Source organism: Chaetodon trifascialis, chromosome 14 (assembly GCF_039877785.1).
Source record: "Chaetodon trifascialis isolate fChaTrf1 chromosome 14, fChaTrf1.hap1, whole genome shotgun sequence".
NCBI classification, from domain to species: Eukaryota; Metazoa; Chordata; class Actinopteri; order Chaetodontiformes; family Chaetodontidae; genus Chaetodon; species Chaetodon trifascialis.
Window position 1 is genome coordinate 7,225,320 of NC_092069.1, and position 71,107 is coordinate 7,296,426.

General features: G+C 41.4%; 5 protein-coding genes across 5 annotated transcripts; 3 read left to right on the plus strand and 2 right to left on the minus strand.

Annotated features, from left to right (window-relative positions):
• Window positions 1-23,532: 23,532 nt before the first annotated feature.
• Window positions 23,533-28,362, minus strand: pcare1 (photoreceptor cilium actin regulator 1). The gene is made up of 2 exons (XM_070980059.1): window positions 24,961-28,362; window positions 23,533-24,169 (listed from the first exon to the last, which is right to left on the minus strand). The coding sequence occupies exons 1-2, from the start codon at window positions 28,335-28,337 to the stop codon at window positions 24,046-24,048; spliced, it is 3,501 nt and encodes a 1,166-aa protein (XP_070836160.1). The 5' UTR covers window positions 28,338-28,362; the 3' UTR covers window positions 23,533-24,045.
• A 2,299-nt stretch (window positions 28,363-30,661) lies between these two features.
• On the plus strand, window positions 30,662-33,185 carry spdya (speedy/RINGO cell cycle regulator family member A). Its single transcript, XM_070979954.1, has 6 exons — window positions 30,662-30,951; window positions 31,044-31,102; window positions 31,387-31,472; window positions 31,961-32,132; window positions 32,309-32,645; window positions 33,064-33,185. The coding sequence occupies exons 1-6, from the start codon at window positions 30,702-30,704 to the stop codon at window positions 33,123-33,125; spliced, it is 966 nt and encodes a 321-aa protein (XP_070836055.1). The 5' UTR covers window positions 30,662-30,701; the 3' UTR covers window positions 33,126-33,185.
• A 739-nt stretch (window positions 33,186-33,924) lies between these two features.
• On the minus strand, window positions 33,925-36,972 carry trmt61b (tRNA methyltransferase 61B). The gene is made up of 8 exons (XM_070979952.1): window positions 36,826-36,972; window positions 35,892-36,746; window positions 35,697-35,799; window positions 35,149-35,339; window positions 34,906-34,997; window positions 34,308-34,510; window positions 34,122-34,205; window positions 33,925-34,040 (listed from the first exon to the last, which is right to left on the minus strand). The coding sequence occupies exons 2-8, from the start codon at window positions 36,663-36,665 to the stop codon at window positions 34,006-34,008; spliced, it is 1,482 nt and encodes a 493-aa protein (XP_070836053.1). The 5' UTR covers window positions 36,666-36,746; window positions 36,826-36,972; the 3' UTR covers window positions 33,925-34,005.
• Window positions 36,973-39,210: 2,238 nt separating this feature from the next.
• On the plus strand, window positions 39,211-41,678 carry LOC139342711 (zinc finger protein ZFP2-like). Its single transcript, XM_070979953.1, has one exon. It carries the CDS (start codon window positions 39,327-39,329, stop codon window positions 40,788-40,790), a length of 1,464 nt encoding a protein of 487 aa, XP_070836054.1. The 5' UTR covers window positions 39,211-39,326; the 3' UTR covers window positions 40,791-41,678.
• Window positions 41,679-43,954: 2,276 nt separating this feature from the next.
• wdr43 (WD repeat domain 43) lies at window positions 43,955-58,907 on the plus strand. The gene is made up of 18 exons (XM_070979951.1): window positions 43,955-44,179; window positions 45,050-45,184; window positions 45,445-45,566; window positions 48,258-48,378; window positions 49,319-49,437; window positions 49,580-49,682; window positions 50,246-50,310; window positions 50,649-50,808; window positions 52,031-52,117; window positions 52,280-52,405; window positions 52,622-52,768; window positions 53,110-53,196; window positions 53,410-53,441; window positions 53,640-53,703; window positions 54,487-54,600; window positions 55,718-55,787; window positions 57,599-57,654; window positions 57,785-58,907. The coding sequence occupies exons 1-18, from the start codon at window positions 43,973-43,975 to the stop codon at window positions 57,929-57,931; spliced, it is 1,962 nt and encodes a 653-aa protein (XP_070836052.1). The 5' UTR covers window positions 43,955-43,972; the 3' UTR covers window positions 57,932-58,907.
• Window positions 58,908-71,107: the final 12,200 nt, after the last annotated feature.

A 71,107-nucleotide genomic window follows, 5' to 3' on the forward strand; every position in this document is an offset into this window, starting at 1 on the left:
CATGCAGTGCATATAAAATCACCACTGTTACTGGACCTTCTGGAGGTAGTTTGCACTGCATGAGCTTGTCAGTGAAGAAAAGCCACAGCTTCTCTTGCGCCTCAGGCTACTGGTAAATTTTCTCCAGGGTTTTATTGTATGTACAGGTGTGTGTAATTGATGTCAATTTATAAGAACTGCTGAATGGAGCTTCAGGTGAGAACACTCTTTAGCAGGGTCATCACCCTTTTTCAAATTAAAACATGTCTGAAGTTGTTTCCTTACATATACTATATATGATTTGAGAGAATATGTCAAAGAGATGGGAAGATCTCAGCAATAGCTATGGAATTTTGTAGCCATTTGCAGCCCACAAAAGATGAATCCTGCTGATTTTGGTGATCCACTAAACCTGGCTGACATTTCTGGGCTTCACTAAAATGTCTCACACAACTCTTAGATGGGTTGTCATGGAATTTGATTCAGACTTTCATGTCCCCTGCAGGATGAACTGTCATAACTTTGACGCTCCTTTGACTTTTCATCGCATGCCACCAGCTGGTCAGAGTTTCAGTTTTGTCCAGCGCTTCTGTTTATCGTGATGATTGTCATTTTCTGAGCATCACAAACCCTCAAAATGACTCTTTGTCAACAATTCCTCCAAATTAATTAACAAAATACAAGAAAACCACTACAAGGTTTTGGTTAAAGTATGTACTTTGTGGAGATTCTGGGGAGGATCGAGGGTGATGAGCAGCAGTCCCATGTGATGAAGCCCCTTGTTGCTGTGGCCCATCCATCTGCCCAGACTTCCTTCTGTGGGCTTTGTTGCTCAATAATAACGTCATCCGACTCCCTCCTTTGCTCTCGATGGACAAGTCCTAATTCATGGCATGGCTATAGACTTTTGTCTGCCAAAATGTTTGCATGTAAAATACGACACATTCAAACATCAGAAAACACTGTTCTGTATCCAGGGAATATCTGAAAGTCTGTCTACACCTGCTGATTCCTCCATTGCTGCCTCCCCTGATCTTCTTGAGGATCCTACCTCGGGGTTTGGCAGCAGTTGTCTCTCTCACATACTGAGGTCACTTGGGGAGTCATTTTGGCAGCTCCAGCCACCCGAGCTCGCCAGTCCTTTTCGCAGCCATCGGTAAACAGTGCCAAAGAGAGAAATGAAGCATGATATCTGTAACTAATATAGTCCATCTCTGCTGGGGCATTATCTTACATCTCAGGCTGGGCTCTCTGTGTGAAATGCTGCTGATCCACCTGAAAGAGCGACACGAGAGGCATGAAGCTGAAGTCACTGCAGCTGTAAACCTGTTTGATATTTTAATGAACAGATTAGGGCATCGCAAATCATTGAGTCTCTCACTGACAAAACCAAGAAATGTTGATGTTTCAGTCTCAGCTAGAGATGCCAGTGAATATCCAGTTTGGTTTTATGTTGAAAAAAGACGCTTTGGACAGTGTGTATTTGATGTTATGACCTACTGTCATTCCCCTATGCTGCACGCTCAAAACGTTGATGTTTAAAATCCAGATTAAATGAAATGTTAATCACAATTGTTCTCATTTACTCTTTGATTTAAAGCAGAATTCTCCAATGGCTCTTTCATGAATTAATTCATCTTTTCATAGCAGATTTTGAAGCATCCTTTTGTATGGGAGTCACCGTTTTCTGCACCAACGCAAGTTATATCTCCACAGACAAAAAACAAACAGAACAGTCATATCTTGCAGGCATGCAGTTGACAAAACCGCACATCAGTGGGTGTCAATTTATTTACAAAACACATCTGAGTCGAAGCTTGGAGTCAAATAGAGCCTCCAAACTTACAGTTTGTTTACAGTATGCGTGTGTTGTACAGAGTGGTGCCGTGGGGAAGACTACACCATCCTTTGTTATTCCTGTTTGTGTGGCTGCTGTTCCAGAGCTGAGGACATGCCAGTGAAAGTGCACTAAATTTGGTCGTGACCAAGCGGCATGCTTTAAATTTCCTCCAACTCAGGAATGTGAAATAAGAATGGAATAGAGGGAACAGGAGAAAACAGGATCTGAAGTTTGAGTCCTGAGGAAAGTGCAATCAAATGTCTCTGTCTCAGAAATGGTAAGGCCATTAGTAATTATCACAACTATGATATTCAGTGCTGTACTGATTGCATTCATGACCCAGTGGTATCCTTACATGAGTGCACCATGAGTGTCAGCTGGGTCTGAAGACTACAAGTTAGGAAAAGAAAAGATTTGGAGTTAGAAGGAAGTGATCTTACCAGAGCTCCTAGCCTCTGTTTGAGGCTAGCGGCTGAAGGCTACATTAGCTCATCATATCTTGTCATTTTACTGATAGGTTCAACACATTTTTTCCACTTTTATTGGTGAGAATTTTAACAAGATAATTCAATAGTTGCCTCAGGACCTTTATGCTTGTCACTGTCCAGAGAAGCTTAACATCTGCCCAACAGTGCAACATTGCTTATAAGAGAATTAGTCGTCGTTTTTGTGAAGCAAACAGAGCACAACAGTGAGTCTCATTTATTTTATTCTGAGTGATGAAATCTCACAAACGCACATCTCCCCAAGAACTGGTGACATTCATCAGTTTGAAATTGAGCAGTTTACATGCTGTAAATTGAGCAATTACGGCATGTTTGTGCAGTTAAGACATTTTGGTGAATCTGACTTGGACCACTCACGAAAATGTTGGCAAGACAGGGACTAAATTTGCTTTTGATAAAATCTGAACCATTTTCAAACAACAGAAACAGCAGTATACGACTACAGTAGTATGCTACTTCTAAGGCAGGCATATAGGGTTCATCATCAGAATATGTCCTCTCTTGCCCTCTATGGTGACACATTTCCAAGTGATCACTGATTAAAATGTTTCCAAAGCTTAAAACTTGGACAGAATATCAAGACAAACACTAAAGGAAGGTACATCTGGTCACCACACCTTTTGATTCAATACTATACTTGTGGAGATGTTGGAGAAAAGGGATGGAAGAAAAACTGATGAAAAACAAAGATGTTAGAGCATCAAATTGGCTTCAAAGTCCAAGCATTTCCTGAAGTGTCCCAACGAAGATCAACAGTACTCCTGACAGACAGGCAGTTTGCTGTCCATGTTAACTTCTTTTTTTGATATCCTCAACAGAAAAACACCACAGTGTCCTTGATAATTCAACAATACAATAGGCTAATGTTAAGTTTTCAGTTGTCAAGTGACGTGGATGCACAACAATAGAAATGAATACTATCTCACAATTTTGAGCCCTTATTGTGAAACTAATCTGTTTTGTGCTGTGGACCACTGTAACTATGACACATTTGATGTGAGACTGGGCTGAAATGGTGTGGTAATTGTCTTCCTATCATTTGATTGTCATTGTCATAACAGTAAAATGTGAAATCATAACTAGGCAAGGCAGGTTTTTATAGCACCTTGCAAGCACTCAGGTAATTCAATGTGCTTTACAAGAGTCACTCTGAATGTATTAGAAAGACATTTAAAAAAAACATTAAATTAAGGGAAACATCTTTTAAAATAAAGGACTGTGCAAAAAATATCATTTGGATAGAGAACAACAATGGGCTTGATACTGAACCTTGTGGTAATAATCGTTTATATCGACCATTGCTTGATAGCATGATGGACAGTACACAAAGCAATAGCAGTACAGTAACACCACTTTTTGGAACTCCGGTGTCTTGCTTCCAACCCCTCACAAGTCACTTTAGCACTAAAACCACCGCATGTCCTCTAGATCTGTTCACGTTTCTTAACTTAACACTAACCAGTTCAACCCTGTGTGGCCGACAGCCACACACAAAGTGCCCACAGGACCTTTTCTGTAGAAGACGCTCTTAAGATCGTCAGTTAAGTGAATGTATTCTGGGCCTTTGGAGAAGAAGAGAAGATTTGAAATGGGCCTGTGATTGTTGAGGATTTCAAGAACATGGATGAGCAGGGTTTTAATCTTTGCTCCTTTAACAGGCTGAGGGCACAATACCAAAGGAGAGAAAAGTATTAATGAGTTGTGAACAGAGGGGCGCCTATTGTTGAAAAGGAGCCTCATAATGAGTTTGGCATTGACAGCGTATAGCCGACATGTTGGTTTAGTGGAAAGTACTAATTTGTCAAAAGCATCAAGAGACATTGTCTCGGGAAACTGTCTCAAGTGACTGAGGTGGATGACAAGGCACAGGAGGAGCATGCTAAACAGGAAGCAGAGCTCTGATTATGTAAAATGTTAATCGTCTTTGATTAGGTTAATTTGTGATGAAGGAAATTGCAAAGTCTATTGACATTAAACAGAGTTAGACGAGCACATGGGAGAATTTAAAATTCATTTTACCATCGTGAAGGAAATTATGGTTGTCGAGTGTAATTTTCTTACGTTCAAAGTTTCAACTGGGGTTTTCAAATGAAGCCTTCGATGTCTGTCTCCATACATAAAAAATAAACTTAAAAACCCTCAAGCAAAATTCCTGTTTGAAAAAAAGGTGATTTATTGAATTAAATAAGTCCTAAAAAAAAAAAAAAAAAAAAAAAAAAAAAATCAACTTTCTTTAATGAATATAACTTGTCAGCTTCATCAGCATAAATACATGCAGGCATTCAATCTGGATGGATCACACAAGTCAGAAACAATCCTCTGCAGCCACCACTGGAATCTAACTCTAATTCTTTATCTGCAACTGTGCAGAAATACCGGGTTTAACACGATGAATAGACAAGCGAGGCAAAAAAAAAAAAAAAAAGAAAAGCAGCCTTCATTTCGAATTTGAATGTCAACCTTATGAATGAAGCTTCAAACTTTTCGGTGCTGCCTTTGTCTTTCCCTGTTCCCTGGAACTATATTTTGAAACTAGTTTCCTGCAAACACTCTCACAGTGTCAGCCGATTCGTAGACTCACATTTTCCTTCTCTGTTCTTTTCCCCTGCTGCTGTACTAACTCTCCTGTCGTTTCAGATCCTGCCGCTGCCACCTGCCATGCAGTAACCTCTGTGTTCCAGCCATTTCCAATCGCCTGACTTCCCCCACCCACCTGCACAACTGTTCCCACTTCCCTATCAGCCCAGTAGGGTATCTGGCATTCATTCCACTTCTATTCATTCCCCGTCTGATCGTCTGTTGTGCTTCTGCCTTAGCGTTCCAGCCATTTTCTCTGTCTCTCATCTCCCCTGCCTGCTCGGTTTTGCCTTTTACCTGTTTTCGACCTCAAGTAAACTTCTCAGTCTCAGAGCCGTGCTTTTGGGTTCAAGCCTGTTTTTACTGAGTCTTTAGAAACACAAATGTATTCAGCTCATTCATGTATTTTCTTGGGTTCTCATAATATATTTAACCTCTCAAGTGCAGTGATGCACTTCTGTCTGGGAAATAGTGTAAATTGAATAATTAATAGTGTTCTTTTATTTAGTCTTCACTGTGAGTCATATGTTCTTGTTAGTCTTTTCTCATATATACTGAGCCTCCTTTTTTGTTTTTGGTCACGTTTGAGTTCACATAAAGTCTCACCATTTTAGTCTGATCTTTGTCAAACACAACTGTAACTATTTGAGTCTAGTTTTAGTCCTCAGATTATATTGAACACTTCAGTCTCTCTCCTCAGAATGTCATTTTAATCAAACTTATTTCACAGAAGATTTAACCTCATCATTATCTAATGGAAAACACATGCTGAATGACAGAGAAAGCAGCTCTTCTTTGTCTGGTCTACTGGTTAGATCTAATCAGTTTAAGGAAAACATCCAGATGCCAAATCAAGTCAAAATCATTTTGACCGTCATTTGCAGGACAAATAAACAGCATTTTTATGCAACTAAATACACCAGTTAGTAAGTTAGCCACTCCGATGTTAGACTGAAGATCCTGCTGCTGCGGTAAGTAAACTTACTGAAACGTCATCGTTTCCCATGCAGTTTCAATATAGTATTTCATCTCCTCTTTTTTTTTGTTAATGAAAATAATGAGAGATTTTGGTCCAGTCTTTCTTTTTAAACTGTATCTTAGTCTTGTCTTTTATCATCATCAGTACTGCTGTACTGATGACTTGTCATAGGTCATTGACGAACATATTTAGTCATAGTTTTTAACGAAGTTAACACAACATGGAAATGACTCATGTTCATCTGTGCCCATCTGCCAATAGGTCTTAGTGCTATATTTGTTACGTTGCAGATCCTGCAGGGATTCGCAGGGATTCATGCACCCAGAAGTGACCACTTTCCAAGAAAGTATCATACTCCAGAAAAACGGCAATGTTGCCACAATAACTAAAGAAAAATAAATGACACATCTTCCAGTGTGGTGAAATTGCAGTACGGAAGCACCGGTGCTACAAGGTACAATGAGTCAATTCTAATTAAAAGTTTTTGCCAAGCCAGTGGACATATTTAAAGTTGGTGGACACAACCCTCAAACAAGACAGAGAGGGTGAAAAGAGTGTAGCTGCAGTTCATTTTCTTGGTGTACTTTTGTCACAGTGTCTACCTTCCTGTCCCTCTCTTCAGCCACATCTCCACTTTCCCAGGCCCCTTCAGTGTTTACCTGTCCACTTGATTCCCCCAGACTTTTCTACTTCCATGAGTAATGCTGCCATCCCCACCCCCACTCATGACCCTCACCTGAGCTTCCCTCATTCATGTAGGAGCCCACATCCTTTTTTGCTATCAGTTCATCATAGTTGCTGTTTGTTTTTTGCATTGTGCTTTTGTCTTTTGTCTACCTGGCTACCTACCTGTGCATATGGTACCTGCCTGCCAGTCTGCCTACCAGTACCTGTCAATAAGCCTTTTCTTCATTAAACCGTTGAAATCAGTCTGCTGTCGGGACTGTCTGCATTTGGGTTCAATCCTGTATTTCCTGACTGTGACACCTTCACATTAGCTTCTATTTGGATCATGAGCAGATTAACATTTCAGTAAGCACAGCCTTGTGCTCATTATCATCTTGTAATGAGCATCTTTCTGATTGCTTGATCTGGAAGTGTGATATCATCACAACAAATGTGACATAATGAATAGTGTCACAAGGGGCACTGCTTGGTAGGGACATCAAAAATAGGTGCAGTGCTGGTGGAGAACACCGGAACCATTCCACTCCACTTTTTTCTCCACATGGGGAAACAGAATATGCATAATATATAATATAATTTGCATAATATGGCTGAAGATCATGTACATGATACATTTTAAGAGATTGAAGAGCCAATCATCACTAAAGCTATGTCATGCAAGACACCCAATAAAAACAAATGGAAGCCATATTGCCATTTAAGGTTTGGTGATTGATTCATGACATCAACTTGTGCACTAGTAACATGCAAGAAAACATCTGACCTTAAAGGTTGCTGGTAGCTGGTAGCATTCCCTCTTCTGATGGGGTCTTTATTTGTGGTGCATTTGCAAAGAAATGTTAGAAAGCCAGCCTGTTAAACTCGGCCAGCTTGGGCTGCATCCACAATGCCTGCAGGAAATGAGCTTGTTCAGCTTCCTTTTCAGCCTATTCAATGAGCGTGACCTCTGCCTGCACTGCAACTTTTCCACAGGATGGATATTTCAAATGTGGATCTGTTTGCTTATTGACACAAGAAAGTAAATGAAATCATTCAAAGCACAAACTTAATGCTACATTAATTATAGCTTATCGCCTAACTAAGCCAGAGGTTTGGCAGACTGCTGCTGCATAATATTCTCAATTGATGAAACTGTTCACAGGGTCTCAATTGTGTGGTCAGTTATAGTTGACTGCATGCATGTGCGCTTGCCACAGTAGGAACAACGGTTAGGTTACATAACCTTCGAAATAAGCAACAACTTAATACATGCCAGTCAACATTGGAATCTCCTAGACAGTTGTTAGGAGAGGGTGATAATGGCAATGGAGGGAAGAGAAAGCATAAATAGTCATTCTTGGAGCATGTTTCTGCACCTCTTGGGCACATATGTGCTTGGCAGATTTGACGCTAGTCCCTCTATGTGATAGACGTAAATCTGTGTGGCATATTTTATAAAAAGCATGACTTTGACTGTCATTGCTCTTCAGTACAGGTACAGGTAAGCCTCCTCTCATTTGGTGAGATACTTGTGCAAACTTTTTGCCTGGTACTCCCTCTCCTGTTTTTCTTCTTCTTGTTCTTTTCTTGGCAGGTGCTGTTTGGGTGGATGACTTCTTGTCACTAGCTGTTACAGCTAATACTCTACATACTCCCACCTGCATTGCCGGAGGACTTTTTTTTAGAAAGGTTAACAGAGATTTACAGAAAAGTATTTGAATGGGAGGACAGTGGATGCCGCCAGTCAGTGTGGAACAGGGCGAGGGATTCAAGGAGTGAGTTCTGTACCTCGAACCTGAGTACATTATGCTATCAAGAGCTACTGTGATGAAACGCATTGAAAAACAGGTTAAGGACAGAAAAAATGAGCCTAAAAGTCTAGCTAGCAAGTGCAGACAAGCTAGCTTTGACCAAATATTGCTAGAAAAGCTCTCACATACAAAAGCAACATCTATCATTTCATCAGTGCTGATTGGGCTGTCGAAAGCAAAATTAATCAAAACCAGCATTTCTCGTATTAATATTATAAGTGACAAACCCTGAGAGATATATCACCTGAATTTGCAGTTCCCCAAGGTTTTACAGTGTTTAGCTCATTATTTTGCTTTGAAAGCTCTCAGCTTTACTTTTGAGTTTTCGAGTTTCACCACTCTCATACTTGTTTCCAGCCACACCAGGCAGGTGATTACAGGAAAAAAGCTCAGATAAACCCACTGCTGGCTTCACAGTATCATACAGTATCTATTGTCCAGATTTACAGGAGGCAGTCCAAGAAATCCTCATCCTCCTCATTTCTATCACACAGTGGGGACACATAAAATACTGTCTACCTCCCAACAGCTTCATATTAATTAAATACCCAGGGGTCGACAAAGTACATGAAGATCTATAGATCAGAATATTATTTCTGTCTAATTTCCTCCTCCTATATTACCCTTTTAATTATTCATCATGTATGCAGTCCTGATTCAGACATGATTTAATGCAAACTCCCAATTGTGTTGAAATGGTACACTGGGCAGAGACGAGTCACATGTTCAGGAACACTGTATTGACACTACAGGTGAGAGGAAATGTTGGCAGTTACTGCAAGGCTGAAAAGACAGAGTGTAGGAGGAGGTTGGGGGGGGGGGGGGGGGTCCAGCTTACATCAGTCACTGTTCATTAATGTCTTACATGGGTCCAGTCAAGGAACTTTGGTGTTCATCTTTGAAGCTGTCAATTGTTCTTATATTTTGCTGCAATTCTAGATTTGAGCATTATTGTGCACAAAAACTTTCAAGGATACAAAGTTCTGCCAGAACTGTATATCGACTAGGAATGAAAATTCTTAAACATCCATTAAAACCCAAAATCATGAAGTTGAAGGGAAAGCTTTCTAGGAATGGTGCATAAATTTGACTGCCCAATATCAAATAGCCTATTTAGAAAAATAGATTTTTAGTTAAGACACTGTATCTTTGGTGTTTGTTTAAGGTAACAATATTAATTTCTAACTATTAGCCCAGCCGCACAGCACTAAGGATGGCAATGTTGGCCAGTGTTTCAGTCAACAATATACTCTAAACCTTGGTTAGACAGTATGACAGTAAATAGCCGCCATGGTAAAATTCCACCCAGAGGCTTGAAACCTAGATGATTTTAATGAAAAAATATGAAGAATCAATATGCAAAGCAAAACACTGGTGAAATGATAGTGTGCCATTTGGGGCAATGAACCACTCCAACACCTGTTATCTCCCACTCCACCACCGGTGACCATTGCGCGATCCTTCACCAGAAGTGGTGTTATCTCACCAGATAAGGTCCCTTGTCAATCACATCAACCCCTGGGACATTGTGACATTTGGTGAGTAGAACAATGTCACAGCTGCTTACCTGACCTTTCACAAAGGCTTCTGCAACACAGTGTCGGAGTAACCACAGAGTTGCCCTCAACTGTATTTATGGACAAGGCAGTCTCTAACTAGAGCTCAATTGGTGCTCTTGAGTAAAGGTGTGATGATGTTACATGTGAGTTTCGTTCATTTATCACCTGCTGACTGTGTCAGACCACATCTTCATCTGGAAAGATGGATGAGTGAATGATGGGGTTTAAAGATTGAATAGTTAATTAGTTGTTCTGTACACCTGCAAACCTCCATCTTTGGTTTATTTTTCATGCCCTGATAAGAGGCAGGTTAATACGTGCCTCTAATTGCAGCAAACCACAAGTGAGCAGAAAAAACAGTATATTATTCTTCCTTGGAAATAATCACCAACATAAAGGAAGTGAGATACCATGACATGGATCCCTGCTCTAACACTGCCACCCGGTGCACAGGAATATTGTTACACCCATTTTCCTGCAAGGTAATACTACTTTTCAGTACCAGTGGCAAAAAAAAGACAATGTGTACAATGCTGTCACTTTGTTCATTTAATACATAAGATTAATAAATTTTCCAAAGAAAGACACATGCAAGTAAACAATGTTGGAACTGTATTTATCTAATCAAGCCCACTCTTAGTTTGCCAGTATTTTTAGTCCAGCAGAGTTAACAGACCTGAATGCTAATGGTATTATTGAGATGCAGAGCATGCCAGCACTGTACTGGGACCCCAGCCTTCATGCAGTGAGTGAGTACAAAGCCTGGAGATGTATGCACACGCTCTGAACTAATAGCCTATACAACGTAAACACACAATTTGTCTTTCCGGATCTTAGGCCATCTTTAAGCTTTAAGCTCTAAACCTTATATCCTGATTCAGTGTTCTCTCTCTGTGCTCTGACTACCAATAACGCTGACCTGTTTGCCCTTCCCTCTCCCTTTCCTGGTATTTATTTTCATTATTGCTTGTTATCGTTGACACAACTGATTGAACTTGTTCTTGTTAATCATCTGTTTTCATCCAATCATCACTTTGACGCTTAAGCAATCTGAAAATCCAAACTCCCATCCTCATTGCATATCTTTGATTATGCTATCTATATGCAAATGACCCATGAAATTCAACCATGGCTCAGTATATAGCAGACTTTTGTTGGGAGCACTGTACCAACAAACCTGTGTATCTCAATTTAAAAAAAAAAAAGAAAAAAAAGTCACATATACAAGAAGTTAGAAAGAAGCTATCTGGTGTTAGTTTTTTTTTTTTTTTCCTTTATTGCAGTGGCCTCATATACTGTAACTGTAATAACAATTTTCAGCCACAATCTTGTCCGCACTGTGTGTGTGTGTGTGTGTGTGTGTGTGTGTGTGTGTGTTCACAGTTACCTTGCGCTGAATGTGCACAGTCTTGCTTTCTTTCCAAAAGCTATCTAAGTGCACATACTGTCCACATTAGAGCACAGTATGCAAATCCCCCCACGTGATAGTGACACATGATTGACTCTCACACAAGGGGGAGATGAGTAACATTCACAGAGAAATCTAATTGAATGCAATGTAATATCCCAGCCCTGAGTTTTCAGATAACAGTTAGATTAGCTTATATGTAACTGATACAGTTGCAGAGGAGGGAAAATATGTTTTCACATCACACTCACATGACGGTCATAATATTAAAATCTGTTCCTGACAATCAAACAAGAGCATGTTCTAGCTTAATATAGGTGTATTATTCAAAATCCAATTAAAAATGGATTAGAATAATTAAGGGATTGTATAATTAGTGGGTGCTGGATCTTATGTTGCACCCTTAATACAGAAGATTATCCCAAAATTGACTTGTTTTGCTTTGGCCATTATTTCGCCTTCCCTTAGTTGTTAATATTTTCTTTGCTAAATATTCTCCCCAGCATCTCAAAGTTTACTTAATGTCTATCATTCTATTTTAAACTGGGACATATTATGAAAAGTGCTTGTAGACATGCATTTGGGTACTAAGTGTCTGCTAACCTACAAAATATGAAATCAGTCCGTTTTTGTGGACTGCTACGGTCAGAAAAGGATTCAACGAGCCTTTCAGATGTGGCTCCCCTTCCTATGTAAAGTGCAGGCTCATCCTGCCCCTCATCTCAGCATCTCCACCCATGGCTTCACAGCTACCTTTGCAAGGCTGTGCCATTTTTTCCTTGCAAGCACTGGAGCTGCTATAATGTCAAAGCTAAGAGCTAAACATGGGAACCGCTCTGTTGTTAGCTGCACAGATGAGCACAAATTGGTGCATCAGTCCCCAGCCTCAGGACAGAAGAGCTGAGTGGATTAACTTAATTTTACCATTTTACTTCTGCTTTCGAAACTTGGGCCAGTTGAGTCTCCCTTAGAAAATTATGCTTTTTTCAGCAGGAACTTATAATGAATTTAGTTTGGTCAGAACACAAGTTACAGTCAAAGTCAAATGTTCTGGCAGTTGCCAGTTTATTTGCTGAAAGTAATGCAGTCTCATTCAGCATTTGAGTTTGTTGTGTAATGTTATTTCGGGCTCAGTGGCAGTCCTTGTCTCTCGGACAGCCTTCAGTGATGTGGAGAAGCTGAACCATCACCATTGAAGCCTTCCACGGAGTGATCCTATGGTTCAACACAAAGAGTATGGCAGGTGCAATTACTGAGAAAAGTCAGTGACAATGACCAAATATGAAGAAAAGTAGTTCAGCGCTCAAAATAACTCACATGAAATTAGATCATGCCTACCATAAATATTGAAATATAGACAATACATTTGAAAAAAAATCCAAATGTCATTCCACTTGCATCAGGCTACATCAACTCTGGAAGTGATCCTTATAGAAAGCCAATTAAAGGGGAAAAAAATGTAAATGTCTGTAACTATGACTGGACGGCCTAGAAATTAAATACATAGTGTGCTCTAACAAGACTCATACTGTGATCATCTTAACTATTAATTAGTGCTGTGATCCCCACACACTGACAGACCAAATTTATCTTCTTACAGTTAAACTCAGTTACAGTGACACCCTGGTTGTAAAAACACCGGCAGCGCTGATGCAGAAGTTGGTGGGTGCTGCCTGTTCAGCCCTGTGGAAGCTGACCAATCAGTGCACTGGGATTTACAGGAGGGGGTGAAATGAGTGTTCTTTTAACATTAAAACAGTCAACATTTTCTACTAGACACCCAAAATAAAAGTATAAGCTTGAAAATGACCACAGTAAGTCACCTTTAATAGATTGATGAAATAGCCCTAATAAGTTTCACCAGTAGCTTAGTTAGCAATTTCCAAAATCATGGTAAATATTACAAATGGGGTGGAAAAAAAAGAAGAGACCCTACCCTCCCTTCAGCAATAAGAATAATTTTGTGCAGACCCTAACAACTCTGAAACTCTGATCTTCTCTGCCTGTCTCTGATGCCTGACGCTCGCAGGAAAACAACCTAATAATCAAGTCATTTACATAAATATCAACACATGGGGTAACCAGTTTGAATGTTCCCAAGCAAGCAATCAGCAAAAATTTACACCAGACTCAGTGTGAGCAACATTGTTAAGAGATAAAAGAGCATGAGGGCCTGAGGGCATGAAGATAACAAAACAAGAAGAAGCTGATCTGCAGGAGATGAAAGACAGTGGCAGTGGGTTTCCTCTTGTGAATACATTCACATATGACATATTAACAAAGCACAAGACTGACAGGCCCTGAAAAACAGACAAATAATAATCTTAAAAGCCGCTTATTGTTCCTTTTTGCATGGTTTACACAATAGAATAAACATTTCAAAGATGTTTCAACGTCTCACTTCCTCCCCATTCACTCGTATGCGTGAATGAAGAAGCCACAAGGATCACTGTTAACAGCTACTGCTGCCTACGTGTTAGCCATTATTGCTATGTTGAGGAATTAAGCATTGGTTGTGTGATTTTGTCAGAATCAGGAATGTTGTGGCTTTAAATTTCTATTCATGAAAGTCATCTGCAACCCTGATTTCAAAAAAAGTTCACAAGTAAACAGGTTCATTAGTGATAGTATCATGATTGGGTATGAAAGGAGCATCCTGGAAAGGCTCAGTAAACTCATGATTGGAGGTCAGTTTTACTGTCGGTACTATGCTCCATTTTTATGGAATACTTCACAATAAGTAAAATACTCCTGAACAGTGTGAGACCTCATCATGCACCTGATTCAGTTTTTTGTACCAGTTTTTAACAATGATGCTACTGATTAATCCTTACAGTTGATGTAGTTCTGATTATGTTTTGGACAATTTTCTTTTCCAGCTGCATTATGTTGTGCTCGTGTGATATGTTTGTACTTCCTATGATGCAATCGTACCTTTTTAGCCATTTCATTTTTGATAGCTTCAGTCTCGTTTTACTCATGCGTTGTATTTTTTTCTGTCTCTTAAGCATTTTGAGGCTTCAGCTGTTGCTGTCTTTGTTTTGTAATGTTACCGTGGTTACAGATGTCGTTTTTGTCTTTCGTGAGGTTAGCAGCTAAACCACCTTCTGACAGAGGGATATTTTAGAGAGCGCAGGACACTGTGTGATTCTGCAGATGCACGCAGGTCATTGACTTTCACATTATCATTGAGTTTTTACTCATTGACAAAAAGTGGAAAACATTGCACCATGATTCTTTACTCCTGTTGTCTTGATATGATCTTGACAGCCAAATCTATAAAGTGCTTGTCAACAAACGCGCATGCATCATGCTGTCTTGATAGAATCACTACTTCCTGTAGTTTAGGCCTTTTGTGCAGCATAAATATATTTGCTATGTGTGTCTGAACACATTTTACACAAACTGATGCAAACATGCTGTTATAGCTCCATCTATCTAAACACATACTCACATATTGGGATTCTCCTCTCTATATGTGAATACCTGTAGTGTAAAAAGCTGTGATGTATGAGACAAAAATGATATTAATCAGTGATGCAGGCATGCAGATGAATTGTTTCAGAACCCGAGCCAAAAACTCTGAATGCTCGTCATGCACACCCCTCCCATTAGGCCATGTTTTCTGCATCTCTGCATCTGCACCGGTTCAGGTTAGGGCCATTTGACACAGACGGTTATCAGATAGTATTATCTGGGAGCTGCCATGTTTGGAGCAGCACTGGGCACACACAGGGCCTGATAAGAGGCATCCATGGCAGCTGGTGGGTCATGTTTTTCCTCAACCCCTCTGCACCAGAGGGTTCAGTAGCTATAAGCCAGTCGGAGGATTCAGGCTGTGTAAATAGGATAAAGAGAAACACTGTGGACTTATGTATTTGCTTTGCTTTTGGATTTTGTGTAATGAATGGAATCTGGGCCAGCTCAGCAAGAAGAAGAGAGTTTTAGATAGTGATACTTTGGTTGACTATTGTGTCAGGAATCTTCTGCAATGATAACTGGTGCCATATGGAGGACTCATTGGAGCATGAGTGCTGGTTTGCCTTCTGCTACTAAAAGCTACATTACAACCACATTAAAAATAAAAAGACCAATCTAAAGACAGTTAGTGGTTGGTGAATATCCAGGTAAATGGTCTGAAAATTTGAATTTATCTCTTTGATTTAGCAAGCAGGTTACTAAATGATGAATATGCTACTGTGGTCTGAACAGGCTGTTACATGCAGTCCCAGAGACAAACACACCCTTAGTTCTTATTTACACATTTAGCAGACACAAAGCGATAGTGGCATCCATTAGTCCAATGTTCATTCTTCTTTTATGTTTTATTTGCTTTCCAGCAATTCACACCACAAATGTGGCTCAATTAACTCCTAAATAGTTATAGAATAGAAATCTATGCCATCTGTCTAAAAACAAAGTCAAGCAGGTGCTATGAGTGATTAAAACTGTAGCTACCAGGAAACGACAGCATTGGTTGTTTAGTCCCACCCAGTAATCCAATGTAGACCAGCCATGTGGGTTCTAGGCTCTGATTGGTCTGGCAACGCTGCATATAAACTTTGACACAAGACACCACTGTATGCATCCTGTCTCCTACAGTCAATGCAAAGTTTGTTTGACCGTGACCTAAGTAGATTTAGAAGGCTAAACCAAACCTAAATGATACAGGTGGCAGATCAGAAAACAATAAAATCAATAGTTTTTTGACAGTCACATGGGTCGACGGGTCAAAATTCCATCAATTCTAATAGTACTGTAGTAAATGTAATTAATTACATTCTGCCACTGTTTGTACTGACAGAAGTAAGTCTCCATTACAGCAACACTACTACACTGCTCTATGTCATTATTAATGTGTTTTTTATGTGCACGTCTTGCGGCTCTCCGTGCCTCTGCTGTGTTTGTTTTGCCAGTGTGGGTGCTGTCCTATGTGAGCCCATCACATCCAGACAACAAATGCAATTGTTGGAACCACGGCGTCCATTGAAGAGCTGGAGAGCAAGGCAAATGTTGATTTCACCTCCCGACAGGCTGTGCAAACATGGAATAACAGTGTGTAGCATAGGCAATTATGAGAGGAACTCATTCAGTAAATATCACTTTAGCTCCATCTCATTAACAGAGAAATACACCAAAATAATGAACATTAATGCATCATTTCACTCATCATTTACCTCCACTGATTAATGTGCCACATTCCACATTTGGTATTGGAAGAAGTGGAGACATGATGGTAATTGCACTGTAAACTTTGTATGTCAGCTCCAGTGACAAAAGGTACAAATCTATACCTGGTATTGTCAGCTGAGGAAGGTGCCCACACATTTATTTTTGCGATAAAAACACCAGGTGCACTGACAGTGTGTCTTTAACGCCCGCTCCCTGTCATCTCCTGTGAAGAGATAAAAACTGTTCAACATTCAGGAGCTCATTTTGGCCTTTCAGAAAATGCTTGGCAAAAGTATAATTCAATAAATATACCATCTTTTTCTGCCTATATTTATTCACTAGACAGAGCGACACATGAACAAAATGCAATGTAGTCATGTTAAATTTGTGTATAATTTTCTATATATGTATAAAATGTTGGTCCTCCTGTAAAGAAAGTGAATGATTTACAAAACAGAATATTTATTATTTTGTAGTGGTGTATTATATATTTTGCTTTACAGTATTTAATTGACATCCTCGTGCAGCTGATTGCTCTTGATTGGACAGCACAGCAGATGTTTCCTGGCAACTATTTTGCAGAATAGTAATGTCTTTAATTGCCATTTGTTTTAATGACGCAATTTAGCAAATCACCAGTTTGCAACAAGCTCGAAGTTCCAAACAAGTCAGAGGATTTTATAGTCTAACTCAGTAATGGATTTATAAATAGCAGATATGGATGCTCCTTATGAGAATTAGGACCAAAAAATATCTGATATATATATATATATATATATATATATATATATATATATATATATATATTGTGTGTGTGTGTGTGTGTGTGTGTGTGTGTGTGTGTGTGTGTGTGTGTGTATAGTGTCTATATTCAGGATGACACACACACACACACACACATTATATTATACTTAGTTTCGAATGAAATGAACAACATTGACCCCGTCCTATTGTTTCATATACTGTATATACAAATTTTATTTAATATTGACATATTCTAGTCAACATACGCAGAGGTGTGATGCCAAGAACTAAGCTCAGCAAGCTTTGGTTTTAAAACACCCTGTTTTTGCAAGTCTTAGTGTTTCAGAGCTGTGTTTCCACACGTTTTGGTGTGACCAGCGATGTCATGCTGAGATAAAAAATGTGGCTTGATTGTGGTGTTTCAGATGAAAACTGTTTCCATCTTGCTGAATGCAGAGGCCATGAACAATATTATGTCTCGCAGGAGGAGACAAAAGTTGTAGTTCTCATATTCTATGGATTTCACAGCATGTTTGCTACTCTCCCGAAGCCGTTGACAAGCTTTACCTTCAGAATAACAATCACACTTTGTACTGGCCCACAGCAATCCAGCGCATTAGAGATTAGACAACACATTCTCATTCTCCCTGGGCAGTATGCAATGTTTTTTTATCAACTGCTCCAAGCATGGAAAGCCATTTTGAGAGAAATTGCTGCAATTCTACTCTAAATGCACCATCTCCATAAGTCCTGATAAAACTGGAATGCTTGATGTCTTAATTCTTGCCTATACCTTAGTCTGCTGATGATACTAAGTGAGGTCGGCCTGTGTGCTGACACTTGCTGATCTACAGCTATTATTTCTGTTGTGTTGTGAAGCGGGAGGAGGTGGCCTTGTTTCTAGAACTAAAATTCCCATTCATTTTTCCCATACACAATGTTACATGACTGACAGTTAGACCACATTCTTGTGCGTTTAAACAAGTTACCACACACCAAATCTGGGGGCCAGTTAGTATTCCAGCACGCTGCACACACAGCAGGGTTACAAGGAGTCCGGTGTCCGTTTTTTGTTTTTGTTTTTGTTTTTGTTTTTGCCCTGCGTAGAAAAACAGCAAAAATAAAAGTGATCCCTCCCTGCTATGAATCTGGTTTACAGGCGTGGAAACATTTTGTGTCCATGCTAATGGCATGTCTCTAGAGATGGCTATGTCAGTCTGTGGGTGGCTGGTTGGTCGGATTGGTCCATCACTTTGGTCCAGACAGAACAATCTTACCAGCTACTGGATGTAAAATGATGGATGTAAAATGATGTCACGTTGAGGTTGAGGTTGATAACTGCATTTTTGAGTGAAGTATCTCAACAACTATTGGGTGGGTTGCCATGAAATTTGGTTCAGACATTCATGTTCACTTTCAGAATGAATGAACCGTGAACTTTGCTGATCCTCTGACCTGATGATGATGATGATGCAACATGAAAGGTCAAAGTTTTACTGTGTCGAGTGCTTTGGTTTCTGACCAAATCCCTTCAAAACTAATGATATTTACATCAGCCTCAGCTGTACTTTGTGTTTGGTGTTAATTAGCAGATGTCAGTGTTAACACTGTGAACATAGTGAACATCAGCATGTTCCCATTGTCAGCGTTTTATGAACCATAATTATATTGTTGAACTGCGAAGTGTTTTTTGTTTTTGTTTTTGTTTTTTTCTACTATGACTAACAATTGATCCTAATGGCTGTCTTTCTATTAAACAACTTCAAATTCAAAAAGGGCTCAATTAAGCACACAGGTGCTAAGGCAGCTGTTAGTCCCCCAATACTTTTTATTACATGTGCCTTCAGCATTAGATTTTATTTGTTGGCAGTAAATGAAGGCCAGTGAGATGGTTTTATCCTAATACTGCACTCCATGTTGCCATTGAGACTTACAAGCTAAGAATCTATAAAAATAAGAAGGATGCTTTTTTTTCTATTTGTTTGGTGTGGATATTGCAGCTACATTAAAGTGTAATTATCCAGATATAGTAATGCAACATGGATGTAAAAGCTCTACCTCTGACTCTGTGAGGGAATATTGAAAGATACAGAGCAGGAAAATTAAGACAAGGAAGATACAAACAACACCGTTACTAATTCTTTTGTCAGCGTTCCCTTATCGACATGAGGATTATTTGATTCAGTGTAATTCCTTTGGTGTAATCCACACGTTTGTATTCATGTCCATCAGGAGAGGATTTAGAGCCAGCAGATTTATCATATATCCGATTTTATCATATATGCCACCCTTACATTTTCTATATTTGAAAATTCTGCTTCACAAGCAGCATATTTTATTCAGTGTATTGTCTGTCACATTGCAGCATTTACCCATAATGGTATATGTTTGTTTGAGGATAACAGAGTGAGATTACGCTGCATTACATTTACATTCCATCTGTGTCTGTGAATCCTAAACAGTTTTCACTTGATGATGGGGAATGGAGGGATGATGGGGAATGGATTGCAGGGTGAGATACTCCTCTGGTGGAGAACAGATTTCATTGCAGGCATGGCTTCATGTGGCCTGTCCTTGTTTGCAAATGAGTGAACTTGTGGAAAGATTGAATCTCAGCTTATTACTCTGGAGGGTTGCTTTAGTTAAGAGAATGCAAAAGAGGGCATTCAAACAGTTTATGTGCTTATGATTATTTCTTATAGTGGATAATACATGTATATCAGAAAGGAAAAACTGATGACTGACTGTGTATTCAATTTTCAATTCAGTTTTATGTCAAAAGTGCCAAATCATTGATAGCATCTGTATTACAGTCCCCTTTCTGCTGCAGTGATGTATTTTGTGCTTATTTGAATGTAGATTAAATGTTGTCATAATTTATTATATATGCACCCTGACAGTATACTGAGAGTGTTTTTTAAAAAAAAAGAAAGAAAGAAAGAAAAAAAAGTCATATTCCAAAGGGTCCCATGCATTTTCCAACAAATTCTTTGTAGAATTGTTCATCCATGTCAACTCTTGTTAACACGGAAGGAGCACTTCTGTATTTGATATATGTGTTATTCATGTTTTACAACCTCAGAAAACCTAGAACAATACTTTCATGGCTATTTTACATAACATCTACACATTAACAGTATCTGCTTTTTTAATCAAATTAGCTTTATTTATGGCTGGCCAATGTTAGCTAGCAAGCTACTGCAGGTGTTTGGGATGTTTTAAATCACAAACAGAGCTAGGCTGTCAAAGTTGCTATTTGCTATTTTCATTTTAGAATTGCTGTACTCTTTCAGAAACCACAGAGAAAATCAGACTGAAGATTTGAGAATATTGAATTAAACTTTGCGATATTAAATTCTTTTGCTTTAACCTATCATTATGATGTAAATGCTGATTGCACAGTCTAATGGCCACAGAATAATGATGCCATCTGTGTTTAGATTGGTTTCCTATAAGCTCACTTTCTCTATGCACATTTGTCTGCCACCTGGTATGACCTCCAGGGAAAATGAAGTCTGACTGGATCCAGTGAGGCTGGCAGTATTTCATATCTCCATTATAGACTAAATGAATGAATCAACTCATGTGTTCTCTCTTAATGTTTTCTCATACTCCCCCCTCCACCCCTATGCCAGACCCTGCTGTATTTACTTGTATTTGTAGCTGTATGTTATTAGAGTAGAGTATGTTATTACTCCATCTAGAACAGAAATATTTCACTTCACCTCTCCACCAGTGGTGTTGATCGTCTCTTTATAGGAATCTGGACACAAATGCAGTGTGTCCCGTGGCGCTGGTAGCCTCGCTGCTGGGCTCCGAGGAAAACGGAGAGCAATCCACTTGTCTTTGCCACAGCAGTGCCACTTTAAATAAAACTTGAGAATACTGAATAAAACTTGGAAGTTTTCAGAGTTAATTTTAAAGAATATTGAGTGAAACTTGACAATACTGAATGAAAATTTAAGAATGTTGCATAAAAGTTGAGAATATTGTATTAAATTTTAAGAATGCTGAAATGTATATAAAATAGTTTCCTGTTCTATGTTTATGTGTAAAAAAGAAAAAAAAAAGCAAATAAATAGTACAGGCTTCAAATGATTCTACTGTGAAATTCAAATGATCATTTTAAGCAAAAATACTACAAAGTACGAAATTACGAAGATATCACTTTTTACTCTTTATGCATTTTACTCTTAACATTTAAACACAGAGGGTGCAACAAAACACGAGAGACTGAGCATGAGAAAATATTTATACCAGAGAGAAGAGTGCAGCACATCTCCTTGTTGCATTAGGGGAGTCATTTTATAACGAGGAACCAGGAGCAATTGTCCACCACCTTGGAATAGCTCTACTGATGATGTGTGGAGGATGTGTGTGTCGGGGTCAAGCAAGAGCACAGGATGTAATTTTCTTTTCATCTCGGTATTTCATCACCTGGCAGCTTTCGTTCCCATGATGGGAACTTATCAACACAATCTTTGCAGCTTCCTGCAAAACTGTCAGAATTCAAACAACAACATTGCTTCCAAATATGCAGCCTTGATGCGAATGAATGGAAGGTATCTCCAACATAATAGGAAAGGGACAACAACGTTCTTTCCTTAAAGAACATAAAATGAAAGGACATTTACTCGGAAAGACTAACCCTTGAAAATTTGAGCTAGAAAAATAGCAAAGAACAACAATATCAGTTCCAATTCTACATATTTGTAACTTACTCACTATTTTAATTTTGAACATCTGTTGGGAAATGCCATTTACATTTATGGTGTCTAAAAACAATGGTTTCAAGCATATTTGCATCTAAAAATCTGAAAGTCAGATGATAGAAATTAGACTTTCAGTTACTGACTAAGAAAAGCAGCACAGTAGGAGTTCAAAGTTCAAATTTAATGCTATATAAATATTCTGGAAAAAACTATTGTTGAGCCTGGTTGTAAAGTATAAGCCTGTGTATTATTTCCCTTCCTTTAAGCTTCACATCAAAGTTTTAAGCAATCATGTTGAGCTTTTGCTTGCCGGCAGTGTTCTGCTGTTATTACATTATTAATTTAGATTGTTTGAAGCAAACAGTTGATTTATTCAATAAAGGAAAAGCAATCTTCAGTGCAGCTTCATTTCAATGCATGATTTCATCAAAAAGGCAAAAACAGAACATACACACAGCCCAGCACTCACAGGTGCTGGACAGAAAATTATTCCACTGTCGGGGTCTTCATCAGCCTGAAACAAGGCACAGACATTATTGTAATCCATTGTAAACACGCTGCATGTGTTAAATGACATCTGGTTTAAAGGAGTTGGTGATACCGTTTACAAGAGACATAATCATGAAGTGATGCACTGTCCGGTTCCAACAGAGTGTGAATTTGCTGGATACTCTAATGTTGGATATAATGCACCAAAGGAACTCAAGAAGTCCGACCTCAACTCCCTGTGACATTTGCAGCAAACCATTTGCCACTACACACACTCTTGTATGCTTTACCCACATGTTCGGTATTTCAAATGCGGATTTTGTCAGTGTGCTTAAAGGTTTGTACCTCAATTACCACTGCCCAGTGGCCTTTTAGATCACAATTATTGCTTCTCCCTGTGTAATTAGGTGACCCTTGTATTCACCTTTCCTCTGTAATAGTGACAGTGATTTAACTGGTTGTTGTTAAAGGGCACTGCGGTCTGTCTCTTCATGGATTTGTTCTGCTTGAAGAGCTCTGCTGCTGTAAGCTTTTGCTTACCACAGTTGGTAATTTGCAAATACAAGTGACAAAACAGAAGCAAAATGAGTTTTGAAATGTTTGAAGAACAGGCTAGCATTTACTGCAACATGAGCACATCTTCTCCAAGGAATAAGAAAATGAGAAAAAATATCAAGGTTCATATACTGTAGGTCTTTATGTGGCTGTGGCTTCTCTTGTTTGCAAAGGCATCACTTCCCCAATACTTTGGTGGCGTAAGTGTTGAGCATTGTAAGCTCCAACACATCCTGATTCCATTTTTTAGAACCTGCCTCTCGTTAGCACATTAGCAAATAAGTGCAAGCCAAGTAAGGCCTGAATGCATTTTCCAGTGTCACACATGAAGATCAGCTCACCTACAACAGAGTGTGTCTCAGCGTGTGAAAACTGCTATATAATGTCTTAAAATAAAAGTGCTGAATTTGGCTCAACACTGAATTTTTAACAGAAAGCCTTCAGTACAAACTGAAGTTCAAAAAGTGGAGTAGAATGTAAAAGATGAGCATCTCATAAGGCAGGGTCTAATGAAAGATGAATGATGAAGGTTTGAGCTTGATTCACACAAGGGATGAAAAGTCAGGATACCTCAGCCTCTGCCACCTCAAATATCACTGAAGCCCACTCGGTACTAGTTAAACAGCTAATTAGTTCATTTATTAATAAAGGACGCAATTAATGTTAATAAAGCTGATCATAGGAGAAACAAACATATGAATGTGTTCATTGTTTTTTATTAAACAATTTGTAAAAATGACAAGTGTTGGATGAGTTCAATAAATTGTAAACATAAAATTTTGTCTTAATATGTATTTCACTTTGAGATACATGTAAAGCACAAACAAATTCTATATATGTGTTCAAGTATGCGTGCAAAGATGCACACGCACAATGAATAATAAGGGACGTTTTCCCACAATTTATTAGAAACATTGTGGAGGTGTGTTACAGTGGCCACGTAGATAGAATTAGCTCTTCCTCTCTTCCCAGTGGAATAAACAACATCATGTTAAATCCTTGGTAAAGCCTTCTAATCCATAATCCCACTGGCCCTTCAGTGGCCCCTTTAGTCTCTGTGCAAGGCCTGTCCAACAACACACAGGTCTGGGTGTGATGCAGAGCGTGGTGTAGCTCTGAAGTCTGATTGGCTACCCCATAATTCATCGTCCCTGGTTGGTTCATCATCCAACCTGTAGAAATGAATGGAGAATGCGATCATTAGCAATTAGGGAAGTGGGCCACACAGGTTTGTGTCAGGAATGGTGCAATAAGCTCATACAGTGACTGACGTAAGAGTGCACTCAGTTACCATGGAAGAACTCATAGAAGGCCACATGGGTACAAAATCTGATACTGGCTGCTATACTGATGTTTAGTGGGAATGAAATATGTTTATAAAACAATGTTAAGAGAAGTCAGGCACAGTAAGTTGGTCATAGTCATACTATATTTTATGGGTCCCTTATTTTCCTTTATTTTCCAATTTCTGATTTTTTTCCTCATACTTTTCCTGGAAAAGAATTTACTGTTTCCTGAAAAGGGTGGGTGTAATTTATATAGGGAATGGTAAAGTGGTACAATTGGTAGCTAACTGCTCATGGAGGTTTTTAACAAACAGCCTAATATACAAATATGCAGTTTGACAAGCCTAAAAAGTTTCTAGTGGTTTAAAATTATAGACAAACACATTTAAACAATTGTGAAGCGTAAACTTACAAATGAGTATATACTTGGTACCCAGTGGATCTATGAATTTACTGAGTGACTACTTACCAACTAAACTCCTTCAGTTTGCTTACGTATAAATAAAACCAAATGACATTGCCCATTGTGGGAATTTTCCTAACAATTAACTTTTACATACAGGCATACCATCAAAAAATGTATATACAATTTGACTAAATTTTACTAATTTATTTTTACTAAACATAAATGAAAAATTATTTAGGCTTTGTAACATAGAAATAGGGTAAACCCTCACCCCTGTGAATTTATTGCTGGCTCACTCCCACAAGTCTCAGCCACTGAGATGCCTGGTGATCTTGGAGGCAGACTCAGACTTGGCCTTCGGTCTGAATGGCTACGTCGGATGAAGGGTCGAGGTCCTTGAAAAGATACAGGAAACCTCCCACGACTTCCCCAAGGACGTGAGACAAAAGAGACCCCAGTAGAGGTCCATGCTTGAGGCGGTCGGGGGACTGGACAAGGCTGGGCTTCAAACAGGGATGGAGATGCTGGACAGAAGACTGAACGTGCATTACTGATCATGCGAGCACTAGATGAGTCTTCACTGCTGTTCTCCCTTGACCATCTTTGTACTTTTGGTGAAGCTGGTGGAGACGGTGCTTTGAAAAGGTAGGGGGAGGATGAATTTGAATTTAAGATGTTCTCCTTTACAACAGGTGGACTGGGAAGCCTCCTCTGAACTGCTGGCGGTGTGGGGAGTTTCCTGTTAACAGGGGGGCTAGCTGAAGAGGTTGGAGTAGGTTGCCTTTTGAAGTTGTGGGGACTGGGAAGTCCTCGATGTAGACTGCTTGGTGTAGAAGGTGTGGATGGTAACATTCGTACCCTAGACATTGGTGGGGTGGCAGGTGTTTGGTTACTGACTACTGACGAAGGAGGCACTGTAGACACTGTAGTGTTGGGTCCAGGCACTGAAAGGTTACCACCACATTGCTTGTCTGCTGATTGTTCTTGAATAGCAGATGGATTTGTTGCTGCATAACTTGTTGATGATCTCTCTGAGTCTGAAGAGTGTCTTAGATGTATGATCTTCCTGGCTTGCTGGTACAAGGAATCCTTTTCCTCTTTTGGCTCTACCTCAATTTGAACATCTTGTGAGCTGACCTTTGATAGAGCAGATGTGTCTTTTTGATCTGCTCTACCAATGGAAATAACCTTTGAAGCTTGTGGCAGGCCTCCTTTACTTGGCAGCACTGTCACTGACTGAACTGAGGCCCTCAGTCGTTGTGATACTGCAGCCCTTTTTAATACAGGTGATTTTCTGACTTTTGCAGCCCCTTCGTCTACTATGCCAGTTGAAAGACTCTGGGCACTTTCAAAGGAATTGTCCATTAATACTTCAAGTGGAGGTGGAGGAAGACTTTCAAGGTCAAAATAATCTGTTTTCTCTGATGTGGAGGATTCAGGTTTACAACTGGTTATCCCAGTGCTAAGCACAGCTTCTACATTTCCTAAACCAGGTAACACAGGAACACCACACTTGCGTACACCTTTGAGAGGCCCCAGAACTTCAGGACCGTCTAGTTCCTCAATTCCTTGACTGAAGGTATCAATCAGTTTTCTGACCGAGTTGCGACCTCTGTAATGGCCCGAACATGGTCGTGGTGATAAAGGAGGACTAGGGGGTGGGTTGAATTTTATTTGACCATTGGATATTTTCTTGTCCTCTGAATTATCTTCTTCAGTATTATTGGTTGACTCCTGTTTTTTATTATTGCTCCTTGTAAGGACTGCTTTGTCTTTAAATGATTGGGGCTTGCTGTTCTTCTCTAGTGAAGGATGTTTGCGATTTATTGCTGGAGATTGTGCTGGTGAGGTTCCTTGATTTTGTTTAGATGAAGCAGTCCTCATGTCTCCACCTGCTTTGCTTTTACTCATCCTCTGCGATCTCTGGTTTATATCCTTCTGACTTCTGTCTAGTTCAAGCTGAATATTTTCACCATTGCTCCGGAGGGATTCTGCTGACTGGGAACGTCGCTCCCTGGCCACTGGGGTCCTTTTTACCACTGCCTTCCGAAGAGGTGCTGTTGTCTGGGACCTCCTTGGAGATTGTTCCTCACTGTCTGTCCACTGGCGTCTACTGGTTTTGGGGCTGCCATTTATCTTTGTTTTGGCACTAGAGTTCTGTGATGGGACAAACTGTATCCTACCACTTATAGCATTTTTCATTTTGACAGTCATTTCTACATTTTGAGGATTCTCTATGCGCTTTGAGGGTAGGCGGCATGGGTATTGTTCACAGTCTACAGATGAAGAATTTGACTGCTTTATAAACCCTACTTGCACAACTCCCATGCCTCTATCTATCTCCTCATCATCATTGTTGTCTTCTTCCCCATCATCTAAGGAGACTGAGCCTAGCAATGAGTCTCTTTGGTCATTAGCCATTATGGTACATGTCGAACCTAAGGAGTTGAGTGAGGTGAGAGAAACACTTGGACTTATTTTACTTGCAAGCTTTTGCCTTGACAGTTTGTGTCGAATGTTCATAGAGGTGCATCCCATAGGACTGACAGGAGTAGTTCTATTTGTTCCAGTGGACTCACAACTCTCTCGTCTATGACGTCTTTCAGATCCAGCAAGGGATTCACTCTCAGCCCCAATACCACTGTCCTCACTAAACAGAGCAGAATCCTCTGGACCAGGCTTACGCAGAGAGGCCATTTCAATGCGAGATAAGAGTTGCATTAGTCGAGTCTCTACTGCACGTTTGACTTTTAGTTTTTCCTCTAAAAGTTCAGACACAGAGGCAAAGTACTCTGCTGCCTCCTCCAAAGCAGAGTCCCCAATTCCACCAACAGTCTGGCTCACATTTCTCATTCTCTGTGTGGTGTACTGAAGCAGCTGCTGCAACAAATCTGGTGGGGGCTCAATATTAGCAGAGCCAGACTTCAGAGGTGGAGAAGATGAGAGGTTTTTCATTTGACTCGGCCAAGCAAGATGTTCTCCATTTTCTTTTAAAACTTTTTCTCCCTCATCTGCCATCTCTTCCAGTCCCTGAATTATTTCCTCATAGCGTAGAGCCATAAAAGCAACCATAGGCTGCACAGAAACCTGCGTTTGGGTTGCTTGTTCCAAAAGTCCAAGCAGGACATCATATTTGTTTATGCTAGGATTCAAAAAGGCATAAGCAGCTTGGTGAGCTTTTACCAATGGTTCTGGGAAGTCCACTTTCTGTTCTGTAGGTGGTTTGTCTTTGTCCTTCTCTTTCTTTCTTGGCACCTTAATACCTCTGGTATTTTTCTTTGGTTTTCTGCCTGGCTTTTTTTCTGTCACATCCTGCTTGTCAACATTTTTCTCTTTTCTCTGTGAAACAGCGTTGTTGCCAATTCCGTGACCTCCCAACTTATCCATGTTTACAGATTCAGGGGCTAGCTCAGTCACAGATGCCTTTTTTTGTAGTGTCATGTGAGCATCTTTCTGAAATACCTGGGTTTGTCCTCCTGTCTTTCTCTCCTTTGAATCCCCATCTGCTGATCCAGTTGAATTGCAGTTATTTCCATTTTCAAAGTAGGAATCTCTGGAAATTTCTTGAGGTGCATTGGGCAGCATTCTCCCCTTCCTCATGGGACCCAGAGTCCCAAAATTGTTGCCTTTGGATGGTGAGCAGCCCATTTTCCGATGTTTTCAAATACAAGCTGCTCTTCTTGGAGACACCAAAACAGCAGTGCAGAGAATTATGTAGAATTGTCCAGGTCCTTAGCCACCTGCAGTATCTGTCATTTTCAGATGGCTGAGGTTGTTGAGTCTGATAAAATCCCTCTCCACATGGATGCTACCAAGACAAAATATTAATAAATCCATTCTTCAACTCGTTCCCACCTGTCATAGACAGGCAAAATATATCCACAGATTGATGGTCATGTTTATAAAAAAATCTTTGTAACATGCTCTGAAACACATCCTTCTGTACCTTACAAAGGACAAGCAGCTGAGAGGATTAGTGAGGCTTTCAGTGAACTCCTCAGCGTGCACATATGTCACGTTAAAGGATATAAAACTCACCTACTCGTAAATCCATAAGCTCATTTGGTAATGCGGGCAGGCCTCAGGTATCTTTTTATAGCCTGCAAAACAGTATCTCCCTATTCGGCCCTAGGGCCATTTCAGTTGAAATAAAGGGGGGAAAAAAATTATGACTCACAGAAAAAAAGTTGTTGTTTTTCTTTCAATTTCATCATGTTTTCATTTGTATTAATAATCTAAACAGGTTTAAATATCCTTTGTCATACAATTGTAAGTTATTTTGGTGATTTGCTGATCTTATTTTAACTTCTATATGTAGCATCTGTTCACTGGAACAGTGAGGCAAGTTTTAAAATAACTTTAACTACCTCTGCCTTTCTTTAGATGCTGAAACAAACAAAAAAGGATTTAATAATCTTTCCTCTGAAGAATATCTTTTCAATTCTGTCAAGAATATAACATAATGGAATGTAAAGTACTGAACACAAAGAAGGTATCAAAACAGATAATTATATTTAGGATAGGCTGAGCTCAATAGTGTAGGCTCACATTCTTATTATTGTGTGATGAGAAGACAGCTTTTGACAAAGACAGAATTTTTCATTTCTGCTTGTAAGTTGCAACAGTTTTAGAATATTACATTCATAATTCGGTTACTTATTTGGTTTCTCTATATCTGGTTATATATCTGTCCTATCATACATTTTGTATGAATTTGTACTGACAGAATCTGTTTAGTATGACAGAGACTTAGCAGGCCAATTACAATGTGCTCTTGACTTCTGGCCTCACACCTGGAGTGGAAACACAACATGACAAGTCCAAGTCCAAACAAGTCCAAAAAGAACTTTTAACCCTATCCATGATCCATGCCTGACATAAGTAATCTGCCTCAGCATGTTGTTGTACTACACTCATTTATACCGCTGATATTGTTTTGCATTTGCATTTTCCCTTGCTTTGTTAAATTCTTATTTAAATAAAAAAAGTTCCTTTGTCTATTTTTGTTCATTTTATCTCTGCCTTTGTAAGCTCTGGGAAGTCATCATTTAATGCATTATTTTATTTTTATTTTTTATTTTTTGCAATAATAATGAAAAGAATTAACTGGTTGAAGATATACATAAATGAATGCAATCAGGCGTTATGTACAACCACTGGTTTGTTTATTTATCTATTTTGAATCACATAACAATGTATTTAGTCAAACATAAGATTTGTGGGATTGAAAGGATTGTTTGCTGTTCTGTATGTTGAATTTTTTTTATATTTCAATTTTACATGCAGTCTGGAGGGGGAAGGGGTGGGGCACTGGTGAAATCGTCAAAACAGCAAGAGCATCGCGATTGGTCCGCATGTCCCCGCGTGCAGGTATGCTGCTGAGCGATTGGCAGGAATGCTGAGGCGCGTTCCCAAACTACCTTCGTCTCTGGTCGGTTTCTTGTAACGACGGATGGGCAGTTTAGGTTAAGTTTTAGCCTTTTTAAAAACTTGATATTTGTTCGCCTTCTCTCTCGTTCGTCGGGACATTATACACCTGAGCTTGTAGTGGCATTAAGCTGTGTCCGCTCGTGTCTCTGATACAGGTGTTGGCTGTCAACTTCTGATCGGTTCAGGTAAGGCTGGCTGCTCCTGCGTGCTGCCTTCATTGGCGTCAACGGGAGATCTCCGGAGGTAAGGACGAGGTCGAAGACGTGAGCTTAGGTGAACTCTAAGTTAAGTTATATTATCCTCCCTAACTTTAAGACCAGTTTGCCATGTTAAGTTAGTGTGTTAGTTAGCCAGAGCTGGTTCGGAAGTGCACGCAATGAAATAAAGTTAGCATAGCTTACTAGCCGGAAGCTGTCAGCTGTTTTGCTACTGTAGGTGGCTGACCGCCAACTTAGCCCAGTAGTTCATATTGTTTTTAAATTTGTAAAGTATTTGTAATTTTTTCAGTCTCATCCCCCTCCTCCATTCCCTCCCAGAACGCACCAGCACCTTTGATCCACAGATGATCCAACCTAAAGCACGATGAAGCATACACACAGGTGGTGCCAGACTCCCCCCTCAGTAACTGTCCGGGTCAAACCCAACAGTTCACACTCCCTCCACATCAGAAGAGATCTCCGGCCCAAAAGAGCCAGTGGCCAGGATGCCCAGGGCCCCACAGGGAAGAGCCAGCCCCGCCAGCGGCGGGATGACACGTATTATGACAAAATGACAGTGCCCCCAACTATTGTCATCCAGCGGCAGGAGATGGCATCTTTCTTTAGACTGTTTGGTAAATGCATGTTTTAATTCAGTCGCATCAAAGTGCTGAATCTTACTCGTAAACCCTGAAAATGTTTGATTTTAAATTGTGTCTGCGCACAGATGATGACCTGATCCAGGACTTTTTGTGGATGGACTGTTGCTGTAAAATGACCGACAAGGTAAATAATTAAGTAAATGTTTAGGTTATTCTTGCTACTTTAAAAAAACAACAACAACAACAACAACAAAAATCCTTGCATGTTTTGTAAAGCTAACCACTTTAATTTTCACCTGCTTTCTTTTGACTTTGTGCTTCCTGTTTTTCTTTCTTGTTAAATAGAAATCACTTTGATCAGCATGTTTTGTATGAAAGTTGCTGTCTAAAGTTTATTATTATTATTATTATTATTATTATTATTATTAGGCAGTTAAGTGACTCCAGCTTTTCTCTCCATGTCATCAGTACCTTCTAGCCATGACCTTTGTGTACTTCAAAAGGGCGCGCTTCACTATCGCTGAGTACACCAGGAAGAATTTATTCATTGCTCTGTAAGTTTCAAAGAAAAACAAATCTGCTTTTGTATCTTGGTTTTCTCATCTTTTCTTGTTTTCTCAACTCTTTTTTTTTTTTTTTTTTACAAGAATCCACAGGGCCCCCTTAAGACAATGGGCCAACAACACCAGAACTGAAATGAAACACTTGTGTAGAAAATCTGATAGCAAATTCATACGAAAGTTACAAAATCATCTGTGTAAGAAAGCGGGAAGTGGTGGATGAAAGGTCCAAGCTTTGTTCTGTCCTGTCCACAGATGGCAGCACTGTGATGGTCCTGTGGCCTGCTTTGTTGATTTAGTTGACATATGGCACTGGGAGGTCATGTATGAAACCAAATTTAGCTCCAAGTGATAAACTTTGCACTCAGATTCTGCTTTCGTATCTTGTTTGTCTCATAAAATGTGACCCTTGTGTGCCACTTCCTTTTCTGCTGCTGCTGGCAAAGCTAACCCTAAATTTGGCTCATGTGCTCCATCACTAGCTATCTTGCCAACACCATGGAGGAGGATGAGGAGGAGAGTAAGTATGAGATTTTTCCGTGGGCACTGGGAAAGAACTGGAGGAAGCAGTTTCCCCACTTCCTCAAGCAGCGAGACAAGCTGTGGGCTCGCATTGAGTACAGAGCTGCCGTCAGCAGGCGCTGCTGTGAAGAGGTACACACGAGTGTGACTGCCTGAGGAGACTGATAAATGGTGTTTCTCATGTTTATGCTGCACAGTGCAGTTTTTATTGCTTTGCTTTGATACCAGAAGTTCCATCTCTGCTGTTTTTTTCCGTTGGAGCTGTCTTTATGTATTTCTTGGTCTGTCTCACTATCTCTGTCCACCAGGTGATGGCCATTGTGCCCTCTCACTTCGTGTGGCAGCGAGCACGGTCGGAGCACCACAGCGGCGCCCAGCGGCAGTATGGTGACCAAGACCAGGCTCATATTCCCCGCGGGCCCTCCGCCTCCCCGGTCTCCTGTGCCCTGTGTAACCGTGGCAGCGGTTTAGATACCTCCAGGGGCTCTTCTGCACAGACCCCAAACCCCGCCTTTCCACACCCACACACATCCACGCTGAGTTTGGAGACCACCCCACCCAGAGCTGCAGCTTCTCACAGGAAGGCGGTGGAGACGAAAATCCAGGCACAGCACTCCTCTTGCCGCTGTGCTGAGGAAGTACCCAGTAGGTATCACCAAAGCAGGTGTACTTCCCTTCTAACTTCAGTACACAGTATACCTGTACCTATACAGAAGGTCTGATCACCAACTGAGGTACGACAGGATGTCATTCATAGTTGATGCATTGTGCATATTCAGGAACTCATCACTGATGGATTTTAGGATTAATATCGTAACATCAGCTTCAAGCAGCAGCAGCTACATTAGTCACTACTCACTCTCTTAAGCTGACTGTCTGGATTGTGTATCGATGTGATTTAGCAGGATTACACCTGGGAGGTATTTCACAAAGCAGAATTAGAAAGTGAAACTGGAGAAGAAGAGCATGCCATTTCCCTGTGATACTGATGTCAGTTTGAAGTTTTAGCACACTGATGACTCCTTATCACTCCATTTTTCCATCTTCCCTCTTTTTTTTTTAGGAGACAAGTCTCGCTGTGGGTCCACGTATGACACCTCCATGGACTGGATCAACGAGGAGTAAAGCGTCACACGACCTCAGCTGCCCTCTTTGGACTGACCGAGCCGTTCTGTGTATCACTGTCTCTCCTCTTTAACCCCACTTTCACTCTGAGGGAAAGGTCTGAAGCACAAGAATAAGTCATTCGTTTGTGTTTACCTCTTCTGATTCAGCATAACCGGTCAGGACATAGTTAAGCGTTCACGTAGAAGTAGCTGTGAGAATGAGTGAATGTCACTGCTTTGTCACACTGATGGAAACATGCAGTAAGATTGATGTGGCACACCAAATAGTCTTGTAAAGGTTTAGACTGAGTTCTTGATATTTATTTATTTATTAATGTATGTATGTTCTGAGGCACATATGGGATTGTTTGATGACCACAGATGGTGAAAGAAATTGTCAGAAAATGAAATTGTCAAAAATTTGGCTGACCAAAGTTTAGCTGTTGATGTTTCTGGGTCTTTAACATGCTGCCATCCGCCTGGGTGTGTTTTTAGTATTGTTGCCAGTGTGCCTGTGTCATAAGCCAACACTGCCTCTTGAGTTTTGAATAAAGACTTGAACTTGGTCTCATTCAGATTCTTTGGGAGTGGAAAAGATGCATCTTCATGTTTCAGTCCGAGCAGTCCGCCTTTGTTTATGCTGCTCTTTACATGCAGGCAGTTATTGTATGCATTCACAGACGGGTTCAGTGTATCATACCGATTCCTATTTGCAGAACCAATTTCACTAAATTTACTAATAATTACTTTGTGTTTTTGGCTTGACAGGTTGATTTGTTCATTGAAATACATACAGTATCAAAATAGACCAAAGTGAACATGTTGAGATCATTTATTCTTCAAATGATGGAGATAATTTAGTTGAGATGGAACAATCATTTGTCCTTCAGATAGATCTGCTACTGCGCCCACTTCCTCAGTTTCATCAGGAATGCTGAAAATGGAAAGCAGACAATTATTTAGGAAGCGTCTTCAACTGTTAAACACTGTGACCAGAACTGTGGTAACGTCTGACCTGTGTGGCTCATTTGTACAGCATGAGGTCTGGCAATGTAGGGAATGCTCCCGAAGGCTGGGTGTGTCCCTGTGGTCAGCTCCTCTGAAAGGCAACAGTACAACTTCACCCAAAGGAAATTCTCAAACACATGAACATTTATGACAAATAAACAGCACGACGGTCCGTCACATGACCTTAAATCACCTTTGTCAGTCCAATGCGAGGCGTCATCGTCCTCACTGTGGTCATCATCTGGTCTCGGAGCTCTCCTGGCACAGTACCTGCCGTCTTTCTGGAGGGCCGGAGTCACCAACCAATGTCGGACTGGAACCTCGATGATGCGTTCACACAACAAAGGGAGCTTCGAGCATCGGAGCCCTTCCAGCGTGTCGATGACCTGTGTTAAACTGTGTGACAGAGGGACAGTCAGTGTCTCTGGTGCAGCATCATTTCAAACAGGTTGACATTAATATTCATGAATGTGAGAAAGGAGAGAACACAACCTGTAAATCTTTTCAAACAGCAAGCTAGTCCTCTATGCTAATCATATCAAGTATTCAGTACATTGGATCCATAGAAAGACAATCAGCTATAGAACGTAGCCAAGCACATTTACTCAAGTGCTGTATGTAAGGACATATCTGAGGTACTTGTACTTTAAAGAAGGAAATATTGTACTTTTGACTGCATCACATTTATCTGACAGCTATAGTTACTTATAAAATAAGAGGCATTGTTTCAAAATGAAACTCCCCAAAGTATAGCCCCTTCTCGTTGACAGTGAATCAGTGGAGATACACACTTGGCGAGGTAGACAGCACATACAGCTCCAGGATGCAGATGTGGAACAACAGCAGGTAAAGCCAGGTGAGGGCTGATGAGGTCAAGAGCAACCTGCAGCAGAGAGAACGCATCCGCTGAATGAGCAGCTGCCACAACATCTAAATCCCAGGGTCTTAATACATGTGATCAGGTGGCTGATCCATGTTACTGTCTCTGTTTACAGATGGCTCTGTGCTGCACCACCTTGAAGCCACACACTGACCGCATGGAATCCCTGACCAGCGAGCAGCGAGGAAGCTGCGCAGAGGTCGGCGTTGTGAAACTGGACGTTGTCGGGCCACTCGTCCCCTCGTCGCAGACTCCACGATGTCCTCCAGCGCTTGTAGTTCAGCACAGCTTGCCTGTGGTGGTCCTGCCTGATCTCCACACTCAGCACGCTGCCCTTACAGCCGACTGGGAAAAACAACAACACGCGGTCAGACACTTCATTATGGCATGTAGGGATATACATTATGACTGCACTCATCTGCAGTATGTTAACCTTTTTGTGACATTTAGTCAGCAGAAAACGGGAAATTGAGAAAATGTGACACCTCTGCTAGTTTTCCCTCTTGCCAAATACAAACGAATACATCCTAAAGGATCCGCTCTTTGGATGCAACGCGACACTTATTTTGATGCTTTGTGGCTAATCATAATTAGAATGTTTAAAAGGCCAAAAGTGACAATATATATCGACTATAATGCTTCCTTTTCAGTCTTAATGGAAGAGCACAAAGCGAGACAATGACAGCATGATTGGGTGCAGACCCGCTCTGGACAGGAACAGAGACATGGCCCCGGACCCCGAGCCTGACTCCAGCACGCGGTCTCCCTCTGTGACATCCATCATCATCAGCATCGTAACCGCATCCTGGGAGAGCAGAGAAAGAAAGAAAACACACAGCATGTGGACGAGGGACAAGTGATCAATCCGGGACTGTGACTCACAGATGAATACTGTACCTTTGGGTAGGCGATGGTTGGCCCCCTCTTCATAAACAGCACATAATCCTCCAGACTGGCTCGGCGTATGAGGATGGGAGACCCCCTGTCTGTCTTCACGAAGCGACCTGGGGGCAGCCCGGCTATGTCGTCGTGCAGGATGATCCCCCACTTGCTCTGCAGACGCGCCCCTGGCTGAAGCTGGAACATCTTCCTGAACTCCATCCGCCTCTCCTTATGATACTCAGCGATGAGCAGCTCCCCCATCGTGAGCAGGCTCTCCCCAGGAAGCGTGGGCCAGCTTTTTTCCTCATGACAGGCTCCGTTCAGCTGAGTTTCTGAAGTGGTTGGCTCCACAGCTGCATCTGGTGTATGGTGGTTCTCTGAATCATCCTTTTTGAGGGCCGGCCCGTGTCCACGGTCCTCTTGTGTGCACTGTGTTGTTGATACCTGGACATTTGTGTCCTCAGCAGGGTCTTGCTGGTTCTGCTCTCTCAGCTGCATCACCTCGGGGCTCAGGGCATCCTGGGGCAGCAGGCCACTGATCCTCTCCAGGGGGGACAGAGGTCGCCTCCTCCTGGACAGCAGTGCTTGCCTAGAGGTCAGTTTGTCTCTCAGGGGTGAGGAGTCTGAGCTGTCTCTCTCATTCTCGTTACATTTCGGAGAGCCAGTTGAAAAAGTTCTGATCTGACCTACAAGTAAGCCCCAGTTACCGAGAGGTCTTTGACTGCATGTGCTAATTCTCAGCAGCCTGTGCATGACCAGGAGTCCAGCAGAAGGCATTTGCACAGTCATAGCTTCAGAGGATGACACGGTAAAATAAAAGTAAAGGCTACGTCCTGAGATCTCATCCAGTGAATTCAAAGAGGATGAAACCTAAGAAAATGACAGTCGTTGTCAAATACAACATGAATGTCTGCGGAATAAACAATTGAACGTGAATATAAACGCAAACCTGGTTGACTTTGCACTTAATCCATTTCACAGTGTAACAGCTAAATACTGGTTGGTCTTCACTTGTCTTCACACGTCCCGAGTCCGGCTGTATTTACAGTCCGAGGCGGTCACCATGCGGGAAGTTCGTGGAAAAGCTTGGTATTTCACCCGAGGGCGGTACCTTACGTCTTGCGTCACACTGAATGTCGTCTGCTTTCATTGGCTCGCGCTGGGTTGTCTCGTCTCTTTTTGGACAAACTAGCTGAACTGTAACGTAAAAAGATGATTATTAATCTAATAATTGCTTTTAGCCCCAGGATAATAATGTATTCATAAAAAATGGTATTAATACTGGTAATAGGTTACTTTGGAAAATATGTACAACTTAAGACTGATAAAATATTGATATAATGACACGTAAATCATTTCCAACAAAAATTGAGGAGGGGTGGCCAAGCCTATTCATGGTCATGAGTGTCACAGACACACAGACTGGAATGTGCAAATTAAAATTGTTAACGATCGTTATTTGTAGAGAGATAACGCACCTGACCTTCCATCGTGCACCTACTTTTAGACAGTCCCACAAAATTACGCCCAATTGGGTGAAATACCAAGCTTATAGGCGTCCTCGAAGACCGCACGTAAATAGCGTCATAACTGTGCGACATAAGATATACCTTTATTAAAGTGGGGAAATTTCAGGTATTACAGCAGCAAAAGTCGATGGCAAACATAGAGGGCATCAGTAAAAAGGACATTAAATATCAAACCAAGCAATATAAACAATATAAACAAACTACGGATTTTGCACATTGATATGAACATTGCACTTTGATATGATTGATGTGATTGCACATTGATATGAATGCACATTGATATGAATATGAACAATCAGTACTGACATTGCACATTGAATGACAGTACTCCTGAGTGGAGTATTGATGGTGAATAGGTTCCTATATTGCACACAGGAATTGATATATTGCACCTTAAGTTAAAATTCACCTGAGCAAATATTTGTATGAAAGTATGAATGAACACAGTTAATGTGTATTATAGTGCAGTCATATTGAAAGTCTTGTGAGTGTGTGGTCTACTGGAAGCACTGCTGGTTGTAAAGTCTGACTGCTGCAGGGAGGAAGGACCTACGATTGCGTTTCTTCACACACTTTAGGTGAAGCAGTCTGTCGCTAAATGAGCTCTCCAGTGCTGTTAAAGTTTCCTGCAGGGGGTGGGAGTCGTTCTCAATGGTGGATTACATATGTAATAATTGCATTTTGTCAGCAGGTGGCGATATCATGACCATACATTTTCTTATGCGCCTCATTCAGGATCAGAATCGGCTTTAATGGCCAAGTATGTGTACACATACAATTAATGTGACTCCGGTTTAACAAGACAAAAGTAAATTAGCCAATGCAGAAAAATGTCCCCTTTGACTGTTAAACTGTTATATTATATATATGTTACATATATTCTAGCATTAGATTTTTAAGATGTCTATCGATCCCACAGTGGGGAAGTCGTTACAGCCAGCAAGTATTACAAAGAGCAAGCACAGTGGCATAAACAGGTCATATATATATATATATATATATATATATATATATATATATATATATATATATATATATATATATATATATATATATATATATATATATATATATATATATATATATATATATATATAAAGGTATACAGAATAGAAAAACAACTATGTATATGTGCATTTACATTTTATTATTTGTTCTTTATTTATTATATTGATTTCTTATTTATTACTCAAGCATTAATGTAAAACAGGATTTTACAGTTGTAGTTAATTGAGATCCAACAAATTTTTCTTACTATTTGCATGGGACTGCAAAATGATTACTTTCATTCTGATTTAGACCTAACCTGCTGATTGTTTCCTCCATTAATTGATTGAATATCTGCTCTGTAAAAAATAAAAAATAAAAAAATACTGAGGAATGCCATCCCACATTTACCCAGTTAAAGTCCAAACCGCAAAATTATTGAAAAATAAATCAAAATAATTCAAATGATTGAAAGGAAAAGCATCAAATCTTAATATTTATTTCAACGTGTTTTACTTTAAATCTATAATACTATTATTATTATTTTTACCTCACTGACATTTTGAATGCACCGTGAATGACACAATTTCTGAATAAATAATCTGAATAATCGACCACCGTTTGTTTTCATGCAAAATAAGTTTCTGCTAAGTAACAAAAAAGATGCCAGTTAGGTAAAAGCATTAGTCCAAATTTCCTTGTGATTGAAGCCATGTGTTTTTACTGCTGATTATAAAGAGACACATTTTTAATAAAATGCGATCAGTCGAAAGCGGAACTAAAAAGTTCGCAATTGCACTGTCGGAACTTAACAGCGTGACATCTCGCGGAAGTCAAGTGCAAGCAGCATTAGCTGCAAGCTCGGTTTGAATGACTTGTAGACTATACTGGTCGTTGTAGCGCAGCTGATAATTGAATCTGTAATTAAACAACAATGTCGTCAGTTGAGTATTTGCGAGAGTTCACTAACGAGCGAAATTCTGCTGCTGCTGGACAATTATTCCCACAACAACCTGTTTGTAAGGAGGAGGAGGAGGAGGAGGAGGAGGAGGAGGATGCCGCTGGCCAGCAGCCCTGGAACCAGGAGAGGAACTCCAGCCTGGACCAAGACGAGCCAGAGCCTCCACAGATTAAAGAGGAAGAGGAGGAACTCTGCACCAGTCAGGAGGGAGAGCAGCTCGAGCTGAAGAGGGAGGCTGATACCTTCATGTTGACTCCTGCCTCTGATCAAAGGGACAACCATCTCCTCTCCAATGACTGTCATGTTGCTGAGAGTCAGGATCAGAAAGGGGGTGAGCATGGAGGATCAACTCGAGATGCAGAGTCAAAACCGAAGGAAAGACATTCGTCAGAGGTTTACAGCGACACTCAGGCAGGTAGGAAGTCTTTCACGTGTGACACGTGTGGAAAGGTTTTCAAGTACAAGTCCCAATTCAGTATACACCTGAGAAGCCACACAGGCGAGAAGCCATATTCTTGTGACACCTGTGGGAAAAGATTCAGCGAGACATCGGTGTTGAACGTCCACATAAGGATCCACACGGGCGAGAAGCCGTTTTCATGCAAAACGTGTGGGGAAGATTTTAGACTCAGCAGCGCCCTGTTGGTCCACATGCGCACGCACACAGGTGAGAAACCGTACCTTTGTGAGACATGTGGGAGAGATTTCAGATGCAGCAGTGCCCTGTCAGACCACACGAGAACCCACACAGGTGAGAAGCCGTACCTTTGCAAGACCTGCGGGAAAAGATTCAGTGATGTGCGGACATTAAAAACACACATGAGAATCCACACGGGTGAGAAGCCCTATCTTTGCAGAACATGTGGAAGAGAGTTCAGATTTAGCAGCGCCCTGTCAGTGCACATGAGAACCCACACAGGTGAGAAGCCATACCTTTGCAAAACATGTGGCAGAAACTTCAGGTGCAGCAGTACCTTGTCAGTCCACATGAGGACTCACACGGGTGAGAAGCCGTACCTTTGCCAGACCTGCGGGAAAGGATTCGGTGACATGACAACGCTGAAAAAACACATGAGAATCCACACAGGCGAGAAGCCGTATCTCTGCAAGAGCTGCGGGAAAAGATTCACTGAAATGTCAAAACTGAAAGTCCACACCAGAACGCACACGGGGGAGAAGCCGTACCTTTGCAAGACCTGCGATGAAGGATTCGTAGAAATATCCAAACTTAAAGTCCACATGAGAACGCACACAGGTGAGAAGCCCTACCCCTGCAACATATGTGGGAAGAGATTCAAACAGACGTCGTACTTGAAAAATCATGCACGGATCCACACGGGTGAGAAGCCTTACACTTGCAAAACGTGTGGGGACGATTTCAGATTTAGCAGCGACTGGAAAATCCACATGAGAACGCACACAGGTGAGAAGCCGTAAGTTTGCAAGAGCTGAGCAAGAGCTCACTTGGCAGTCCACATGAGAAGAGCCCACACTGGTGAGAGGCTGCACCTCTGCAGGAAAAGATGACATGTACGACATGTATGGTGGCATACAGGCAAGTAGCCTTGTATGAGCAAAATGTGTCGGAGATGATTCAGTTCAATTCAACTCTTCCTCCGGTGTTGAACAAACAAAAGGATCACTATCCACCATGGAGATGGAGATCAATCATTTCCCACTGAGAAGAGGTCACAATGTTTTGTTTTGTTTTTACCTCATATTACTTTATTGCTTGTCCTTCTGTTAGCAACAGTTTTTCTATTAAACAGTCAGAATCTCCCAAATCCTTGTAGAACTCCGTTGTGTAGCGTCCACAGCTTATAACTTGCAAATGTTCGCGTCACAGTTTTTGGACCTTCCCTCAGTCATGTGAGTGGACTGTGAACTCTGTGATGTCTTGTTGAAGTTGAAGATGATGTGCTACATAGTGTTGTCAAATAATTTTGTTTACAATGAAAATACAGATTTTTTTAGATGCCTGTTCTACAGACTGATGTTTCCAAATTGATGGATTGGAGGATCACAAGAACTACGAGCAATAAAAACTCAGGTACTTCTAGTAAATACTATGATTAGTGCCTGAAAGACTGTGGATTTCTCTCATGGATTAATACTAACAACAAAGCTCTTTAAATCATTGCATGCAAGAGGAGTTTTAACACTGCAGCTCACCTGCTGCAGGTTAAGTGAAAGTACAATTTGCTACCATTTGGTTGTTTGATCAGTTCAAGTACCTCATGCAGGGGTGGAATCTAACTGCGTAACACACAAAAATCATAATACGTAAAAACTACATGTACTCCAGCACTGTAATTATATGAGTCCATTCCTAAAAATAAAGGCAAAATAAAGAAGAAAATATGGAGAGATGACAAATGAAAAGTAGAGATAGAAATAATCAATGAACAGTGAAAAGAGCACATAATGATTGAGTGCAAACAAGCTCGGGCAGCAGTAATGAGGACAATAAGACAGGCACAAGGGACAGACTGGAGGAAGGACTGATTCAATTGGGAACACTGCTCAGCAGGGAGGGCAGTTACCCTGTTTTGATTAATGGAAATAAAGTTGCAAGGATAGATGTTAGAAAAAGGCAGAGTTTATGGTTTGTAGCTTTGTTATAGGACACAGTTGAAATAATAAGAGGAAGAGGCAGAGAGACAACAAATCATAAAACACGGAGGCACTAAGGGGAAAGAAAAGCATTGAAAATGAATAAAATGGTCAATTTATCATGGGAGAATTAAAGAAGGCACTGGCTAAAACTGGCCAGACTGAGACAGTGAATTAATGAGAGGCTGAAGTACTTCGAGGAAGGAGATATAGTGACTGTGTTCCAAGGCAGGATTTAGGAGAGGAAAGGCCGGTATGGATCCAGTGTTGTGCCTGGAGGATGAGATAAGAAAAGCTCAAATAAAGAGAGTTTTTTTCAAGTGGAAAAATCATCCGTTATAGAGAGAGGGGCCGCTGATCAAATTACACTTAGGTTGAAATATGGGGGAAGAAGCTGGGATTTATATCGTCAGTGGAAAAAAAATAAATAAACACAAGTCAGTTTCTTTGCCAGAAAGAAAGTCAGGGAAGACAATCATTTTGAAATAATGTGGAAATAACAATGAGTTTAAAGTTCTGTTTGTTCTTCTGGGAGGATATTTTGACCCAATATTAACATGGAGATAGCATCTTAGAGATGTGGAGGGAAAGTGTAAAAAGGTGTTCAGTGTGATGAAGTCTTGCAGGAATGGAGTGGGGAACAGATGGTGTATCACTGAGATATTTATATGAAGCCCTCATTAGATCAAGGCTAGATCATTGGAAGTGTTGTATATGGATCAGCAGCTAAGTCTGTACATCAGACAGGCTCAGGCTCTGGGTGTGTCTCTAGGGGCAGTGTGTGTATTTCAGGGAAAACACCACTGTGTTTTCATCCAAAACAACTGCTGGTCAGTTATTGAATACATCTGAGGGGACATGGGGATAGCCGCCCAACAAAAAAGGGCCTTGCACACACGATGGGTGAAGGAAAGGGCCCTACAAAGAAGGGTTGTTGGATAACAGATTATATGAGAAAATGTATAAGTGTGCATGAGGTGTGGCCAATTAGATCCGACTGGGTATTTGAACAGCCATGTCTCTCAGTCCAAAAAGCTTCAAAAGGTTTTGCCACCGGCTACCTACGGTAAGAATTAAGGGAACTAATAGAACAAGTAATAAGCACACCAAGCACACTAATAGATGCAGCGACTTTAGCAGTACACTTTTCATTATAGTAGATGTATACTGATCATTGCAATCAGGGTCATGAAAAAGAGACATGAAGTATACTCCTGTGACATACTGAGGATATACAGAAGAAACATGAGTGATGATCACAAAATTAAGCAAAGTAAGTAGAGGCCTCTGTAACTAGTATATTGAAGTGTGAAGGACAGAAAATGGCTATTTGGTTTAATGATAGCCACTCTAATTACAAGATTTTTCAAAAAAGGACAGTATCCATAGGGCAGTAATGTAATGCAACGTCCATCCATCCATTATCTATACCGCCTATCCCTTTCGGGGTTGCGGGGGGCTGGAGCCTATCCCAGCTACAATGGGCGAGAGGCGGGGTACACCCTGAACCGGTCGCCAGCCGATTGCAGGGCCACATTCAAGGACAAACAAACATTCACACTCACACTCACACCTACGGACAATTTAGAGTCATCAATTAACCTAATGAGCATGTTTTTGGTCTGTGGGAGGAAGCCGGAGAACCCGGAGAGAACCCACGCATGCACGGGAAGAACATGCAAACTTCACACAGAAAGGCCCCGCCCGAACCGGGGATCGAACCGGCAACCTTCTTGCTATGAGGCACCCGCACTACCTGCTGCGCCACCGTGCAGCCCGTAATGCAACGTTACGGCTGCAAACTGCCGTAAAAAGGAAAAGTTACGAGGAGCATTGAAGGCGGCATGAGCCAAGCTCATATTGAAGGGAGCTGTAAAGAGCTGTCTCTGTGGTCTGGCAGCAGCCAATGGGAGGCCGGTGCTCGTGACGTGCTAACGCGCATGTCCACAGATGGCCACACGTGGTTTGTGTAAACCACGCACGCAGACTCAAGCAGTGGTTCAGAAATGGCGGCCGATGGTGGGAATTCTCCGCTGCAGCTACCCTGCGTTTTTTCACCCAAATCACGACAGTACTTAGCTTTGTGTGCCCAGGATGGCAGACTTCGCATTTGGAACACAGATAGTAAAACACTTCAACAAGAATACGTGCCTTCAGCCCATTTGAGTGCCACTTGTACCTGCATAGCCTGGGGACCATGCCGGACAGTCAAGGTACGTGAGGCTGCTATGGTATTGCCTGCTGTTAGCTTCAGTAGCTAGCGAGGCCTTAGCAAGCTGTCTGTGCTACAGTTTCCTATTGACGTGGACACGTTAAAACAAGAAAAGTGTCACTATTCACAAAAGAAAGAGCTCAAAAATCTTATCACACTGGGCTATATGTTAAATGCAGACGCTTTCTTGTATTATCAGAGCAGCCACGTTAGCCGTTAGCTAGCTTTCAACAGCTGCGCAGGACGCACATGTTAGTCCCACATGGTAGTCAAGAAAATATGAGCAATTTCTTTTTTTGGTATTTCAGGGTGAACTAACTCCATAGAAGACGTATTTCATCTACATTAATCCAACCAATTATTTCTCGTTCTGTTTACACTGTTAGTCCTGCAAGTAAACTTATTTTTTAAGTTCGCTAGCCCATCAAAGCTTGAGAAGCGTGTGCCACCATGACACTCATGGAAGACTAGGTTCAAAAAGTTTTAACAATTTGTGAAGCATCCCACACGAGTCTAGGTGTTTGATTTATGGCACAAATATAAACAGTGAATTATAATTATACTTTGCAGTACTGTTGAGAACCTGTATTTTGTGTCCATCATATTTTCCGTTCGTAGTGTCGCCTGCTGAACGGTAGGTTGTTCAGATAGCTCATTTGTATAATATCAGTTGGCAGCAATCAAAGGCACCATTTGCTTTGTTCAGCTGTCAGTGCGCTGATGTACAATGTCTAGCTGGTCAGAGATGTAATAGACTGAGATTGTAATACAAGGGAAGTTACAGCCTCCAAGTGTACCAAGCATGCCTTGTACCTATATCTGTAATTGTAATTTTTAGGTAGGTTAACATTATAAATGTGCTGTGTTTTAGGAAGGACCTCAGAGGAAGAAGAGGAAATCGGAGGCAGGACAGGTGGAGGAGAAGGCAGACCTCTTGGCAATGGGCACAGCAGCAGGCAGTGTGCTCATCTACAGTACAGCAAAGGGAGCGCTGCACTGTACCCTGGTGAGTCTGAGGTTGAACACGCTCTGAACATCCTGGCTTGTGTACTGTTTCCTACAGAAAGGGAAAGAAATGCAAGTTTTTCTGACTGGGAAAGTTTAATTCTGTTTCTAAATGGAGAAACTTCTAAATTTATTTGTATGTATGAACATGCTTTTGTCAAAGTGAACATTTTTAAGCGTTACTATTGCATTAGTGTTTGATTTTGAATAATATGCTAATTTGTTTACCACTGCTAAGCTATCACACCCTGTCTCTGCCAGGATGGAGGCCATAGTGGAGGAGTGAATTGTGTCCAGTGGCATCCTGAAGACAGTTTATTGTACAGTGGCTCAGATGATACCAACATTGTAGAGTGGGACCTGCAGACCGGCAAGACGCGAAGGTCAGTATCTAGTTTGTTAATGGAGATCTGTTTTTTTTTTGAAAGAAAGAATGTAGAACTGACTAAACCAAAAACACACTGGTCATGTTGAGCAACGTTATTATGTTTAAAATCTAAATAGGATGCTGTCAGATTTATTAAGAGAAATAACATCACATCAAGTGAGACTTTCAGTCTGTAGCACAGAACCAGGTGAAATGTGGACGAAATCTGATGGTCTGTTTTGAGTTTATTTAATAAAGGTTATGTTCCAACTACTGGAATTGTAAAAGAGTTTTCAGTTTAGTCTGTGTCAGACTGTGATAATATGTTCTCTGATGTTCTTGAGAGAATGTAGGCTGAATGTTCATGTTAAATCTGTAATACCTTCGTTCTGACGTACTGAATTAAAAGTAGATGTTGTTGTGCAACATGTTACAGTAAAATGATGTTGGTGTAGTTTAGGCCCAGTGTCACTAGAGGTTCATTTGTTTGTACTTCATGGTTGATATTCATCTAACATTTCATGAGTTGCCTGGCAGTGTGATTGGAGTATGCTATTAATTTGATTAGAGTATGGTATTACATTATTGTTTGGTATCAGGTGGAAACGTTCTCATACTTATGTCTTTCTATTGCACACATCACTGTTTCGTAATCATCCATCTCTCTTGTTGTCCCAGCTACTTGCCGATCTGCCAAACTTTCAAAATTGTCAAACGTAAATGCTTTCTGAAGCAGCAGTGACATGTGCTTCGGCTGTCATCAATCGTGGTAATCTGCTTACACTGTGAATGACACTGCGTAAATACGATTAGTAGGCTACGTAATTAAATTATTTATATTTTTGTCTGTTTTAATTGGATATTGTTAATATATACTTGGGTGTCTGCACAAACTGTATTATTCTGAACATCGACTGGATTCTTTATGCTCTTCTTGTGTCCAATTTCCTGCCTGGCTCAGTCGGCTCCTGGCAGTTCGATGCAGCGTCCATTCAAAAATAGTGTATGCACAAATTCTCCATGGAGCAGATCAGAGAGCCGCTTCTGGTGGACTCACAAGCATTGTCTAGAATGGCCACAACCAGTTCTGGCGGATAGCTCCTGCGGTAGAAACAGCATTGTCAAATCTCTACTGGTGGACACATTTTTACTGTAGCACAGTATGTACCACCAATCCTAGTGGAGAGACTTATTTTAGGCACATTCACCCATTATACAACACTACACAAAACTTCCCCGCTGATGGCAGATATGAAATCTGCAGAGAGAGGAATATTGGTCTGGAGCTGTTATGAGAGAAAGGCTTAGACCTGTTCATCTCAAACTTAGTCTGACAACAAGACTTAAGTACAGTTGTAGGCCAATAGCAGGACATTATAGGTGTAATACAGCTGTATTTTGGACAGAAGCAAAGCAGCCTTTTTCTTTTTTCCTACCAAAGCATCTCTGCTGACTTTGCTTACTGCCACCATTAACACTCTTAGGGGCTTTCCTTTTCAGTTTGTGGAAAATACCTATTTCGGATTAACTGCTAAATGCTCTATGAGATCGTAGAATATAACAGAAGCTGATTTCACTGTTAATCTTTCAAACAGAAATAACATTTCTGTGAGCACAGCTAGGTACAAGTATGTGCTGTCTGAAAAGACTACAAATCTACCAAAGATAAGTAGAGGTTGTTAAAGTTGTTCAAAGGTTTTTTGAGGTACAGCAGGTATAGTTCTGTAAGGGGGCAGTGGATGAACATCCTTCCAGGATAAGAACAGACCAGCTGTGAGAGACATTTTCATGAAATCATTTCTGCAGAATGGAGGTCCATAATTTATCGATGGGGTTCACGTGTTCTTTCACACAGGGGAATCTGGTTTGATTAAAAAAACACAAAGGTTTTCTTAGTTATTTATGACTAACGACCGATTTTTGTACTGGTGCGCCATCTGCGTTTGTTCTCATTGTGGTAAACTGCGCTGCTTTCATACTGCCCTCACCTCTGAAACATAAGAGTGCTTGTAGTTGGCTCTAAAAAGAGCATTTTATGTTGTAAGAACTGATGTAACCTTTAAATGGCGTATGTTATTTCTTTGCTAAAGTAGTTTCTTCTTCTCTCAGCTTCTCCTCGTGTAGACAGATAGGCTGTGTCCACATTCAACTCTTTCAAACTAATGCTTCAAAGTCACAGCTCTCACACACTCTCACGAGTACTGAAATATACCAACAAGCCATTTGAAGTCTCTACATCACACATTAGTATCACTGCATTTCATCATAAACACCAAACACTCTTTTCTTCGGTGACTGATTTCACAGTGGCACAGTCAGCGGGTACAATCACCAACAGGAACGTCTCCATGAATCCTCACTTGATGCTCACTAAAGCCCATTCGTGGTCCACAAAATGGTTTTGAGAATGGTGAGAGTGTTCGTGCATTTCCTACTAGGATCACATCGAGCACAGTAGTAAAGAGTATGGTGTTGAATGTTGCTGTAAAGTTTCAGGCTCTTCACTATATGAAAAGGAAAGTGACGTGATAGACAACATAATAGAGGAAATACTACCTGCATCTCACAATAGACAACAAAACAAGTGCTTTTGATGGTCAACAAGAGACAAAATTGAATCCAATAAAAGCGCACTTTGAAAAATACAGCCAAAATGCATAAACACATCTAACAGTTGTCATTGTGTCTTTACTTCTTTTTTCCACAGTAAGTGGAAGGCGGACCGTGCAGCAGTGACCAGTCTGTGTGTGAGCCCTGATGGCAAACTGCTGCTTTCAGCTGGCCAGACAATCAAGATGTGGGACCTGGACACCAAGGAGGTTTACAGGGTGAGTGTCTTGTTTGAACATCTTGAACATCTTGAATTTATATTCATGTTTTTTTTCCCCCAACTATTCTGGGTTTTCATGTAACTGTATGCTCGAAACCACACTCAAAGGAACTATGCCATATTATGCTAGTTTTCAGCTTGTCTGCCATTTCCTGCGTTAGCAAGGAAATGGCAGACAAGTGAGATCGACTCACTGGGTTTTAGTGGGCAGGGTGGTCACCTACCGGGGGCTGGTGCTGTCGTACAGAGTGATGCAGACAAGTAACGGAGGAAAAGGCTGGACTGCTGATGAGATACTTCAGGCAGTTCAGGAGCTGTTTATTTTTTCTGGAGATTGAATAACTTCTCTCTGGCGTGGACTGTGTGCATTGTAACTTTGCAGACCTTTTACATGTATGAAAAAGCAAAATAACTCACTAACACACACTTGGGTGGCACGGTGGCTCAGTGTGGTAACACTGTTGCCTCACAGCTAGAAGGTCCCCGGTTCGAATCTCGCTGCGGGCGCTGGGCGTGCCTGCTGCTTGAGGAAAAATAAGGGGCCTTTCTGTGTGGAGTTTGCATGTTCTCCCTGTCTTCACCTGGGGTATCCTCCATAAAAATACCCCCACTAAAAACATGCAAGAAGATCACCACCTGACCAATGGTGACGAAAAGGAACTGGTCCCCGGGCGTTGGTCGACTGGCAGCCCACCGCTCCTGGTCTGCCGTGGAGGAAGGACGGCAGACCATGGGTCAAATAGCGGGATGGAATTTCACATATGCATGGCGTGTACAGTTTCTTCCTCAACTGCATGTTGTGTGTAAAAAATGTGACGAATTAAGGAAATTCTTCTTCTAAAGTCCGAGTTAAATTGAAGTGTAACAATGACGGTTATAAAACAGTCAAACATGGGTTGACTCACCTGTCCTAATATTTGTCATTGTTCTCTCTGCAGAGGTTCACAGGCCACTCCACCGCTGTGACGACCCTGTGCTTTGCCACCACGCGACCTCCTGACAGCAATGGTCTCTATTTCCTGTCTGGTGCTTCACACGATCGACTGCTCAGCGTTTGGTGAGTGCAAACGAAACTGCCAGAGCTCATATCTGGTTGTTAGTGATCCTGTGTCACCGACACATCTTTGAAAATGTACTGCTGCTGTCTGGCTTTGATTGCCGTGTTTATTTTGGACTGACATGAAGTTGTCTCGCTGTAGGCAAGTACGAGAGGACGGAAAGGACAAGAATTCAGTGGTATCCTTCACCCTGACGGACGAGCCGCAACACATCGACCTCGTCACATCCAACAGCAAGGAGGAGGTCAGAGCAGAGAAATGTCTTGATGTGTACTATGACTGTAATGATGCATTTATTTTGCGCTGACCTGTTAATTATGCTCTATGAATCAAATAACTGCAGTCTGTTATGACATGCAAATGTTTTTAATACCGAGCATACGGATGTTTGCATTGAACATATTGTTAAAACCAATTCGAGCTGCAGAAATGGCTAAATTAGTGTTCTACACTGTGAATATGAATCCGTGTTTATTTTGGAAGACCATGGGATTCAAGCATGCGTTAAAGGGCCAGTATGTAGGATTTAGGGCAATCTATTGGCAGAATATGAGAGAAATGGAATACCTTCAAATACGGTCTTTATATCTACAGAGGGAGCAGGTATTCTCCCGTTGAGTCTGCCATGTTGTACTACCATGTTTCTAAAGTAGCCCAGAATGGACAAACCACACAATGGTTGGACAGAGGGCCTTTGGCATTTTTAGGGTTTGGTGGTAAATCCTGGACACTGGTCCTCTAACCCAGACTGTAATGTTCCCTCATGTGGTGTAATCGTTAAGTTTGTGTGTGGTGTTTCTGACACAGGCGGTGAGGCTGGCAGTGGTGTGTAAGGATGGGCAGCTTCATCTCTTCGAGCACTTTTTAAATGGGTAAGTCCTTCAAACACTGGACACTGTATTAGACAACACATTGACTATGTAACATAACAGTATGTAACATTTGAGCACGTAGCCAGTCAGCAGCACCACAACTGAGATGGTCGCTTGCTCCTCTGTGACATTTCAACACTGAATTGCACTATTAAAACAGGTGCAGGACACCTCCATGGAGGCTGGAAGAATGTTTGCACCCCCTAATCGCAGTTAGGGGCCATTGCACTGCCAACACAACCTGTTGCATAGTTGTTGTTGTCGAATAATAAATCATTTTGTTCACGTTGTTGTATACTGACCGTGCTCATGGCCTGTCTAAACATCTGTCCCCACAGGCCCTGTAAGAAACCCATGTCACCCTCGTGTACGGTGCAGATGTCAGACACAAAGGACTCCCCAGTGCCAATCCCACTGCTGGCTGCTGCTCTCAGAGCTGATTCGCGGACTGTCCTCCTGGCCTATGGCAACCATCTCCAGCCTGTCATGGAGAGCGTGGTGAGTACACGGGTGGTCTGCGCAGATGCACTACTAGGATTAGACCGCTCTGAAAATTTGCTTTGACATCCATGTTTTTCAATCTTCTCTCAGTCGCCTTCAACTTGTGCAAAACGCTGCGGCCCGTCTTTTAACCAACGCAAACAGACGAGAGCATTTCACTCCTGTTCCTAACTCCCTTCATTGGCTTCCTGTCCCATACAGAATTGATTTCAAACTTTTAATGTTTGTTTTTAAAGTTCTTAATGGCCTCGCACCACCTTATTTATCTGAGCTTTTAACTGTTGGTGAGCCAGGTAGAGACTTGAGGTCATCCAACCAACTCCTGTTGGAAGTGCCCAGGTCAAGATACAAACACTGGGGTGACCGAGCCTTCTCCATTGCTGCTCCCAGGCTCTGGAATAAGCTCCCCGCTGAAATACGTCTGGCTTCTGATCTGGGCCTCTTCAAATCTAGATTAAAAACCTATTTATTTAGGATGGCTTTCACAACCCAGTAGCGTGATGACATTAACTTTTTTTTATTGTATGTTATTTATTGTATTTTATTCTGTTTGGTTTTATTGTTTTATTGTCTCTCATTGTTTTTACTCATTTTATTGTAAAGCATATTTATTGTATTGTAAGCACATTTACAGCACATTTCATATGATAGAGCTTATTGTCTGTATCTTCTTTATAGAAGCGTTGATTATCTTGGTGTTCTGTAGAAGCAACAGGACAAAAACAATCATCCTACATTTTCCAGGAAGTTAGAAACATTGTGACTTTTACCTCATACCTCTTCTCCTCAAAGTGTTTTTCAGTGCATTTAGTTATAGTAGCTCTCCATGGCATAATGTACTTGGGTTGTCCTGGACAAACGGGAGATATTCTAATCAATATTTTGTGTTCGTGGACCCTGTTTTCCCATGTTTTTATGTCCAAGTGAGCAATGGGATCAGCAATTTTTGAAATTGGTTCATTGTTGAGCTACAACGCTGTAGCCATAAAATGGGTTGCAATGTGATCTCTTCGGGCGCTGTCAAAGTACACCCACTGAAAGTGTTTTAGATTGTTATTCTAAGTGCCTGACAACGTCATGGAAAGGATCCCTGCCGATACAGACCTTTTTGTTAGAGTAAAATTGTTCTGTCGCTCTTGACTAATGTTTGTAGCCTTGAGAAACCTGCACTGGTCAAAGTCTTGATTGACTGCCATTGTCATTCCTCCCACCTTAACAGGAGATCAACACAGCAGAGAGACATGTCTGTTTGACCCGGGATGTTCAGACCAGCTTGTCCCTTTCCATGGAAACCGCAGTTTCCAAGGTAACAATCAAGCCTTACTTCCTTTTGTATCAGTGAAGAAGATCGATGTATTCTTTTTCTCCAGAATTTGTACGGTTGTCTTTGCCAATCCATGTGCACTGTAGATAAATTAAAACCACAACTGACTGAAGATGAACACCTGCCAATTGTTTCCCATTCCAGGTGAAAACTCCAATTGTCAACACCAAAAGCAGAGTGTTGGTCCCAGGGCTTCCTGGTCACCAAGCCCCGGTCAAGGGAACCCCACAGGGATCAGAGAAGAGAAAAAAAGACACAGACACCAAAGAGGTGAGTTCAGTGTTGATGATGCAGCAAACAGTGGCTCTCTGCATGTTTGCTTTTCATTCTGATGTTTTTGGCTCAGACAGACATCCAACTGTGTGGGGGTAGTTGTAGTTTTATGTGATGTGGTATTAAACCTGGGTAAATTGGATGGGTAAATTTAGCAAGTGAACAGATATCAGTCAATTCCTGTTTACCTGAAGTATGTCCATTGTCCTGCAGATGTCGATAGCAGAGCGACTCGGTGAAATTGCTCTGTCTTCAGTCTCTGAGAAGGGAGCCCCTAAAGGGACGGCCTCTTTACAGACGGACAATTTTGCCGTGCTGCTGGTGCAGGGCCTGGAAAGCAGCGATGCCAACATCTTAAATGTAAGTGTTCTTCTCAGAGTCTGAGCTCTGAAATAAAACATCCAGTTTATTTGAGAACTTCACTTGGTTTGACGTCTAAGTGTGTTTTTTGTCCAAAGATTCGGTTCATTTGCCGTTGGGATGGTTAATGTCCTACCAGCCAAAACTTAGTTGATTTGGGTGTGAAAATTGAAACACAATCCTTAAAACCTCTTTCAAATCAAGTTTGAATGTTTAGGCTTTCATAAGCTCAAACTTTATACAATAAAGCAAGTAAAGTTAAGCTCATCTAGAGGTAAACAGGAACTTCTACTGTAAATTTGTCAAAGCTTAATAACATTTTGTCCTTTTTCCTCCCACAGAAAGTTTTTCAGACTCGCAAAGAGATGGTAATAAAGAAGACTGTTGCTCGGTTACCCCTCCCTGCTGTTTTACCTTTGGTGGAAGAGGTGAGCATAAATTTTCAGTGCATTGTACAAATATCTCCACTTTCTTGTGACCTTGGTCAAGAGCTGTTGTTTTTTTTTATCGTTGAGACACCTAACCTGCATTAACCTGCCCTGATCTTTTGTCTGAATTTAGGATTTCGAAGTGAAGTTGAGTTTGCTCTGTTCAGTGGTTTACTGCAGGTTTTAATCAACCTTTTATCTCTTTTTCTGTAGATCACAAAGAGGCTCCAAGGGCACCCTTTTACGTAAGTCAAAGCTTGGCAGATCAGCTCTAAGCATTTAATTGGCTTAAGTTCACAGTGTTTGTACACATGAGCCAGATGTCACTAAGGCAGACACTGATGCTTTTTACTTTTCATTATCAAACCCGTCATGACCCAGTATTTACAGTCAGATAGTTCTGGTTCCCACCTGATAGCATGTGCATTTGTTCCTTCTCACAGGGCAGTCTTAATGGTACGGTGGCTCAGGGCTGTAATCATGCAGCACACATCATACCTGGCATCGGTGAGTCCACTTTACACTCTACACTAACATCACATTCTGTCTGTTCTGTTGATATGAAGCCAACAGACTCCAGTCTGTTGGTTGTTTGACTTGTCAGTTCAGACACACACTTAAGGCTCTCCACAGTTCAAACAGAGCATATGTGATTCCCGTAAACAACACAAGCATATGAACACACACACACACACACACACACACACACACACACACACACACACACACACACACACACACACACACACACACACAGAGAGCACCCTTCTGTGCATATCATTTCCCTTCCCATCTCAACACTCATATTTAATCTTATTTAGAGCTACAGTCATTACCTCCACCACTCAGCAGAGCTTATGTGACTGCCTCTGACCATCTGTTAGTTTGACTACCACCAAAATATTAGAATCAGCAACCGAATATCCATTTACGATACACTTTGATGCTCAAAAGTTGAGGAAACCTATTAATTTTTTTAGGGCACTCTGTGACCTTTGCAGTAGCACTGTCAGCGAGCTCACATTTTGATTAACAACATATCCCCTGACCAGGTCATAGAGCCCTAACAGCCAGACACCCTAACCTTGGACATTCCCCCAAAACCTTTACATGAACATTGTCTACAGCTGTAAATGTCAGTTGAAGTGAACTGGCTACCCTTATGTGTAACTTAAATGTGGAAAATTATACCCTGGCATGCACTGCTCATTGTCGAGTGCTGTCTTGTTTGTTTGTTTTTGTGCTTCTGAAATGTTTCACCTTCACCTAATCCCTTCATGTATCCAACAGCTGCCAGACCTGGTTAGCCAGCTGGGAGTGCTTTATCATATGATTGAGAGCAGAGTGAAGATGTTCCACAAGCTAACAAAGCTGCATGGGAAGCTGTATCTCCTAATGACACAGGTAGGTCTCCTTGTACACAGAAATAAACACTGTGTCTTTGCCTGTAAGTGTTTCAAATGACTAGACTGATGTTGTACATATGAACTGGGTGGTAAGGATAGCTTAGATCCCCTGCCTGATGATGATGTTGTAGTGCCCAATAGCACCTTCAAAGTGCAAAATGTCCTCTCAGCTCACTCTTTGAAAGTTGGCTGTCAAGTGAGAGTTATAAAACATCATCTGTGTGGTCAGAGGATTGTTGCATTATGGATACTCAAATCAGGAACTGTGGAAGAATATAAAAGAAAACAGTATCAGATCTTTGAGAGATAGTGATGAAGGGTAATGTATTTCCCTTCATGCATTTCCACCAGCTATGGTTCTCTTGAAATAAACTGCTTAATTCACCAAATCTGGAGAGGAGCGCGAGAGCAGTGGACATCAGAGAAGCACTGAGGGAAAACAGCGAGTACAGATGGAATATTTTCAAATCTAGCAAATTTTTGTCACTGGATATTTTGACCGGAGAGACTTAGATATATCAGACTGAAACAAATTTTCCTGGTTTAAAAAAAAAGGAAGTCATTACTGCACAGCAGAAACTCTGGTTTTGTGATACCTCTTTCCTTCTGAAAATGCAAAGTTGATTTGTGTGGAGAACATTTTCTTTTGAATTAAAAGTATCTGCTTGATAAAGTGAACAGAGATTCTTCCTGATAGGTTGTAGCTATGCATCTGCAGATTCTGCAGCGGTGATTATCAACTCTCAAAATGTGAAGTTGATGGTTTCTGGAGATGGCAGTCAGGAAGTGTGCTTGTGAACGTCCCTCTTCGTAGCTTCAGATTGGCTGTGTGATTGGCATCATCCATGCGTTGAATTCAGTCACAGGTATATTTTCCCAGTGCAATTTCAGAGTCATCAACCTACAGCGCTGTGCGAATATGATGCTTTGACAACAAAACTTGAAAATTGCCATCTATTAGCGGGGCATCTCTGGCAGGACGTGACTTCATGGCTCTGTATTTTCTCACATGCCCCAGTTTTTATGTGAAGATGCGTTTAATGAGAAAAGGAAAAAAAAACAACAGGATGCATCCGAGTTAGATCTCTAATACCCCTCTTCCGTTTTACCACTAGGTGGCGACAAGTGACAGCAGCACCGCAGTTTTAGATGTTGACCGCACAGCTAAGCTTGTGTATGAGGAGGGTAAGTGTTTCTTCTTTTTGATGTGTTCTTGTTTGTGTTCAGTCATGCTAATCTTCTGTTTACCAGCTGTCCGTGTTCTTTACAACCCTCTTCCATGGCGGCAGCACAATGTCTGTGGCCCCTCAAACCTCAATCAGTCTGTCAGTCCGGTGAGCAGTGTGAGCGGAAGCTGACAGAAGTAAAACAAGGATCTTATTTCAGAGTCCAGCTCATCACATCGTCACATTTCAGATGTATGATTGACTGGAGTGACTCCCTTAAGCCTGCTGCAGTGCAACAGGTCACACTGGCAGGGCAGTGAACTCAGCATCAGACTGTTGTTTCCTCATTGTTTATACCAGCATTCATTATCCTGTCAGTTCACCTTAAGCCGTCCGGGACTCCTAACGAAGACTGCGTTGAATCGGTTGAGATTTATGAAGGCAGCGTTGGCCATCATGGAGCCACTCTTGGCGATGCACCACACGCAAACATGACTCCTGTTGCCTGGCAACCTGACCGGCAGCGTTCAGATCCTCCCTTTTGAGCAGAACAACAAGGCCCTGCTCTGTTCACTCTTATTTCTCATTACCGTACTGTATAAAATGCTTTATTGAGCCTCATAGTAAATTGGCTTTCATGAAATAATTAAGCCATGCTTTGAGTTCCAATACCTGTCACTGGTCCAGGATGTTAAGGTCCATTGAAATTAAAAAAAAGAGTTCCTAAAGGGAGCTGATGAACAGAAGGCTGCGGCAGTCCAGCGTGGATGCTGCTTTATTGTGGGCCCAACATGGGAATGTGAGAGGAAGCTTAAGAGTTGTCAATCATAGTTGGTTCATGGGTGCAATTGATTGATCTTTGAGTTTCAAACAGTTGTCATCCTCTCTAATTGTTGTGGTTGTTGACTGTATGGCTAACATGAATTACACATCCGTCCAAGCGTTTGGTACCATGAACTGATATAATTAGAGTAGCTGTAGAAATGTCCATCAGAATGCGATTTAGGCCTGTATAAATGTGCAGCAGTCACCCAAAGGTGATGCAAATAAGAGGCTGCCGGGTAGAAAATTGTACATGTTGTCATGGTGTAATATAAAAGCTACTTTTTCACAACATGCAGCAACACTGTGACAACAGTTTGCCCCTGACTCTAAATGATTTCACTCATTCAGTTGATAGAGTGCGTGTTGAAATTATGCTAACAGGCTCTCCAATTAACCTGTGTGCCTCCCTACTTTGTATTCCTGGCACTCGTGTTAGTGGAAATGTGTGCTTAAAAAAACATGTTAACCTGCATATATTGTTGGTTAAATGGCCTTTTAATGCCAGTTTGCCTGCATCATAACTGAACGATTGTCCACTCCTCTGTTTGGCTGTTTGGATTACCAAAACATTACATCATGCTCCACTTGTACAATGTACTTCTTGGTCTTTTTTTTTTTTTTCTGACTACTCCGTCTGCCTCCTTTTCATGTTCTCCAGCATGTAAACGTATTTACAGTTATGACATACAATAGTAGAATATTTAGCAATACCCGTGCCTGGCTCACCTGATTGGGCCGATAACCTCAGAAAAACATATTGACATTCCTCCCTGCTGCACCACAGTCTGTATTGTTGTCATAGCCAAATGGCCCTCTATAGTATTGAAATGCAAATATCTGCTGTCTCCGGCATGAAATGTATAAACCAGTGAGAGCATGGAGGGCTTTGTCCTTGCTTTTTCCCCCCGCTTAGTCACGTTGGAGGCTTGTGTTAGCATCGATGTAGTGGAATCAGTTTTGTAGTATCATCTGATGGATTCGTTCTCTTTTGTGTGCCCTTTACAGAATCATCTGATGAAGAGGCCTCTGATGACGAAGGTCTTCCTAATAACGACTCTGATGTAAGTTAAGAGAAACTGTTCAGTAATGTTCCCTCTGTGACTTAGTGTATGTGTACAAACTACATACATGTTATTAAGCTGTCAGGTTTTGAGCTGAGCACTAAGATGTTTATTTTTCGGTCCTGCTCAGAACTGGGAAGAGGAGGAGGCGATGGAAGAAGAAAAGGAGGAACAAGCAGATGAGGAAGAGGGGGAGGAGGATCCAGAGCTCAGAACAGATTCCAAAGCGAACGGAGAGGAAGACATGGAGCACGAAAACGAGAGCGAGGAGGAATGAGAACGAACGAGGAGAAAATGCCAATCATACATAAAATGGACCTGAAAGAGTTATATATACTTTCATTTTATTTTCATGCCTTTGGTTTTATTATCAGAACAAAGTATGGTTTTACAAAATCAAGGGACACACGTCGTTGAAGCGCGGGCAGCTTGGCCTCCTGCCTCGCCACAACACAGTTCAGCCACGCGGGCGGTGATGTCTTGCTGTCTTTTTTCCCCTTGTCTGAGGAACAGATGCAACATTTTGGAGGAAAAAGGCAAAACATTCTGTAAAATGAAATTGATGCAAGTCGTCCCCTTCAGCTGTCAGTCTGCGTCCCAGCCCCACAGCCCGATGAGTTTGCATTGAAAGTGATTGAAAAGGTATTGTGTTCCAGTCCACCTGCACTGCAGTCTGCATTCCAAATTTTATGTCACTGTAATATTATTAGTACATTGTATAAGCAGGTTAACAGTAGATGAGGCGGCGCTCTCTGTCATTGGTTCATTCTAACTCAGCTCTGTGGGTCATGTGGAACACGGCTTGTTCAGCGGAGGCCACAAATGCAAACACAGCGCAGCTGTGGAGTTGGGATTCAGGCCCCCCCACCCCCTCCCAGCTGTTTGTTGTACAGAATACTGCTCGATCTAGTGGTGGGCTTGCAAGGTGAGACCATACATAATGTCCCCCACACAATGTAAATCTGTATGTACACTGAAGTGTTTGTATGAGCTCTTCCCTCTACAGCTATCCCTGACAAATCCTTGGGATTAAATGATCTCCTGTAAAGTCTCCCGAATGCTGTTTTTGTTTTTATTGTTTCCAGATTTGTTGCGGCACTCGTGTTTTAACTCTTTTTGTCCTTTTTTGTGCGTTTAGAGTTTCTGGGCATGCCCTTATGTCCACTGCCTTCAACCCATAGTCACAGGGGCAGCTGAGAAAAGAAAATGTGAACTTTGCTCAAATAGGTGAATAAATGGGTTTTGAAAATGGCTCAGTGTGTCTGGTGGCGGGGTGAGAAGCGTACTGAATAATAAGACTGTCTAAGGTGGCTTATGTACTAAAGCTACACGGGATGCTGCTCTTTAATCTGCCTGATTTAAGCATCGCAATAACCCACGTGAAATTTGTTGGAAAGCACACTGAAGGTGTTCCCAGGCGGGAGGCGAGCGAGTTAGCTGGATATGAATTCTCCAGCTCGGTTTATGTGATTCCTTATTGTGGTGTCAATGTATATCATGACAGTAAATTTCTTTTTATGTTAAACTTTATGGAAAAAATTAGCCTAGTCCAGTTAAATACTTAAATTACATTGGCATAAAGCAGCTCTGCTTGTTTTTTGCATCATTATGCAAAATGGCCTGCTGGAACCAGATATATTACAGAATAAATGGGATGCCAAAATGTTGATACATTTATGTTGCAGTATACACTGTCATATTGCTCAAGCTTAATTTGCATGCATTGTGGATTACAAAGTCCCCAAGGATGGAAGTCTTCAAAACCACAGTTTCCTCTGAGCTTTAAATATGCAGGACGTGCAGGGAAAGACCTCGTCTGGGAGCAAACAGTCTTCATCCTTTACGTCTTTTCTCTTGTTAAACCAAAAAGTAAAGTTTGAGAACACTTCTCGTCTGGAGGTTTATGTGAGAAGCATAACTCTCACCTTTGTGTTGCTTCTTCAAATGGGTGCAACCATCAAGTCCCAGTGTGAAGGGCTACAAGGAAACACTGGCCTGACACACCAGAGTGAGACGAAGAAGACGCCTCACCCCAAAGCTCTGGGACATATGATGCAAAAGGTCAAATTTCTGCTTTATTACAAGATGTTTCAAAAGGTATTTTTCAGTTTTATGTGACCAGAGATGCAAGGTCAGCTGGCAAATGTACGTCTGGTTAACCTCTGGGACAATTTTTTTTATTTGTCCTAGGATGCATCCTTAGCCACTGTTGGACATTGTTAAGCCGCCTGTTGAACTTCAGACATTTCCTGGTTGGTTGTCAGTGTTTCTAGAATTGACCCAAAAACAGTGTTTCCCATAAGATACGAGTCGACCTTTCTCACCGGACAGCAGGTGTAGCGTCACTGCTCCATTTCACTGTATTGTTTATTTTGTGTGGAGCCAGCGTTAGTGCTGTTGGTTGCACCTGTGCTCACCGTAGAGCCAATTTATCGTTTGCTCGATTTTGTTGGTCGATCACAGACATATCATTTAGGTGTAATCCAGCGTGTGCTGAGCTGAAACTTTTTTCTGATTCCGTTGTTTAGAGAGATTAGCCTTTTTAAAATATTTATTACTCATTCATTTATATATTCTTGGGCATCAAGAGAACACTGTGACGCGTTTACAGTCTAACTACAGTATCACACGCGGGCAGAGCTCCAGACTCACCATGAAAACTGTACAGAGTTCAAACACAAACATGCTGCACACTCCCCTCAATAAGAGCCGTAACCCCTTAAACATGCACCTCATTTCTTATTGTTTGATTGCAAGTGGAACTAATGAGAATTTATACCTGTTCAACTCAGAGTCTGGTAACCTGTACCTTCTGCCTGAAGGCATCAATCAAAACAATATTTGTATTTCTAAAAGTCTGTCTATAATTTAGTGTTACGTGTCTTTTATGACATAAAACAAAAACAGATTTGCAGATGCAAATGAATATTAATAAGGGTGTTATTATTTGTTGTTGTTGTTGGCTTTGTTTTTTTGCTGCTCATATTTGCTCCTAAATTTTGCCTCATTTTTTTCTTGTAAGTGTACCTGCCTGTCAGTGATCACACAAAGACATAGAGTTTAATTTGGAAAATGGAGTGAATTTATGATGTCTGAATTGGAGGGGAGGAGGATGCTCCGCGTTGAGACACCACTTTGTGATTTAGGCTGACAAGTCAGGTGGGACGTCCAGCAAAGTGCCTCTCTCCTCTCTCGTCTTGGTCATTTCACAGGACGACTATCCATCATAGGTTCACCTCACGATCCTTGTTCTCTGCTGAAGGCGCCTTGGCTGCATACAAACCATGCCATGTCATGAGTGTACTTGCAAAACTGAGAATATGAGGTCTTAAAAAAGGCCTATTTTTAATAGCAGAATCAGGAAGTATTAATTTACACTGTAGCTCACATCCAGACTCACTACGCTCTGAGTGCACACAGTAACAGCTGAGTGAGAGTCGGCCATGATGGAGGAGACAGAGCATGAGTTCTTGCTCCCCTGGTGGTGCTCCACAGCCACGAGAGGACGAAGAAGGTTTTCCAGTTAATGATTAGCTCCTCGCTAACATCAGCTCATAGTTTCTGATGTTCTAACATACAGCCACAGCAGACGCAGAGCAGAGCCGGGTCAGCAGTTAAAGGCTTGCAGTGCTTCAATAAATCAACGTTATTTTCTCGAAATTCTGTTTCATAAGGGAGATTTAAGTATCACCCAATACCATGTGAGCTAACCTCAGTCTAACGTGTCTGCACAGTGTGTGCCAGTCAGCATATGTGCTTTTGAAAGCACTGCAATTAGAATAAAGGTAATCATTTTGAGTAACGAGCATAATCGCCTTTTGTTCTCTCTTTGCAAATTCCACTTAAATCAAACTGAAGAAACGGACAGTAATAAAAAAAAAAAGTACAAGAGGGCCAGACAGCCAGTCTGAGAGTATTTAAGCCATAATTTCACCATCTGGAGGCTGAGCTGTCATATAGTAAAATCCAACTCGTAAAGAACTTTTGTTTCGAGAAAATGTTAATTATTTTATTTCCTTGCTGAAAGAAATGACCTTGCAGGGGTCCTGTTTGATATTTCAGAGTTGTTTAATGTCATTGTACACATAAAAAGAGAATTCACGTTCCTTGTTTAGGCCCTGAACTATCACTGGTGTGACTGCAAGCAGAGCTAACAGGAGAGCGCAGTTCACCTCCGCTCGTGTCAAAGTGTGAGCACACTGCTGCGTGACAGCCTGCGGCCAAACCTTCTCTGCTCTGTGGAACGCAGAGCTTTTCTTACTTATCGTTTTGTTATTCTATTTCACAATGTGCTGCTCTGTAGCTGTTAACATTACAGGTTTGCATGTCAGTGTGATCGGTTCCTGGTGTTTCAGCTCTGTGTTTCAAAGCTATGAATTCTCAGATCAGCATGACTGAGGGCCTTCATCACACGTAACGGATATTTTTTTTTTTTTTCAAAATTTTCCTCTGTGTTTTGCGTCTCTCATCCACAAGCACACAGCATTTTAGGCCACTGAAACAGAGATTTTTTTGAAACAGCTTCTTAAGGGCAGAATTTTCCAAAGCTCCAGTTTCTGTGTATCCGTGTGCATACGTAAAAGAGAGCGAAATGATGATGTCATCACCTCAATTCACGCATGGCCATGGTTGCTTTGCCTAACGAGCACACATCTAAAACAACAGCAATGGTTAGTTCATGTTTGGTCCGCACTGCGAGGCCGTGTGCCGTGTGTTCTCTCTGCCATCTGACGTATGATATCTTTAAAATGAAGGTCATGCAAACTGATTTTTGGGGAAGGAGGAAAATATCCATTTGAAATATATAAATAAACATCCATATGTGTGTGCTCAAAGCATTAGTCTGTGCTTTGTGCTGCAGTTTAATCATGGTTTGGTTTGTTCAGCTCGTTTCCAGAGCCTCCCCCATCAAACCCAACCCTGCGGTCAGCTTCAGCTCGACTCCACCTGCATCCGTCTGAAAGCCCATCGCTGACTGTTCAAGCCTGCGCTGACACAGTTTTGGATAGGAAGTTCATCTTGGTGTCTTTCAGGTCAGGTTCACGCTACATGATACCAGCCTGATAATAGCCTGATCTGGCAGATGGAGTGCGTGTGACATAGTGGACAACAACCAATAGTGCAAAACATCCCGACAAAAAAACTAGCATGTTGTTTTGCTGTTTGTCACGACGTGTTCTAAGCGTTGACCAATAGGAGCCCAGAACGCTCTTCCGTGCACAACTGTACACATGGCCAAACAAAGGGGAATTAATGCAGGTGGTGCTGCAAGCTGAAACTGTGACACAGCAAAGGTCGCCGTTACTGTTTTGTTTTTTTTTAGGCTTTTTTAGGCTTTTTCAAACACAAGACAGCCAGTATACAGACCGCCATTGTTTGTTTACATGGTTGTTCCTGGAAGTCAGTCCCTAGCACCTCCTTCCCAAGCGATGATTGGTCAGGGTCTGTCGCTGTCTCTCGTCCAAGACACAGCAAGAATATAGGACTCCATAATCCCCTAATCTGACACAGTGACCATCAGAGCAGACAGAACCGCAGCAGTGTGCACGCAGGACAAGATGACGGCAAGCTGTCCAACCTATTGATCACAGCCACATAGGGGGGCGTCATGCTACCGACACCACTTCCTCGCCCACAAGACTGTAAATAATGCAGCGACGAGATGTTAGGTCATTACCAGAGCTCATGTTTGAACTGTGGTTACATGAGTTCAGACAAGGGAAGTGAAAACCATGTCATTTTCCAAATGATTGCTGATGACTGCTTGCCCAGAGCCAGCAGTATTGGTGGCTAACCATTCATGAAGTGTTATATAAAATGTCAGTGCTCCACTAAAGCTATAATTGTGACTGAACGCCAGACTTTTTTTTTTTGCACATTGAATAATGCATTTATGAGTGTCCATGAATAATGAATGGCATGCATAATTCAATGCACAGCTACAATAGTTCAAACTTTTTAGCAGTACAACATTTTAAAGCATGACAAAACACGGGCTGGCTGCGATTTGTCATCGCATTTTCTCTCCCTGCCACAGATTGAGGGAAAGGTGCTCCGTCAATAGCCCTGGAAACTTTTAGCAGCACTGTGCGAGCTGACCTGCTGCCGTGCCTCTTGACGTGATGCTGATGTTATATAGAAAGTCTTTGTAATCAGAGAGGAAAAGCATCAGTCCACCTACTGCGATGCAAGTGGATGAGTTCCATCCACCAACCCTCTAACAAGGCAGCAGCTGTGAGGTTAGTCAAACACTTGAACCGATGCACTGCATGCAGATATATATGGAGGCAAGGTTTGAGAATACTGAGTGAAAATGTATTGAATAAAAGCCAGAAAAAGGAAAAAAACAAAAAGCTTGGGTAAAATGGAGAATACTAAATGAACACCCTGAAGGGATAAACCCTGTGCATCTGCTGTTATTGACAAAACATGAATGAAGACACTGTTATGTGATCTGATTGTTAGCCGATGCAAAACTTGTAACAAAAGCAGAGAAATTATCCCCTACGCCCTAAAAGCCGCTCGTTTTATTCCACTTTTCCTGCACACATTGTGGCCAAAGTTCTCACTCTTGCATCATTAGATTGTTTCCAGCAGCGACTCACTTGTTTAATCAGGAGATTTTTGTTTTGGTGAGAAAATGTGTGGTGGACAGAGTGCTCTGAATCCCGATCGCATCCTTTAAACTGTTTTCGCTTTTAATGATTCACCACGTGGTCATGTCGGGTGTTGTTGCCGCTGTCTGTGTCTTGCATGAGTGTACAGGCTGGCCACCGTTTGGTGGAGGACACTTAATCACTCAAAATTCAGATCCACTGCAGTCATGGCCAGATTTACTTTGGAGGGGCCTCGAGGCAAAAATGAGCTGCGGAGTACATGTGCCTGTGTTTTTCAGGTCATCCAGTCTTGTCTTTGTTTGGATGTTGGAGCCTATTGCAAGGAGCATTAGATCCATTTAAGAGTGGCTCAGAACGCAGCTTCATCTCTTCCCAGTGAGGGCTCTCCATGGATCCTATCTGGATTCTCACTGAGTGGCCACATGAAGTTCTAGCCGTTCTTTATCTTGCTGCCTTTGTGCTGTAGGTTAACACATGGCCTCTTTTAAGCTGCCTCTGCCTTGAAATGACAACTTATATGTCTCAGCAGGGGATCCGATTTATGAAATGGAGGTAGACGAAAAGAAACATTGCGCTCAAACAAAGATGAAAAGAGAGCGCTGGGCATGAAACCACAGCCAAGGTGTTCTTGTAATATTTCAACTGGATATTGTCTGAGTTTATTTTTCTTTTAGTTTCGCTTCATCTTCTCTGAATTTCATATCAAATTCCCAGTTTACCGTTTGACTTTCTCATGGATTATTTCCTCAACAGAATGCTACACTGTCTACATTTTTGTTTTGGACCAGTACACATCACAATCATTGTGATGAGATGTCATTTGGATTTGCGTTGTACTTTTACAAACTGTTTTCAGTAACTTTGGCTGGAATCAGCCGTCTTACCTCAGAGGTTACCAGCATCATATTTCACTTTCCAGGTAGCGTTAGCATGCTTTCAATATGTTAACTAGGTGTAGTGTAGCAAAGTTCATTCACGTTCTGTACTAATGTACAAATGTGAATTACATGTGCTTATTTTTATTCACCCACTCTATTATATTGTTCTTTTTACTTCAATTATCTGGCAGCTTTAGTTTCTTTGCAAATGAAACTTGTTACATACGTAACATGAAGAGCTCATAAGATATGATGCTCTGTTATGAATTATGCTTTACCTGGTGATGAGTATTTGATTGAGTAATTGATGTAATTGATGAGTATGAAAACTGAAAGAAAAATGATGGCAACTATTTTGATAATATAATGGTTTAAGTCATTTTTCTTGTAAAGTGCCAGGCATGCCATGGTTCTAGCCTCTCAGATGTCAACATTTACTGATATACCTTGTAATTTTTACAATTACAATTAGTCATTTGCAGACGCTTTTATGAAAAGCGACGTACATATGAATTCACGCACCGATGGCACAGCATTGGGGGCAGTTTTGGGGTTCAGTATCTTGCCCAGGGATACTTCAGCATGTGGACTGTCAAGGCCAGGGATCAAATCACGACCTCCTGATAGGCAGACCACCACTTTCATGAATTTCGCGAATTTTTTGTAGCAATCGATTGATTTTCTCTTGATTGTTGATTATGATCATATGATCAATTTATACGGGAAATCATTAGCAGTTCTCTATAAAACAGTTCAAAGTCAGCCTCTAATGATACACTAATGCCACAGTCACAGGGTTGGTTTTTCTGCATTGAGCACTTTACTTTTAATACTTGAAACACTTATACACTAAAGAACTTACCTTAAGTAACATTTTCAGTGAAGGACTTTTACTTGTAGCAGAGTACTTTCCCAGTGTTGTATTGGTACTTTTATTTTTGTAAAAGACATGAGTACTTCCTCCACCACTGACTAGATGTGCTGTCAGCTAAGCAGGATGGATGTCCATCCATCCATCCATTTTCTATGCCGCTTATCCCTTTCGGGGTCGCGGGGGGGCCGGAGCCTGTCTCGGCTGTCAATGGGCGGGAGGCGGGGTACATCCTGGACCGGTCGCCAGTCGATCGCAGGGCACATACACACAACCATTCACACTCACACTCACACCTAGGGACAATTTAGAGTCACCAATTAACCTAATGAGCATGTTTTTGGTCTGTGGGAGGAAGCCGGAGTGCCCGGGGAGAACCCACGCATGCACGGGAAGAACATGCAAACTTCACACAGAAAGGCCCAACCCGGGAATTGAACCGGCGACCTTGAGGCACGCGCACTACCTGCTGCGCCACCGTGCAGCCCCAGGATGAATGTGAAATTGCATATTGTTCAATAAGATCAGCACTAATAATAAGAACCAGATCACGTTGCGTGAGAACATTCATTTCATTCAGCGTTAAAGTCTAGAGAAGCACAGATCCATACGTTCCTCTCCAAGCGGTGATGGCAAGAATATTTGATTTCAGCTTGTATCCGTGCGTTGAATGGAAGCATGCAGAAGTTTCACCTGGCAGGCTGCTGGCTTCAAATGTCATCATCCTCCTGCTTCTATTTTCTGAGTAAATGTATGGAGGTGATCGCAGTTCCACAATACCATGGCACGTCTGTCAGAAAGCCCCTGGATGTGGCTCTGCAAGAACTCCCCAGTGAATTTCCATAAGCCCCCACGAGCTTTGTCCCATTTCAGCTGAGCAAACCACGGGAGATGACGAGGGCAGAGGGCACCGCTAGATGTGCTTCAACTGCCAATGGGAAATGTCATTCCCTCTCACAGATGGGGAATAACAAATAGCCTCTTGAGTGTCTTGACAAGCGATGGTGGCTGCAGCAAACTTACTCTAACCCGCGTCCACAGAGAATTATGCATGACACGAGGAAGAACAGCCTCCTCCTACCTGGGAAATTTTATCTCATCTGGTGCTCGAAGATATTTCATCATATTTCTCAATCCCAACATCAAGAGTCAGAATTAGGAAAGGTTTGACTTTATTTGCTTCATCAGCTTATTATTTATGTCACAATTCATCAGCAGAGAGGCGAATCATTTTGCTTATTTGATTCAACACTTTACTTTTTGTCTGAAACTAAGTTTTTACTGTAAACTGCGACTTTTTCAGAAGCTTGAAAAGGGTTCATGGGTACACATGGCAGGTTTGTCCATGTCACTTGACATTTCAAGTCTCATTGAAAGAAAAAAAGACACTGACTCTACACCCACTCTGTGACCACACTCTCCTTTTCAGTGTCTGCCACCACCACATAAGCACTCAGAGCAGATCTGAAAAGTTTAGAAGTTAATTTGTGGTATCTTTTCAAAACCTCACCATATTCCAACCCTCTGTAGCCTACAATTACTGCTTTATACTTTTGTTCCAGTTAAATGAGGTTTACTTGGAGTATCATGCTTTAGAGGATCATTATTGTCTTCATGTTGAAGGATTTATCATTCCCAAGGTATATGACTAAACTAAAAACAGCAAAAACAACTCCTCTACTCTGTGGCTGTTAGTCAGACTGAGAGCCGTGTGGCTGTTAGCTAAATATTATTGCTATGATGCTGATTAATTTATGTTGTGCAAAAACATATGCTCCAAGCTATCCTGGTTGACTTCTAAGCAACATAACCAATATTAGTTTAAACCAGTTTTAGCAGCGTGAGTGTGCTGTGCACACAGGATTCACACCTGCTTATAATACAACACATTGACCTTCATTACGATGCTGAAAAATGTGTGTGCTTCTGTATTTGGCCGTGTGGTGGGGATTTGCTGCCTTTTTTGTTGAACTGGTTGTGTTGTGAGTGTTTGCAGCACACGTGTCAGATGGGTGAAGGTGTTTTCTTCATTTGCTTGTGTTTTCTTAAGACGCGGTGCGCCGAGCTCTTTCACCATCATCTCCTCCTCAGCGGTATCATATGGATTTTGAGATTGCAATGAATCTGTTGATACCAAGTGTTGAACAGCCCAAGCTGCATTCCTGGCTGACTGCCTTCAAGAATTAGCCTCTTCTTTTTTGGTCCGCTGGTTTCCTTTTCACGGGGAAAGACAGGACTCGCAGTGCACATTTGAGCTCCAGCATTGGCAGTAACTCGGCTGATTGATTAGCTGCGTATGGAGACAAATCCTAGAGCAGGATCAGACTAAACCGTTTTGCACCTTTCTGATGCAAAGTTCAGTCTCTCAAACACTTTAATCATAGTTTTCAGGGGCCCTCCCCCCATTAGAGCCCAGGGTAGTCAGCTACACTTTTCCCCTTGCTCAATACTCTTCAATTCAAGTTATTGTAGAATCTGAAATGGGACCATTACCTGTGATACCATGTACATTGTGTGAGGTGTTAGTGTATTTTCTATAGTGCTGGCATCTCATTTTGGAATGAAACATTCTCTCGCTAATATACAATCCATCTATCTCTCTCACGCTGAGTCCTGGGCTCTGATGTATCATTTAGTCCAGCTTATGTTATTCAAAGACTGCGCTTAATGTCAGACTGCAAACTGTGACGCTGTGCTTTGGCTGCTTATTTGATGGGGTGGTCCCACACAATGACACAAACGGGCACTTAATTAACTGATAACTTAATTTAAAAAGCGATTAATCCCATAAAAACAGAAACCACGACTTTATGTTTCATGGTTCGAACTTCTCAAATATGAGGGTTTACTGCTCGTCATTTGCTCAGATCAGCAGCTTGCTTCCCCTTTTCCTTGGGTTTATTTGTCCTGTGTGTGTTGTCTGTCTCTCCCTCTCTGTGTGTGGGTGTGTCACACCGACAGGATTGGCTCCACCTGCCCACACCTCCTCATCACCTGAGCAAACCTGAGACGCATCAGCCAATCATCCACCTGCTCTCCTGTATTTAAACCCCAGTGAACACAGTGTCTGTCATATTGTCCATTGTGAACAGTGGTAACTCTGTGTTTGGCTTGTCTGCACAGCTGCTTATCTGCCTGCCTGACTCTTGTGTTTTTTGGCCTGCCACAGATTCTGCTCTCTGTCCTGATCTGGAGTGTGCTCAGTGTCAATTCATGGGTTTTGAGCACAAAGCATGGACTCCTCTCCTGTCTGCCCGTTCTCACCTCAAGTGAGATCGTCTGATTCTTCTGTTGCACAGTTCAGTGTCATTTTTTATTGAACTAAAGACATTGTTCACCGTAAACCTCTCTGTCTTGGTGTCTGTGTGCAGCCTTTTGGGTCCTCGCTTGGAGAAACATGACATTATTAATTGAGGTTCGGACTGTTGGTTGGACAAAACAAACACTGAAAGTTTCACTGTGTTGTGAAAGCTTTAATGCCAGCATGGCCGTAGACTGGGAGCCTTGTTTGTGTCTGGTTATTAAAAGTTTCAATGTGTCACCATTAAAAATGTATTTCATAATAGTAACAATGTCGACAATGGTAGGCCTCCAATGTGCATATTTGCGAAACAAAGTGTGATGACTGATGGAAAAATTGTCAGTGAAAGGGGTGAATTTGGAAGCTGAAAAATATGAACAAATATCATAGTGTGTTATCAGAATGGCATGTTGATAGTATTGTAAGTATTTGGCTGATGATGCTTTTCCTGTATTGTAATTGTGCGATCCTCTAACTGAACTCGTTTGTTTGGAATAAATGCATTATTTTGGGCATTGTAATATGCTCGCGTTGAACTGAGGAGCTGACAAAATTGCATCTCTAAATTCTACTCAAAAGTAGATTAATCAGTTTTAAACCACTAGATGTCAATATTGTTTTACATGTGCACACTTTCTCTGGGGTTGGAACCCAGCAGATTTTCAGTAAATAATGTTTTACAATTAATCTGAGTCATTTGCAACATTATGTGACGGTCACACGACAATACCCAAGGCCATTTCCTCCAAATAAGACCAGCTGCCATAATGCAGAAGGTCAAGTTACACAGTGACCAGAATGAAAAGATTACTCTCGTCGAGCGGCCTCCAGCAGCATGTCGCTCGTTTGATGTGCATGTGGGTGTATAAGCGTGTCTGTCAGAGCATGTGTTTGTGCTTGTGTGGGGGGGTTTTGATAACCTTGCAAGCACTTGCTGTGGCTTTCTATTGGCTCTGGCCTAGAGACAAAGACTATGGTTAACACTGCAAGCTGAATTTGATTGATCATCAGTTCCTTGCACTGGTGCGGATTGAAGCCAGCTGCAAATGCCTCCATTTTTAGCATAAACCACTAAAGCATGATGCAAATTTACATGTTAAGTTAGGAAGCACTCAATAGAAAAAAGCAGACCTCCATTAAGGCCTAATCATTTCCTCAGGTAGCTGCTGTATACTGAGGACAATAATTATACAGGGATAGGTGACGTTTGGCGTGACATGGCTCTAAAGTTGAAGTCACCAAAATCTAATTTCTTGTTGTTGGGACCATAAATATGCACATAATTCTGTTCATTTAAAATTAATATCAGGGATGAATATATATGAATACGTGATGTGGTGCCAGATGATGGCGCTAGATTCCGATTTGCTGGGATCACCAAATGACACATTTACTGTATTTGACATGGTAATGTGAAGCTAGCAGTCAGAGGAGACATTCAGCCAGACAGATGGAGGTGATACACCTGTGCTCCTTGTTGGAGGAAATAAGAGATTTGAGTCCCATCGCTTTACCAGACTAATGCAAAAATAATTATGGTGATAAATGAGCAAAGAGAGCTGATGTGACTCAACATCTGCATTCATGATTATTTAATGTTTTTTTTTTTTTATTTGCCTCTAATTCCATAATACCTATATTTAGCCCTGTGGTACTTTCAGTGTGGTTTCACACATTTAAAGGAAAGACTACCTGCAACTACTGTGTATACTGTTTGTATGTATGGATGTGTGTGTGTGTGTGTGTGTGTGTGTGTATATGAATGAGAGAGAGAGGTGGTGTACCT

What these genes read in the sequence shown, in the direction of transcription:
- pcare1 (XM_070980059.1), bottom strand. Translation starts at nt 28,337, where the DNA reads ATGGGCTGCTCACCATCCAAAGGCAACAATTTTGGGACTCTGGGTCCC. An exon ending in CCAGCAATAAATTCACAGGG is followed by an intron (nt 24,170 to 24,960) that starts GTGAGGGTTTAC and finishes TCATTTCTACAG; the next exon opens with GTTGGATGATGAACCAACCA.
- spdya (XM_070979954.1), top strand. Translation starts at nt 30,702, where the DNA reads ATGAAGCATACACACAGGTGGTGCCAGACTCCCCCCTCAGTAACTGTC. An exon ending in ATCTTTCTTTAGACTGTTTG is followed by an intron (nt 30,952 to 31,043) that starts GTAAATGCATGT and finishes GTCTGCGCACAG; the next exon opens with ATGATGACCTGATCCAGGAC. An exon ending in GCTGTAAAATGACCGACAAG is followed by an intron (nt 31,103 to 31,386) that starts GTAAATAATTAA and finishes CCATGTCATCAG; the next exon opens with TACCTTCTAGCCATGACCTT.
- trmt61b (XM_070979952.1), bottom strand. Translation starts at nt 36,665, where the DNA reads ATGACTGTGCAAATGCCTTCTGCTGGACTCCTGGTCATGCACAGGCTG. An exon ending in TCTGTTCCTGTCCAGAGCGG is followed by an intron (nt 35,340 to 35,696) that starts GTCTGCACCCAA and finishes TGTTTTTCCCAG; the next exon opens with TCGGCTGTAAGGGCAGCGTG. An exon ending in CTCGCATTGGACTGACAAAG is followed by an intron (nt 34,206 to 34,307) that starts GTGATTTAAGGT and finishes GTTGCCTTTCAG; the next exon opens with AGGAGCTGACCACAGGGACA.
- LOC139342711 (XM_070979953.1), top strand. Translation starts at nt 39,327, where the DNA reads ATGTCGTCAGTTGAGTATTTGCGAGAGTTCACTAACGAGCGAAATTCT.
- wdr43 (XM_070979951.1), top strand. Translation starts at nt 43,973, where the DNA reads ATGGCGGCCGATGGTGGGAATTCTCCGCTGCAGCTACCCTGCGTTTTT. An exon ending in ACACCAAGGAGGTTTACAGG is followed by an intron (nt 48,379 to 49,318) that starts GTGAGTGTCTTG and finishes TTCTCTCTGCAG; the next exon opens with AGGTTCACAGGCCACTCCAC. An exon ending in CTCCAAGGGCACCCTTTTAC is followed by an intron (nt 53,442 to 53,639) that starts GTAAGTCAAAGC and finishes TCCTTCTCACAG; the next exon opens with GGCAGTCTTAATGGTACGGT.